General features: G+C 37.3%; 1 protein-coding gene across 1 annotated transcript; it reads right to left on the reverse strand.

The window, feature by feature from the left end:
- Positions 1-5,487: 5,487 nt before the first annotated feature.
- LOC127438812 (lysine-specific demethylase 4B-like) lies at positions 5,488-60,616 on the reverse strand. The gene is made up of 22 exons (XM_051694680.1): positions 60,499-60,616; positions 57,304-57,739; positions 52,357-52,532; positions 51,956-52,070; positions 51,632-51,825; positions 43,370-43,419; positions 38,990-39,093; positions 29,960-30,097; positions 24,463-24,659; positions 22,606-22,835; positions 22,333-22,505; positions 22,095-22,218; positions 18,372-18,550; positions 17,966-18,167; positions 13,857-13,933; positions 13,548-13,603; positions 13,316-13,424; positions 10,031-10,216; positions 9,120-9,287; positions 8,735-8,854; positions 8,154-8,246; positions 5,488-7,554 (listed from the first exon to the last, which is right to left on the reverse strand). Exons 2-22 carry the CDS (start codon positions 57,718-57,720, stop codon positions 7,180-7,182), a joined length of 3,483 nt encoding a protein of 1,160 aa, XP_051550640.1. The 5' UTR covers positions 57,721-57,739; positions 60,499-60,616; the 3' UTR covers positions 5,488-7,179.
- Positions 60,617-61,055: the final 439 nt, after the last annotated feature.

The raw sequence follows: 61,055 nt of genomic DNA on the forward strand, positions 1-61,055 counted from the left end.
GAGAGTGAGTCAGCTTCACGGATGGAGTTGGGAATGTCGTTCCACCAACGTGGTATGATGAAGCTGAAAGTCCGTGAAAGTGTTTTGGTGCCTCTTTGTGTTGATACAATAAGGCGACGTTCCTTAGCCGACCGCAGGCCTCTAGTGGGTGCGTAGCTCTGCAGAAATGATTTTAGGTATACTGGAGCAGACCCAGTGACTGTTCTGTATGCCAGCATCAGAGCCTTGAATTTGATACGTGCATCAACCGGCAGCCAGTGGAGAGAGACAAGGAGTGGTGTTCATGTTGAAAATCATTCAAAATAACTAACATGATTTTTCAACTTTTGAGGGAACACGGTCCTAATTTCCACACATGTGGACATCATGTTTATCAGCACGCTGACGCTTGAGAAATGAATGGATTTTTTAAAGCGGCACGTCAAACAAAACTAGAGACGCTAGGAGCGCTTCACAGAAATCAACGTCATGCTGTTGTGTCGTGATGTGGTGCGCCAGAAATTTAACACTTAAATGACAGTGTAGAGTCTTGTGAACATTATTCAGTCAGTTTTAATTCATTAAAATTATGCATTTTGTATAGCCAAGCCCACACGTGTGGACGTGGTGTCGCACAAGGTTAATGAGGGAATGAACTACAATCCCATGAAGCATTGCGAATGACGCAATTGAATTAAAAACAACGTAAAAATATAAGCTTATTGTTTCAAAGTTGTTGATTATATATTTAGCATAAATCTATTGCAAAATATTCAGATATATACAATTATATACAAGTAGTTTGAGAGTGTAGGGAGACTGACTAGATCATTTGCATGGGAGTGGGCGGTCGCTGCAGAGCACTTTTGCCGCACTTTGTTTGCAGCAATTGTCAGTATCAAATATGTTTAGCGTGTTAAAGATTACGTTAAAATAATGCGGACTGATGACTTTATCAGAGGCATATGCAATCAGAGCTCATAGTTGGTCTTTATATGTTACCGTTTATATGTTTCCCTATGAGAAAATGAATGGGATTTTTACTTTGGAAACCAGACTGTTGCACTAGCTATTACCATGGGTTTTTGGACATATACTGTACCATGGTAATACTATGGTATTCTTGGAAGTACCATAGAATATCACGTAAATACTTTGGTACATTCATTCATTAAAATAGGAAATATCGAAGTACCAGTAGTATTAACATCTGATATGATTACGGTTCCATAGTACCATCACAGAACTTTCCAAAGGGTAGTTTGGTGGAGATATATATATATATATATATATATATATACACACACACACACCCACTATGGTAAATGTTTGTAAGGGGCTGCATTATCAGTCAAAAAATGTTTCAGACAGTTGATACTATCCATATTTTTATATCCAATGCAAGAAATTAGTTAAAAAAAATATTATGTACTTAATGTGTGTGTGTGTGTGTGTGTGTGTGTGTGTGTATAGAGACGCTGATAAATCGAGTTGAGCTCATAGTAATAGATCCCTCATCCTCTTCTCAGCTAATGGAGCATTCAGGAGCTTTTGGAGGAGAGAAGCGATTTGTTTGTCGTCCATGACTGGACAAAGATGCGCTTCATTAACATGCCAGTAACTCGCGACACTGTTTTCATTAAACTCAGAGGACAACTTATCTTACACACACACAGACACAGACACACACAGACACACACACACAAGATACTTTCACCAAAACAAGCACACATTAACTGAAAAAAAAAAACACTCAAACTGTGGTTATTCAGAATAGCATACAACTACAAGTATTTCACTTCAAATGTATATACTTCTATTACTATTTTTATTTCTGCAGTATGGTGCACTAAACATTTAGCATCCTAACTGGACTGTATGCTAAATGCAACAATGCTAAATGTTTATGTGCTACATGTATGCTATGTTAGCATATGGCAGAAATAGTAATAGTAGTATGCTATGCTATTCCGAACTTATTTTTTTAAATGGTATGTGAATCAGAACCCCTACTGCAATGTTATACATTTAGCATACATTTAGTGACAGTAGTACGCTACACTGTTGTCCAGTTATCATCTCGGAAAGTTATTTTTAAATCAATTTCGAGTAAAAATGTCTTCTTTTTAGCAGTCCAATGGGGTTGCGAACATAATGAATTTTATTGTGTATTTTGGCCGAAATGTATGAACTTCTGTATTTGGCTGAAAATAAGACATCCCGTATTTTATTGGCGAGACGCTCAAGGGGGACCATTGCGTCCCGTATTGAAACGTCGAAATCCTCGTGTTGGGAGAAAGGTGCCTGCCGTTAATCCTCGCAGGCTACTCAGATTTACAGGCTCTTTATGTTTAGGATAAGGGATGAGGGTGGGGTAAGGGCCTCTGCTGCCTGCCAGGAACAATTCCAGGCACCTTTGTACAAAGGGCCAAAATGCTTGGGGGCACCACCCCCACCCCAATCGCAGGGCGAAACTCTTGATGTGGACCCCCGTCCCGTATTAGAGCTCTCAAAATGCTCAAGCGTCCCGCATATGTGTGTCAAAGTTGGCAACCCTACAGTCCAATCAAATATTGGGTTGTTAAAAATCACGACTGATACTACTGGTAATGGAGGCCAAGTTGTGAAAATTTAAATGTGTGATACAATATTCCATGGTGTAGCTGTGTCCCAAATCTCATACTATTCTATGCCATATTGTAGTGTTAGTGTGAGAGTAGTGTGTTCACACAGAAAATGCAATTAAGAGTACTACGAGTACCCGGATGATGTACTTCTTCAGTTGAAAAAACAGACTGTGAAATGTTGGACCCTTCATGCACTCAGCATTTGCGACTTGCCCTACATAGCGGAAGGGGCGGCGTTACCTGGCTGGGATGCTGACATGACTAAATAACTGTAATTAATGGTGAACGCGAAACTTCTGTGAAGACAGCACCTTACAAATGTGAGTCGAATGCTTTACATTTTACATTACTGAAGTTAGAAGTGTTGGACTAAGGTTGACTAACTTGCTAAAGCTAGCGAAAACACAAATCACATGCATTTCAAACGTCACTTCCATCAGCAGAAAAAAAGCGAGTGCTTCCGTTTCCATCATTTGAGACACAGCTAGCGTGCTTTGTTTGGCAAATGAAGTACTGTAGGTAAGCTGAGTATTCTATGCATACGGAAATTTAGCATACTATGCACAGTATACATACAGTATTCTGCAGAAATAGTACGAGTAGTATGGTAGTATGCCATTTTGGCTCCTTTTTGGTGCACAGCAATCATTATAAACTACATTTACGCTTTTACACTGCAGACTATTCTTAAAATATATAAAGGGTGTACATTAGTGGTGAAGCCAAGGGTGGGCCTAGACCCTCCCAAATTAGACCCAGGCCCACCCAGAATGTTAAAGATCATTATTTGACTTCAAATATATATTTATAAAATATTTTTTTCAAAAATGCATAAATTCTGATTTCTGACAGTGTGAAATAACTGTTTGAATGTGCCGCTTTTCTGTTGTTAGGGACAATTTTGTAAAAAAAACAAAAAACATTGGGACGAAAACTTGGCCCATCCATTTTTATTGAAGCCCACCCAAAAGTTATTTCTGGGCTACGCCCTTGGTGCACATTATGCAACAGAATGTGTCAGAAAATAGGCATACTATGCACAGATAAAATGATGCATTCTGCAAGTGCAGTATGAGTAGTATGCTATTCCGAACAAGGCCAAAGTCGATATGACAGGTTGATCTCACTTGGCCGAATCAAAATTCTTCTTTAGTATTTTTATTAGCCCAATCTAGAATATTAAAAAAGCAGACTTGTCTTTCCCTAAATGCATTTTAATATCTGTAATTGCAAATCTGGCACGTTCCCAGCTCCCTGTTCCGGGTGTAGAGACACGCGAACGGAATTTCAATATGACCCGCTCAGAGAGAGACAGGCAGGTCAGAGTGATGTGGTCACTTGCAGCTCTGTTGCGCTGGCAGAATTTGTCTTGGGGGGGGGGGTGTCGGTCTGGTGGCTGTAATTAGGGGGACCGCACTCACATCAAACGGGCCCGCCACGGCAACGGGGTCACTGAGGGTCACGCAGAACTGCGCTCTAGACATGCCGGCCCCGTTTCATGTGCTGACTTCAAAACAACTTTCACTAACATCAAAGAGCAAGATCTAGATGCATATCACGTCTCAACAACAGCAGAAAGAGTGAGACAGAGAGACCGATAGAAAAGACAGACAGACCAGCCGACACTCATGAAACTCAAATCTGCCGTGTGCTTTCCAAACAAGTCTCTTTATGCAAAGCAAAACACTTTGCAATTCCTGCAACTTGTTCTGTCGCAAAGTCTTTGCTCCATTGGCCTAAAGCCATCTGAGTTTGAACTAACACACACGCATACACCGCGGCTAATGAGTGCAGGTGTCATTTCACATTTCTTCACTTTTATGCCCCTGCAGATGCAGCGATGTCCTTAAATATCTCACGGTTTCTTTTACAAGCGCAGCATAAGAGATTTCGTAATGAGGTGATGTTACTTTACGAACATAATTTGTTAACGACTGTGACAGTCTTAAGGGTGAAATGCATTGTGAGGTTTACAGTGGAGGGTTTCTAAATTTATTAACAATGAATTTCCATGGGGGGGCCTGGGTAGCTCAGCAAGTAAAGACACTGACTACCACACCTGGAGACGCAAGTTCAAATCCAGGGCGTGCTGAGTGACTCCAGTCAGGCTTCCTAAGCAACCAATTGGCCTGGTTGCTAGGGTGGGTAGAGTCACGTTGGGGTAACCTCCTCGTGGTCGCTATAATGTGGTTCTCGCTCTCGGTGGGGCACGTGGCGAGTTGTGCATGGATGCTGCGGAGAACAGTGAAGCCTCCACACGCGCTACGTCTCCGCAGTAACGCGTACATCAAGCCACGTGATAAGATGCGAGGATTGGCGGTCTCAGAAGCGGAGGCAACTGAGATTCATCCTCTGCCACCCAGATTGTGGCGAGTCACTACGCCAACACGAGGACTTGGCGCGCATTGGGAATCGGGCATTCCAAATTGGGGAGAAAATCCCCCCCTCCCCCCCACCCCCAAAAAAAAGAACTTCCATTACTTTCCAATGATTTTTAAATGAATCATGATTTGTGAACCGATTCAACTGATTAATTGAAAAGAAACAATTCACTCACAAATCAGAGATCTTGCAAAAATCGAATCGAACAAAAAATAATAGCCTTATCTTGAAATTAATTTCTGCATAAAAGCTGCATAATCACTATAAAAATATGTTAAAATTATAAAACAATTGGAAAAATGCCGTTTCAGATGACAGCATGTCAACTTCCAAAAGTATACTGACCCACGTTAAACTACCCATGTTCACTACAGATATTTTCATGACTTATACAACATTTCCAGGCATAGAAAATACTATTTTAAAAATACCTGGTATTGTCAACTTTTCCATCACCATGGGAACCATGTTGGAAAAAAACACAAACACAAAGCACAATTTCACTTCACATTTTATTAGAATCTTTCCTAGTACTTCTGCACAGATAAACATTTGCCGTCATCAGTATGCGAACTGCTGTTGGCTATATCGTTGAATTCGCCCCTTGCGACATTTCTCTAAACACAAACCAGAAACCTCAGGAACAGAAGAGTACAAATGCCATCGACACACTGCGTCCAGTCTTAAAATGACTTTAGATGTCATCAACGGTTGGGTCTTTGCTAAGCTCAATTTGTACATAACTGCCAGAGGTGTAGCAATGATTAAACCTTTAGAAATGTCTACATTTGGAAAATTATCATATTTTGTTGGCTGACAAGTGAAGAACATTTTTTTTGTTGACTGCAGAAAACAACGACTTAACTAAGTTGATTGCTTTGACTGTGAACTGATGAAACACACAAGAGGAAAACGATAAAAAATGGTTAGCGCCCACTTGTCTGCCTTGTGGCAAATCAGATAGGACTACTCACCGAACCTAATTAAAATTCACTTTTAATACTCTAATCACTTTTAATCACTAATTAATAGACTGATAAGACCCCCCCCCCAAAAAAACCAGAGACCAATGGAAACAAAATCCGAAGTTAAAACCATCCTCAAACCGTTTATTTCAATGTGTCATGGCATTTGAAAAGACCTGACAGTACTCTAAGTTACGCTGAGGACCAACAGGAGCCGATTCTTGATTAGGACATCTAGTATGTACACATCATGGGTCATGTGACCCATCGCGCCCCTCAGTAGTCTAAGACTTCTATAGCACCGTGAGAAGGCGGTTTGCGTATCTGTTTAATATTACCTATATGACTATACGTTCCAATTATGCAACTTCAATCTCTTGAATAAAAATTATAAATTCAACTTTTTTTTTTCATCTTTCGACATAATGTTTCAAAGTTTCACCAAAATAAAAATCGATAGAAATAATAACAGCAACAACAGTAATTATAATAAAAACAGACAATGTGAATAGAATTCAATATCGTCATCTACGTTTACCAAGTATGCTACAAAAACAAATGCAGCATCTGGTGCTGAAAAACATTTTATCGTTGATTATAGTCGATAGAAGAGTACATAAAGACATGAGAATCTATTGTAACACAGATGTGTACGCTAACTGAAAATCTTAGCTTCTGATGCTGCCATACTTGCAATATCTTTATACAAATATTAAATTCAGATGTGACAAAAGACATTTAAATACTCGTTAAATCCCAGTTCCCCAGCTAAAAGCCTTCCTTTGACCCAACAACCCTTGAGTACAGAGAAAAATACCTGAAACTGTACAGATAAAGACTGTCTATTGATCTGTGACTGGTCAGAATGACATTTTGACTTGAATTAGAAAAATATTTAGTACTCATTAGAGAAAATCATGTATAAAGTAAACGGCACATCCAGTGAATTATTATCCATCCAAAAAACATATGGTGGCTCTGTCCGAGAAAGAGAGACAAAGCATGGGATCGTTGAAAGGGTCGGAAGAGGGTGGCGTCCCCCAAGGCTATGTACTGGGTCCTTTTCAGTTGTAGTCTAAAATGACACATGCGTCTCGCACGTGCCGGTTCTTAGGCGTGAGACTCAGAATAGCACAACAGCGAATAAATGAAACAAGAGAGACATGCAGTGGATGAGTTAAGAGTTTGTAAGCATTGACGAATCGCCTGTAGCGCAGGACGAAGCTTTAATACATCGGCTCCGTGCCTTGTTCGCCTTCCTCGGGCGGAAAGTCCGAGTTAAGGAGGGACTCCATGTAGGCTATGTAGCTGGAGCTGTGGCTGTAGCTTTCGCTGGGTAGAGGCTGAGGGGCTGGGGTGGGTAGGTTGGGCACTGGGGCAGTTAAGGTGGGCATTGGGGCAGGTTGGGTAGAGGGGAGCAGGCAGGGGGCAGTGCTGGTGTTTGGAGTAATACTATTGGGCAGGAAAGCAGTGACTAATTCTGGAGGTAGCGCCGAAGGCTCAATGGCTAGTGTTGGGGGTGGGGTTGGTAAGCGCGGGCGTTTTGCGGCCAGAGGTTCGTCTGATGTCTGGATCTGAGGTGGTTGCTGGTTCACAGTTACCTGTTGAAAACCAAAAATGGACCATCAGGACTAGCTCTGACATCACTACAAATCTCTCAAAATGGGCTCAACTTCACTGTTAAAGTAGATATTAACAGCACAAGGAAATGACAACCACAAAAAGACAAATGTCTAAATTTAAGGGGCAGTGTGTGATTTCCGTGCCACGTTGTGGCACCAAACTGAAATGTGCAAATAATTATAATTTTCAAACAGGTTTCCTTGCCATCCTGCACTAAAAATTGGTCAAATCCATGCATTAAAAACAGCATATTGGTAATCATGCCACAAAAAGTAAAACAAAATTACTCGAGGAATCAACCTACAAATGGGTTACTTATAGTTTCATTTTAATAATAGTAAACACATGAAATAATACAAAAAATGCACATTTCACCTTAAAATATGATGCAATTCAGTAAAAAAAAAATTATACATATATTTTCTTTATGAACAAACACCCAACATGTGGTCAATTGATAGTGTAAAATGTTTTCAGCAATATGATTCAGAACGATATTTGGAGAAAGTGTAGACCTTACATTTCGACTTTATGTAGAAACATACGTTTCTTGGCCTGAAGTAAATACAAAACTTACCAGACGAGACAAGACCCTCTTGGGAAGCTCTTGATCCAGAGAGTGGATTTCACTTCGCTTCAGCAAGAGCTGCGTCTCATCCTGAAACTCCACCTAGGAAGAAAAGAAAGTGCACAAGATGAGCAACATGTATCAAAGAATATTTATTTAAAACTTTTCAGAAGGATTCCCACACATTTTTTCATGCAAAAGCACCACCATAACAAGCACCAAACTTTAAACAAGTTTCCAATCAACACTCTATTCCAGAACATCTGCCCGTAGTTTCAAAACCCATCAGACTTTCTGCCATCCAGTTACAGATTACTCATCTGCTGCTGTCTGCGTCTGGTAGGTGGGAGAAAGTTTGACTGGAAAGTCTAACGAGGCTGAATGTGACCTCCCCAAAGTCTCAACGTCAACATTTCAGCGGGGTTGTTGTTTTAGAGTACTGTGACTCAGATCTGATAAATAATACAAGACTGAGGAGAGAAGCTAGAGGTTTATTAATGCTGACTGGCGGTTTGAGAGGTTCTTGATCATTTAGAGGTTTTGCCGCTAGGAGCATCTCACGAGTTCAGATGAACTATAAAGACAGTTACCTGATAGAGTCTCTGGATGTGTTCTTTGACAAAAGACGCATTGAGGACTCGTCCGTCTATCGTCTTCACAACCACCAGCTCTCCGAGCTCTGGAGGGCCGTTGCGCAGACAATCATGACTCTGACAGAGAAATCAGAGATAACAGATAAAACAAATAGTTGCGTTCAGTGCTTTATTACTTTAATATATTCTCTAGCTGGGGGCCTGGGTAGCTCAGTGGTAAAGACGCTGGCTACCACCACTGGAGTTCGCTAGATCGAATCCCAGGGTGTGCTGAGTGACTCCAGCCGGGTCTGCTAAGCAAACAAATTGGCCAAAAGAAAGGGGGAAAAAAATAAAATAAAAATAAAAAAATATATATATATATATATATTCTCTAGCTTACCAGTAAGTTCTCCGGGAAGACATTATCACAGTACGATCCGTCGTCAAAGTTGACCTCATAGTAGCTCTGCGAGCCAATACCAGTGATGGTGCAGCGATAGAACCAACCATTACTGTTCCTGCCGATGACCTCTTGACCCAGAGACAGATCGCGAGACCCGTACTTCACCTGCCACGGAACATCGTTTCAATACAGTGTTATTAATGTTAACGAAAATTAAAGCAATTTTGAAATAAGTGAAAACTAAATAAAATTGAAACAAAGCAAATCTTTTTTTCAAGACTCTAAATCTAAATCAAAATTCAAAAATATAAATTAACATTAATTAATTGTAGTTTTTAATAAATAATATTATAAAATTTGAAATATTTACAATCCACCTTCAAAACTAACGTAATAAAACTGAAAATAAACTTATTTTCACAACTCTAAATCTAACTGAAACAAAACAAAAATGACCACAATTTTAGCTTTAGTTTTTAATAAACAATATATTATAAACCTTAAAATCTTTACAGTCCACCTTCAAAATTAACGAAATAAAACAGTTAAGCTAAATTATTTTCACGACTCTACCTTGAAAAACGTAACGTAAATTATAAAACGTATAAAACGTAACATATATATATATATATATATATATAAAAATCTTTACAATCCCCCTTCATTAAACATAAAAATGTCACTAGACAGTGATAACACTAGATGGCTCTGGAAAATTTTACGGTATTAAATATAATTTAAATATTTTTAGTTAACATTAAATTTAGCAAAAACTAAATACCAACGAAAGCTAAACTTAACTAGAAAACTAAAAAACAAAAAAACAAAAAAAAAACCAACAAAAAAGTCAGATTGTGAAAACTAATGAAAACTAAACTACATGAATAAAAAACAGAAATAAATCGTACCTTCTGATTGGTCTGTTTGTGTTTATGGCAGGTGACGGACACCACGTACGGTAAATCAGCGGGCTTCATGACCACACCAGCGAGGAGGGCACAGGTGGTGTGAAAAGACGTCGAACAGTTGTCATAAGAGCACTGGATACACGCGCCGAGGATCTGTTTGGTCGTCTTGTGGCAGTAGACACACTTCTGAAATTCGTACAGAGTAACAGCGAGATGCAATTTAAGATAAACATGGAAATAAGGAAAAAAGCTCTCTGGAATCTCAGCATGTTGTAATTAATTTTTTAGTCTAATAAACAGTATAATTGATCGTTCTCCAATCGTTGTTTTATGTCTCTCATAATCAACACTCTCTTATTTTGTGATATTGACCAGCTGACAATACTTTAATCTTTCCTTAATGAATGTACATTTACTTGAAATTTTAAAAGGATATTTAGCGTGTCATATTCAAGGTTCAATCTTCATTTTTTTGGCTTTCGAAAGAAAACAATGTGCCCCATTTTTCTCTCTCCTCTTCTATCCATTTCCGCAGCACCACCCTCAAACACGTACACACTCAAACACATCCCACATGGACAAGGGAATAATCAATAGGATTTATTAAATTGTCAATACTTCATTTCAGTCCCAGTGGCCAAACGGCTGTAATGTACAATGGCCTTTCAATGCGGCACCAGCTCGGAAATATTTCATCAGTGGGCGAGAGGTTTCGATTTATCGTTCCAGAGGGATTGATCAAAAGACAGGCCAATGGAAAAGGAAAGAAAAAAAGAGGTGATTCACGAGTGTCACTCCCTCTGTCATTTATTCATATATCTAGACCTGGTCAATTTTGTGTTGTAGCACAAGAAAGGATATAGAGGAGGCTTCGTTTGAATCTAGCGGATAAACCATACAACAAACGATTGTCTGCTTTATGGTTAGGTTGTGCTTGTGTAACTGTGGAAACAATAACAATAAATAATAGTTTGATATCTGTACAAATACCTCAGGCGACATATCTGACATAAGATAATCTAGTGGTTAAATCGTACAACAAACGTTTCTCAGGTTTATCTTTAGGTTTTGGTAGTGTAACTGGGGAAATAACGACAGGAAATAATCGTATGTTTGAACACCTTAGGCAACATATCCTACAGACAATAATCTAGTGGTTAAACACAGTGACAACAAACGTTATTTAGCTTTATCTGAAGATTGCGTTAGTAGTTTAACTGGATACAGTATATCGGAAGTGTGTAAAAGTAGCGCAACGGAAAACAGCAGTTTCTTTAGGTTGTGCTAGTGTAACAGCGGAAAATAAAAACAGCTAAATACGTTTGATATATGTGCAAAAAACTGAGATTACATCATTAACAATGTGATAAAGCTACTAGCTTCAATTTCCGACGACTTTTCTGCTTGCTAATGGGGAACTCGCGACTTGAAGCTGAAAACATACGTAAATACACCATGCACGGTTCATGAAGCGGTCGTTCTGTTTAGTGCATCATCAGCTAAGCACCTTTTTTCATCTCATCGGCAGCTAAAACAACAGCAGTGGGGATCATCTAGACTCGATGTCCGTTCTGGTTTCTTTAGCAGGTTGTTCGGCACTGTATTTGTGACGATGCATTGAGCACCGTTAGTCGGGCCGTGGGCAGGTCTGTGTGCGTTCAAACTTGCGGCAGAGGCAGAAACCTGCCTATATAATCAATGCATTTCATTTAGCACAGTGATGAATGACACCTGATTATTCAGGCATTCCACATTATTAATAATCCATCATTCTCCCTGCTCACAGTGAGAGAGAGAGAGAGAGAGAGAGAGAGAGAGAGAGGGGAAGGAGAAATAGAGAGACAGGAAAAGAAAAAAAATGACCAGGCGAAAGACGAACATACAAAAGAACAAAAGAAAAAATGAAATAAATAGAAAAAAATGAACAAAACAATAAAAAGAGGAAATAAAAGAACAAAAAAACAGAGTAAGAGAAAGAAACAGAATGAACAGAAAAACTATAACAAAAGACAAAGAACAAACAAAAGAACGAAAGAAAATTAACAAATGATACAATGAACAAATGAAAGAAATTAAATAAAAGTAAATCAAATTGACGAAAGACTGAACAAACAAAGGAACTTAAGAACAAACAAATGAATGAACAAAAAGAAAAAATTAGCAAACAAAAAAGAAACAAAGAAATAACAAAAGCAAAAAACAAACGAACAGACGAAAGAATTTAAGAATGTACGAAAGACAAAAAACAAACAAAAGAATTTATAAAATTGATAAATTAAACAGAGCACAGATATGAAAAAGAAAAAATAAACTAAAAGATGAACGAACAAAGAACAAACAAAAGAAACAAAAACAGAGTAAGCGGAAAAACAATGAATGAATGGATGAAAAACTAGAACAAACAAAAGAACGAACAAAAACAAAATAATGAACGAACAAAACAAATTACGAATAAACAATGTTTTTTATAAAACTGATGAAAGACTGAAAAACAAAAGAACTAAAAAGCGACCAAATTAAATAAAAAAGAAACTTAAGTGGAAAAATAAACAAATGAAAAACGAAAAGAAACAAAGCGCGAAAAAAGGGAAAAAAACAGTAAGTGACAAAAAGAATGAACAAACAAAGAACTAAAAGAACAAAAGACAAAATGGACAAACAAAAGTGAACAAACGAATGAAAAGTACAAACAACAGCGTAAATAAAATTTACGGAAGGTCGAACAAAACTTTAAAAAAAAAAATGAACAAATACACAAAAGAAAATGGAACAAAGAAAAAATTAACAAATGAACGAACAAAACAAAGAACCAATGAAAGGGACCCACTTTATATTAGGTGTCTGTAACTATTATCTACTTAAGCATTTGATACAATGTACTTATGTACATACGTGTTGTTGCATTGTACTTACATTTAAAGTACCTACATTTAAATACATCTGTAGTTACACTGTTACCCCTAACCCAACCCTTAACCTAAACCCTAACCATTCCTCAACCTCAGCAGCAGCAAATGTGAATCTTGTAAGAATTTGTAACATGCAGTTACACAATAAAAACATTGTATTATATGCATTTTAATGTTAGTATATAGTAGTTTAAGAGACCTAATTTAAAGTGAAAAAAGAAAAGAAAAACAAGAAGGAAAGAAAGTAACAAAGAGAATGAAACAGAATGAACGAATGAAAGAACTAAGGAAAGAATGAGCAAACGAACAGATGAATGATAAACATTTACATACAGGTTACATACAGCTATATACAGTTCATCCTATTTTTACTCACCAGACTCTTTCTGGTGTCGGGGACGGCGGTCACGTCCACGGGCTCGCGTTCCACAGCGTTGACGAAACGAACCTCGGCCACGGCGACAGCGCAGATCACATGAACCCACCTACAGGCAGGAAATACAACTTAAGACTTGAACTTAGAAGTCACTGTAAAATTAGCATGAACAGATGCTATATAGCTCCTCAAACACGTAATCGACAAACAGAATGAGTTTATAACAACACACCTGTCATCTGTAGTTTTCTTCAAAGCACCTCCTCTTAAACTACACAAACAGCACGCCTGCAACGATTGACCCACCATTAATTCATTCAAAACATGTGATCCTACATATAATTTACCATTAAGATATATCATTTTAGCTTCACATTTATTTTTAAATGTTTGGAATGATACAATGTCCGTTTGGCAAAACCACTTTCTAAAAGTTATTATTGATAAAAACAATATATCAACTAGTACTAGGATAAAGCTAAGTGTGGAACATCAGGTCATGTTTGCGGGAAAAGTTGCGCTAAAGGTGTTAGCTACTTACAGCCGTCCACGCCACTGCAGTACACCGAGAACACGTCCAGCCTTCTGGATTTGTGTCGGGATTGACGCCATAACAACCTGACAGATGAGAGAGACGAGAAGTTATGCGATTAAGAGCTACTTAAACTTCATCTTAAAAAAACAACAACAACATACAAACGCTGGTAACTATAGTAGTAAACATCAGCACTGGGGTTTGATGGTTTTGTCGTTGCGCAACCATCAAGAGCACGCCGTTTCCAGTAATTACATGACACAACCTTCCATTGAAAGTCACAAAAATGGACTGTGATACTTTTTAAAGAATGTTCCTGCTGTAGGTGAAAGCTAAGAGAAATAGAAAAGTTATTTTGGACACTGTCATTTCCTCTTCTCCGCTGTCTTATTGAAATCACCAGTTGCGGCTGTCGTGGAAAATCGAAGTGTTTTCCCTCTTTGCAAGAAAACTCTCGAAGTCCAGGGGTTCCAGATGTCAAAGGTTAGACTTTATTGAGCAAAGCAACAAAGCCGAGATGCCAGCTGAATCATCTATACCATTCCAAACTCTCATTTTTATACATTTCTGTTATCATCTTTTAACCAATAAACATACCCCACCTTATGTGTTTGCCACCATTATTTAACAGACCTTCTGGCTTCTTTTTAATGGTGGAATCCCGGCAGCTAGTCTATTTTTAGAATTTAAAGAATTTTAATCCTATTTATTAAGAGAGTGCACATTTCATGTAAAAAGAAGAGAAGTTTTAACATAATAGAATAGTTTGACCAATGATTGTATCATCCAGTGCTTGAGGAATGCTTTCTCCACTGTGCACCATTCTGTAAATAACGTTGCTAAGGTGAGATAAAAGAGCATATGTGCAACCTTCAAGGTTTCCCATAGCATAGTCACATATGTTCAAAGTTTTCCTGGTTTACATAATGCCCAGGCTACTTCTACAAATATCTTGTATATGTTTAATAAAAATATACTATATGGCAGGTAAACACTAACAGCGGGAACCGTGTAATCGAGCCATGCTTGAGCCAAAAGGACACAAACGCAACCTCTGAGCATTATTCAAAAATATCAAAATATTCAAAAATTCACCTTTTGTTTTCCACAGAAATGCTGAATAAATGATGATTTATAATATTCATATATATAATATTATATATAATATTTAACAGGCACACATGCAAGCAAACGCGCATTAAGACACAAAACTCATTTTCATAACTGCTGGAAGAACGTTTGAATTCAAGCGTTCAAGTTGAAACCAGGTTGGTAGAAAATAGCATCAAGAAATGAGGAGGCAAAGCTAGCATCGACACAATCGCACACCTAACAAGCTGTCTTTCACTTCACGCCTCATTCTTCAAGAAAAGCAAACAAACTGGAAGAGATAACTAGAAGGGGGGTAAAGTTGGTGGTTTTTTTATTTATTTATTTTTTTGCCTGAAACGGTTCCACTAGTGGTTGCTCCATGTTTATTTTGGCAGTGTTTTGTAGCTAGCTCCTCAAGCACAAGTTACCAAAGCTTAAATAAGGTGCACATTTATCGGCTGTTTTATAATGGCTTTGATGGCTCATCTAAACTGATCTGTGAGCCGTGTTTCTTTGTTTGTAGAAAGCATGAGAAGATAGTTGCAGTAAGCAGAGGTATGACAGAAGGACCCGAAAATGTATACTTATGACACGTGATGACTTTAATTAGTTTGACAGAGTGAAACGCAGTGATGTTAAACTGATTAGTGTTGCTAAAAGCAGACCAATATAGAACGACTCATCTGAGAACGATCAGACTTCATAAATCAGCCAAGCAAATGCAACAACCGCCTCATGTTCACAATAATTAACTTAAAATTGAAGAAAACAGGACAGTCAACGTACTGCAACGTCCTTATTCTAACCCTAATTTAACTACTCTACAAAATAAACAAAGGAAAAAAAGTGTTTTCAGTAATACAAATTTCACCTGACTTTGGAAATGGAAGTTATATATAGAATATATTAATAAATGGAAATATTTTTCGTAAAATATAAAAATATTGTAAACACAACTGGCTAATATTTGCAAAATTGTAAATATGCAAATATATTCGTAAATGGAAATATCTTTAAATATCATAATATTGTTAGCTGATGCTAAACAACTGGTTGATTTTCGAAAACTTATAAATATGGGATATACTGTATTAATAAATGGAAATATTTCGTAAATAAAATAGTATCGTTCGTTGATGCCAAACAACACGACTAGATGATTTTGGAAAACTTGTAAATATGGAATATATTAATAAATGGAAATATTTTCATAATTATAAAAATATCGTTAGTTGATGCCAAATGACACAACTGGCTAATTGTTGCAAAATTGTAAATAAGGAAATATATTCGTAAATGAAAATATCTTTGCAAACATAATAATAACGTTAGTTGATGCCGAACAACACGACTACATGATTTCGGAAATCTAATAATATGGAATATATGAATAAATGGAAATATCTTCGTAAATAACAATATCATTAGTTCTTGCCAAACAACACCCCTGGCAGATACATTCGTAATACATTCGTAAATGAAAATATCTTTGTAAATATAACGATATCGTTAGTTGATGCTAAACAACACCACCGACCAATTTTGGAAAACATGTAAATATAAAATATCTTTGTAAATGAAAATATTTTCGTAAATATAATATTGTTAGTTGATGCCAAACAACACAACCGGCTGATTTTTGCAAAATTGTAAATAAGGAAATATATTTGTAAATGGAAATACCTTTGTGAACATAATAATAACGTTAGTTGATGCCAAAAAAAACACGACTAGGCAATTTTGGAAAACTCGTAAATATGGAATATATTAATAAATGGAAATATTTTCATAAATATATAAATATCGTTAGTTGTCGCCAAACAACACAACTGGCTAATTTTTGCAAAATTGTAAATAAGGAAATATATTCGCAAATGGAAATATCTTTGCAAATATAATAATAATGTTAGTTGATGCCAAACAACACGACTACATTCTAATAATATGGAATATATTATAAATGGAAATATCTTCGTAAATAATAATATCATTAGTTCTTGCTAAACAACACCCCTGGCAGATACATTCATAAATGAAAATATCTTTGTAAATATAACGATATCGTTAATTGATGCTAAACAACACCACCGACCAATTTCGGAAAACATGTAAATATAAAATATCTTTGTAAATGAAAATATTTTCGTAAATATAATATTGTTAGTTGATGCCAAACAACACAACCGGCTGATTTTTGAAAACTCGTAATTATGGAAATATATTTGTAAATGGAAATATTGTAAAAGCATAAGCAGTGGGATGATTGTGACAGTCGTTATGGATTTCTGGACTAGTCTGAATGAAAAATCGGCATGAAACGTAAAAATATGTTTGTTTGAATCGTCATTTTCATTTGAAGAAAGACACAAACTTAAACAGAACTTTCTGTCTTGTTTTCCAGTAAAAATATCTAAACATCTTAAAATCAATTTACTTGAAGCAAAATCTTGTAGTATGGCTTGTTTTTTAAAGAATATATTTTACTTTTTTCCCTCAATTTTCTTTATTGTATTTTCTCAAAAGTTGGATTGAAGCATACAGAAATATGTTTGTCTGGACCATCATTTTTATTTAAAGTTACACAAACACATAGCACAGAAAAGGCCAATCAGAGAGCAGTGTCACCTCAGTGAACTCCACACTTGTGTACATTCGAGTCCACAGTCTCTCGCTCACATGGACGGACTAATTGGCTACGCGGCTTACACTCAGGCAGAGAAGAGAAACAAACTAAACAGACCACTTTTCCATCTGTTTTTTTAACCCTCAAAATAAATAACAGCGCTCAAGTTCAGGCTGACTGACGGTTAATTGGTTGGAGTGACTTTTCAGGCCCTGTAAGACACTCTTAAGGGTCCAGTTGAGGAGATAAAGAGACAATCAGGGAATGACAACAGAATTTACATTTTTGGGTGAGCCATTTTTTTCGATAAATCATTTTTATATCCAATGTAAAAACATTAAACATTAAACATTAACAGTATTAAACAGTGCAGATAGTTATTTGAAAGGTCTGAACTCACTTGCATGGACTTGCAGACTGCAGCAACTGCAGGACAGAAGAACGCTGGTACCGTCATCACCGATGTGTGAATTAGATGGCAGGGGTTCTGTGTTCTCAGCACCGGCACTGAAGCACATCTCCGGGATCAACGGACGGGTGCGAGTCCCAAACTGAGAGACCGACCCGGGTGTGTCCAAAATATTGGAGGGGTCCTTAAGAGCCTAACATGCATATACACACACAAACACATTTGAGAGGTGAACATGTTGAATTATACAAAAAATAAACACAAAACAGATTGGTCAGACATCAAAAACATCTACAACGTTTGACAGTGATACAGAAATTTGTTCAACTTACAAAATGAAAATGTCAAATTTAGTCAGACTTAATTGTAGTTCATTTGAATCAGATCAGGGCATCACCTGTTTGTACGGACAGAACAGCATGCACACAGCGCAGTATGGCTCAATGGTTGCCATGGCAGTGTTGAACTGTTTCTCGGAGAGGAAGTTTGGCGAGCGGTTCTGCCACAGATCGCTCTCTTCTGTCTTCTTGGCCTCCTGTTCCACACCGCCTCCAACTGGCAGTCCAGAGTACAGCTCTACGGGACACACAAAGGGCATATAGATTAAACATAAGATTTATTGCAAAAATAAGAGATTTGCATTTACTGAAAGAAACACTTCAAAAATAGTGATAGAGGGAGAGAGATTTTTATGCAAGATACATGAATAAAAAAAAAGATCACTATTCAGTATGCAAAAATATGACAAAGAACTGACCGATTCAATATACAAATGCATGCAAGCTAGAGGACCAATCAAAACCCAGTATGCAAATATCGAAATGACATCATAGTGTCTATTTTGAATGGTAAGAATGTAAGAAAAAATAAGAAAATGGGACATTTTAAAATGTAATCTTACATTTTCAAGTATCAAGTGTACTGAAAAACAGATGGCACAACAAAGACTGAAATTTACTGAGCCACTAAAGGGACAGGGAATTTAATTTCTGAAATAGTTTTGCGTTCTCTCACAATACGTATAGTCTTCCCTCACGACAGTTTGTGTTCCCTAGAAAAAGGTTTTGCGTTGCCTCGCAATAAGCGCTGCGTTGCCTCGCATTAAGCGCTGCGTTCCCTCGCATTAAGCGCTGCGTTCCCTCGCATTAAGTGCTGCGTTCCCTCGCATTAAGCGCTGCGTTCCCTCGCATTAAGCGCTGCGTTCCCTCGCATTAAGCGCTGCGTTCCCTCGCAATAAGTATCTATAAAATATATATTTTTAAACTCCTCCAGTAACAATTAATTGCGATTGGCCCATTCTGAACAGCGCTGCCAAAAGTAACGGGTGCCTGCTTCAGCAGCGGTCTAGTGGTCTGTCGTTGTGTTTTTCCAAAAATAAATAAATACATTTCATTTATTAAATGATTTAAGCAACGTATTTTAAGATTTTCTATAATTCAAGCACTTTTTAAGCACCTCTTGGTAAAAATTGCTATTTTCAAAGGTTTTCCAGGACTTCAATTTGAAAAAGCCTAATTCAATTACTTCAAGCAACTTGTACAAACCCTGTACAAAACATAGAAATAAACATATAAAAACATCTCTCAACCAAACTACAAAACTCTGAATTGGAAAACCAATATGGGTGGACATAAAATACAGCTTCGATTTTAGACATATATTGTTTAAACATGTCTTTTTTTTTTTGCTCAATACGTTCAAAACGTTTTTGTGAACAAGACCTATATATATATATATATACACACACACACACACACACACACACATATGTGTGTATAGAATACTCTCTCTCTATTTTAGACAGAGTGGATGTTGTAGACTCGCCCTGCTGCTGTCTCAAAGTGCCTTTGACAGTAGATAATTGGGAGCACGTGATCCATCGATCAATAAATGTCAGTCAAGGTAGACGGAATAAAATATGAAAAAAAGAGCAGTACGGTCAGTGAGGGAGGGAGCTTAAAAGACAGACCCTGAGGTAGACAGTAATGAACGGGCATTAAGTTAAAGCCTGTGCCAGGCTGGTAAAGAAGACTCTCTATCCTAACATGACCCTACTAAAACTGTCACATTTTAAGACCAAAACCAAAACCACTCGTTTTACTTCCTTCCCTTTACTTCCACATTCAGTCTGAATGGCCTCTTAGGTTAAAATGAAAACATATTGGGCCTCTTTCATGAAACATAAGCATGATATCATGAAATTACATTGGTGTTTTTAGTGTAAATTGTTAGTAAATCATTCTTGCTTAAATTGCTGCATTAAATTGCATGTGAAAATTCATGCAAGAATGTTTTTTACAAACAATTAGATTTCACGATTATCATTCATGAAAACTATATTCGTGAAACTATTGTCATGCAAATTGTTGCATCTGACGTTTTTGGTTTTACAAACAACTTTCGATTGTAACAACAAATCTTAAACAAACAGAAGCACTGAACTGAACGTGACAATTAATGAACAAATGGTTTTACTAACGGTTTTACGAACATTATTCGATTTTACATATGTTTTTTATGAAACTCAAGTGAAACTTATTTTTGTGTAAATCATTTGTAGAAATATTCTTACGCAAATTATTGCATGTGACAATTTATATAAGGAATGGTTTTACTAACGTCTTTCGACTGTACATTGATATCCATCATTTTTACAATATTAACCAAAACTATTTTTTTGTTTTGTTTCAAATTTTCTTCAAATTTCGAATTTGGTTGTTTAAAAAAATATATATATATTTTTTTTTTACTATTCGTAAACAAATTCATTGAACTGAACATGACAATTCATGAACAAATGGTTTTACTAATATTTTTAGGAACATTGTTCAATTTTGTGAACGTTTTTTATGAAACTCGTGTGAAACGTATTTTTGTGTAAATCATTTGTAAAACTATTCTTACATAAATTATCGCATGTGACAATTTATAAGGAATGGTTTTACTAAAACTCTTTCGATTGTAAATTGATGTCCATAATTTATGTAATATTAGCCAAAACTATTTTTTTGTTTTGTTTAAAATTTTTGTTTCAAATTTTTTACATTTTTTTCAATTTTTGTTTTTAATTTATTCGTAAACAAATTCACTGAATTGAACGTGACAATTCATGAACAAATGGTTTCACTAATATTTTTAAGAACATTGTTCGATTGTGAATGTTTTTTATGAAACTCAAGTGAAACTTATTTTTGTATTAATCATTTGTAAAACTATTTTTATGTAAATTATCGCATGTGACAATTTATATATGAAATGGTTTTACTAACGTCTTTTGATTGTACATTGATGTCCATCATTTTTTAAATATTAACCAAAACTATTTTTTTATTGTTTCAAATTTTTGTTTCAAATTTTCTTCACATTTCGAATTTTGTTCTTTCAAATTTTGAAAAAAAACCTTTACTATTCGTAAACAAATTCACTGAATTGAACGTGACAATTAATGAACAACTGGTTTTACTAATGTTTTTAGGAACATTGTTTGATTTTGTGAATGTTTTTTATGAAACTCATGTGAAACGTATTTTTGTGTAAATCATTTGTAAAACTATTTTTATGTAAATTATCGCATGTGACAATTTATATATGAAATGGTTTTACTAACGTCTTTTGATTGTACATTGATGTCCATCATTTATGTAATATTAGCCAAAACAAATTTGCCTTAACTGTTCATAAAACTATTCTTATGCAAACTGTTGCTTTGAATTGAACGTGACAATTTACGCAAAAATGGTTTTACGAATTTTCGCAAACTTCATTCAATTTTAAGAATATCATCCATGAAACACAAGCAAAACTAATTTCTGCGTAAATCATTCATAAAACTGTTCTCACGTAAATTGATGCATGACATTTTACAAAAGAATGGTTTCACGAACCTTTCGATGATGTACATGTATGAAACACGAGCAAAACAAGTAATTGTTCGTAAAACTATTCTTACGTAAATTGTCGAATTGAAAAGTGACAATTTCAAATCGAAAGTGACAATTTAAGTAACAATGGTTTTACGAATGGTTTCCGCAATCTGTTTTACTCAGTTCTACTAGTTACTCAGTTCTTAGTTCATTATTCTAGTGTCTCACGTTGATGATGTAATGAAAACAGTACCCACCCTCATCGCTGGAGGCTTCCTGTTTCACTATCGAGAGAGGTGAGCGCATGGGCGGCTTGCTGAATGGATGTCTTCTGCTCTTCTTCACCTCCACCTTCTTCTTCAGCTTTGTGAAGGGATTCGCCTGAGAACGACAAAAAACATTTAGCAATGGCAAAAATCTTCATATTTACATCAATGCATGAATAATTTTGCTCAAAACTGCTGAGACCGGTTCTTGGCCAGAATATTATATCACCTGTAGGCTGGCTGCAACATTATTCTGGCTCTGAAGATTGTTTGTTGTGGCGAACTGTTCAAACGCCTGCTGGAAGGTCAAGTCATCGGTAATCTTCGGCTTCTTTTTCTTTCGCTTTTTCTGCTCGCCGTTTACCGGTGAAAGATCCTGGGAATCTGTTTTGCCATCTTCACCTGATACAAAACAAAAGAAAAGCGTTTGAAATCAAATCAAACTTTCTGATTGACAATATAACATGACTCATAAAACACGTTTAAATGATTTTAACTTTACCTGCTCCACGGAGCGCCGCCTCAGCCTGTTCCTGCTCTTCTCTCTCCAGCGCCTCTAGTGTGAGGAGCGCCTCCCTTGCCATACGCTCGTCTCTCTGTTTCCTCCTCTGCTCCTCTCGCTCCTCCACCTTTTGCAGGTACTCGCTCATGTCCAGCTCGATTCCCTCCTCCTCCAGAACCTTCAATTCCTCCAGCTTCAGACGGCGGAACTGTTTCACCTTCGCCTGAGTTCTACGATAAACATAATACAAAAGTGTTACAAAAATTGTGGTTGAAAAGTCAAAACCGACTTTTTTTAAATTAAATATTCATGGTCTTATTGTTCTCGATTCTTGAAAATATATTGGGCTCATTAATGAAACACCACCACAAATTCATGAAAGTATGAAAAAAATACAATTGTTTGTAAAACCATTATTGCGTACATTTTCGTATTGAATTGATTGTGACAATACAAGAAGGATTTTTAGAACTTTTTAAAGAATAACATTTGATTGTTACAATGTCATTCATGAAACACAAGTAAAACTCACTTCTGTGTGAATCATTCGTCAAACTATTCACATAAATTGCCGCATGTTAAAATTTGCATAAGGATGGTTTTACTAACATCTTTCGTTTTTTATTTTTTGCGTTAAATGTCTGTTATTTCGGAAATATGAATTTGCATTTATTGGGCCTCATTCAAGAAACACAAGCATGAATGAATAAAAATTACTATTTTGTTTAATTGTCTGTAAAACCATTAATGCGCAAATTATAACAATGAATGTGACAATTTACTCAAGAATGATTTTACAAATTTTTACAAAAATAATTTGATTTAACAATGTCATTCACAAAACACAAAAACGAAGCAAAACTCATTTCTGTGTAAATCATTCGTAAAACTATTTGTACGTCAGTTTTTTTGGTAAAAAAAGTTTACACAAACGTCTTTCGATTTTAATTTTACATCGATGTCTATTCATGAGATATCATGAAAAAATAGAATTTATTGGGCCTCATTCATGAAACAAATTCATGAAGCATACATTTATGAAATTATGAAAATAAAATGTTCAAATTGTTCGTAAACCATTAATGCGCAAATTGTCGCATTGAAGTAAATGTGACAATTTGTGCAAGAATGATTTTACACACTGTTTTACGACTTCATTCAATTTTACAATGCCATTCATGAAACACAAGTAAAACTATTTTCTGCGTAAATAATTCATAAAACTATCTGCACGTCAATCGTTGCATGTTACAATTTACATAAGAATGGTTTTACGAATGTCTATTAATTTTAATTTTATATTCATGTCTATTATTTATGAAATATGAGAAAAACAATTAGAATTTATTGGCCCTCTTTCAAGAAACAGGAGCATGTATTCGTGAAATTACTAAAAATAGTTTAAATTGTTCGTAAACCATTAATGCATACATTTTTGCATTGAATTGAATGTGACGATTCATGCAAGAATGATCTTACAAACTTTTTATTGAACATCATTCGATTTCACGTCATTCATAAAACAAAAACACATTGTTTTAAGACATTTTTTGTGTTATTAATCAATGCAAAATTAATTTATGACATATTTTTTGTAAACAAGTTGGAGTATCTTATGCAGTTTTGCTTCTTCAGTAACTTTCTTGTTTTAAATTCAGATATTTTTACTGGAAAACAAGCCAAAAATACTTAAAATAAATAAATAAACAAAAGTTTTCTTGCAATCTAAAACATTAAAACAGTACAAAATATTAAATGACTGAATGTCTACCTCTCAGAGCCTCATTTGCATTAGTGTCAAATTAAATATGGCGTCCGCTTTGATTTACAGTATGTCCACATGGCCTCATAACTGACCTGCGCAGGAGTTTCTCTCTGAAGGTGACTCTGGTTTTCCTCCAGTGTTCGAGCTCGGGGCTGGTGAGGGTCGTGGGTTTCAGGTGGTCCAGAACTGTGGCATCTTTGCCCTGTTTCCACTGCTCATAACGGTCCGGCTGCAGGCAGCGCACAAACACGTCCATCGAGATCTTCACCATGTCCTTACGACACGTGCACTGTGCGCGAAAAAATCACTTATTGCATGACATGACATGCAGATTATGGTCTGAATCAAACATTCAAAATAAACATGAGAAAATACAGTTTTATAATTATGGTTTATATAAAGTTTTATCATTTATGGCTCTAAAATATGATGCCACTGTAGTATAATAACACATATGTACACCTGTGACTGCACATCATACACAGTTTATTTTCATTACTGAATAATTAAAAACTATTATCAAATAAATTATATTGCAATATTGTGTATTATCTTAAAGCTACACTATGTAAGATTTGTTTGTTAGAAATGAACAAAATTTAGTTAATGAGCGAGTACACCAACAACCCGTTTTCCAAACCATGATTTTTGCCTTACCCCGGAAAAACGTTTTTGAGCAGTTCCGAAGAAATTTCACCGGATATGTGGGAAAAATTCTATAATGCTCTAAAAATGCAATATTTCTATTAGCCATACACCTTAATGTAATTATATAACTCCATAAATCTCTCTAAAACTACATAATTTTAGGGTGAAAAATGTGAAATTGTGCAATCAAGCTATGCTCTTTCAATCGTATTTGTATTTTACCATTTAATGCCATATGCACCAAAGGCTATTTTGGTGCAATCAACCACTAAATAAACAAATAAATAAAAATAGTTAAAATGAATATACTTATAAACAAACAAATAATCTGCTTAGAGGAAAATGAAAATCAAGTACTTGTGATCGATGCCGTTTCAAAATCAAGAAAAATCAAATTAAGGAAACTGTGTATTTTTCTTTGATACAACGCATGTGATGATGAGGATGACGACGACGACTGTGGTTGAAGACACCGTTTTAATCGTGGAGTTTATTTGTGCATCATCTCTCAATCAACAGAGGGATGAAAATAAAACTAATTTTCTTGTGAGCTGCAGTTTGGTGTATTACATTTACACCGGAGCTCGATGTTCAATTACCAGAAACATTCTTCAGCAAGTGAAGACAGGCCGCCAGCATCAACAGCGCTCTACAAAATCTCTGTGTGTGGCATAATAACTGCAACAACAAACACTAGTCTTCATACAGAAATGTCAACGTTTGGTATATTCTGCCCAGACCTCGAAAAACGAAATTCAAGTCTGACCGAAAGTATTGTAACTAACCCCTGGTGAACCGCAAGGAACACCTGAGATGGCATTTAGGCCACATCCATACTACATACATCTTTTTTTTTTTAAGCATGCAGTAATGGAGCGCTTTTGAAACCAGTGGACCAGACATTATGCTGGTGGTCAAACAGTTTGGATATACGAGACTGCAAGAGAAGATGCCAAGGTCCATTTGAAACACACACAAAATGTGTCTTCAGATGAAGTCAAGGAAGAGACAGGTACAGAATTCATGAGCACAACAGTAGCAGCAGCTTTTTGCAAGAAGCAGATTCTATGATAATTTGGCAACAAAATACAACTACTGCGTTCATTATAGCAATGATGAGAATCCAAATGAAAAACACAATCACAGGCCTCTTAAACACAAAAGCAATGATGCTCATATCTCATATCTTAAGATTTAATGATGACAATATGTCACTCTCCAAGACCATTTTGTTCCCATTACACCAGCTGAAGGTGGCATGTTGTGTTGCAGGTGTATTATTACTAGAATTATGATTATGTTCATTTGTTCAGTGGATTCTCGGGGGTCTCAAGCATGCAGACTACAGAAAAAATACACATCTACAACAGACAATGTTATAATTCAGAGAGCACCCTGTAACAACCCAGAATCAGTAAATAAAATTATTGAAAGAACAAATTAACAAAAGAAACAAATAAGAGACACACAAGAAATGTAAAAGAACAAAGGAACAAATTAAGACAACCAAATAAAAGAACAAAAGCTTGAAAGTGCAAAAGAAAGAGCAAAGTGTGAAAGCGAAAGAAAGAAAGAGCGTAAGCATGAGAGTGAAGAAAGAGCAAAGAGTGCAAAAGTGTGAAAGTGAAAGAGAGCGAAAGAGTGAAAGCATGAAAGAGAGCAAAGAAAAAAGAGGGAAAGTGCAAGAGCAAAAGAAAGTGAAAAAGGAGCGAAAGAAAAAAGAGGGAAAGCGTGAAAGAAAAGGAGCAAAAGAAATAGCAAAAGAAAGAACGAGAGCGAAAGAAAGGAATAGAAAATGAAAGAGAGCGAGTGCAAAAGAAATAGAAAATGAAAAAGCGATAGAAAGAGTAAGCATGAAAGAGTGAAGAAAAAAGAGCAAGAGCGAAAGAAAGAAAAAGCAAAAGAGGGAAAGAAAGCAAAGAAAAAAAGAGCGAAAATGGAAAAGAGAGTGAAAAAGGAGCGAAAGAAAAAAGAGCGAAAGCGTGAAAGAAAAAGAAAAGAACAAAAGAAATATCAAAAGAAAGAACGAGAGCGAAAGGAATAGCAAATGAAAGAAAGAGCGAGTGCAAAAGGAATAGAAAAAGAGAGCTAAAGAGTGCGAAAGACTGAAAAAGGAGCGAAAGAAAAGAGCAAAAGCATGAAAGAAAGAGAAAAGAAAGGAACAAAAGAAATAGTGAAAAAGAGAGCGAAAGAAAGAAAGAGCAAAAGAGCGAAGGAGCAAAAGGAATAGCAAATGAAAGAAAGAGCGAGTGCAAAAGGAATAGAAAATGAAAGTGAAAGCAGGAGCGAAAGAGAGCGAAAGAGCGAAAAGCAAGCGTGAAAGAGCGAAAGAAAGGAATAGAAAATGAAAGAGAAAGAAAGAGCAAAAGAAAGAAAGGAGCGAAAGGAATAGAAAATGAAAGCGCGAAAGAAAGAGCGAAAGAAAGTGAAGAAAAAAGCGAAAGTGCAAAAGAGCGAAGGAGCGAAAGAAAGGAGCGAAAGAAAGGAATAGCAAATGAAAGATTGAAAGGAATAGAAAATGAAAGAAAAAGCGAGTGCAAAAGGAATAGAAAATGAAAGTGAAAGCAGGAGCGAAAGAGAGTGAAAGAGCGAAAAGCAAGCGTGAAAGAGCGAAAGAAAGGAGTGAAAGAAAGGAGCGAAAGGAATAGAAAATGAAAGTGAAAGCAGGAGCGAAACAGAGCGAAAGAGCGAAAAGCGTGAAAGAGCGAAAGAAAGGAATAGAAAATGAAAGAGAAAGAGCAAAAGAAAGAAAGGAGCGAAAGGAATAGAAAATGAAAGAGCGAAAGAAAGAGAAGAAAAAAGAGCGAAAGTGCAAGAGCGAAGGAGCGAAAAAAGGAATAGCAAATGAAAGAGAGTGAGAGCAAAAGAAAGGAATAGAAAATGAAGAGCGAATGGAGGAGCGAAAGAAAGAGTGAAAGAAAGAGCAAAAGGAATAGAAAATGAAAGATTGAAAGAAAGGAGCAGCAAAAGAAAGGAGCGAAAGAAAGGAATAGAAAATGAAAGAGTGAAAGAAAGGAGGAGCAAAAGAAAGGAGCGAAAGAAAGGAATAGAAAATGAAAGAGTGAAAGAAAGGAGGAGCAAAAGAAAGGAGCGAAAGAAAGGAATAGAAAATGAAAGAGTGAAAGAAAGGAGGAGCAAAAGAAAGGAATAGCAAATGAAAGAAAAAGCGAGAGCAAAAGGAATAGAAAAGAGTGAAAGGAGCAAAAGAAAGGAATAGAAAATGAAAGAGTGAAAGAAAGGAGCAAAAGAGAACGAAAGAGCGAAAAGAAAGTGTGAAAGAAAGAGCAAAAGAAAGAAAGGAGCGAAAGGAATAGTAAATGAAAGAAAGAGCGAGTGCAAAAGGAATAGAAAATGAAAGTGAATGCAGGAGCGAAAGAGAGTGAAAGAGCGAAAAGCAAGCGTGAAAGAGTGAAAGAAAGGAGTGAAAGAAAGGAGCGAAAGGAATAGAAAATGAAAGTGAAAGCAGGAGCGAAAGAGAGCGAAAGAGCGAAAAGCAAGCGTGAAAGAGCGAAAGAAAGGAATAGAAAATGAAAGAGAAAGAGCAAAAGAAAGAAAGGAGCGAAAGGAATAGCAAATGAAAGAAAGAGCGAGTGCAAAAGGAATAGAAAATGAAAGAGTGAAAGCAGGAGCGAAAAAGAGCGAAAGAGCGAAAAGCAAGTGTGAAAGAGAGCGAAAGAAAGGAGTGAAAGAAAGGAATAGAAAATGAAAGAGAAAGAAAGAGCAAAAGAAAGAAAGGAGCGAAAGGAATAGAAAATGAAAGAGAAAGAAAGAGCAAAAGAAAGAAAGGAGCGAAAGGAATAGAAAATGAAAGCGCGAAAGAAAGAGCGAAAGAAAGTGAAGAAAAAAGCGAAAGTGCAAAAGAGCGAAGGAGCGAAAGAAAGGAGCGAAAGAAAGGAATAGCAAATGAAAGAAAGAGCGAGAGCAAAAGAAAGGAATAGAAAATGAAAGTGAAAGAAAGGAATAGAAAATGAAAGAGTGAAAGAAAGGAATAGAAAATGAAAGAAAAAGCGAGAGCAAAAGGAATAGAAAATGAAAGAGTGAAAGCAGGAGCGAAAGAGCAAAGAAAAGAAAGGAGCAAAAGAAATAGCAAAAGAGAACGAAAGAGCGAAAAGAAAGTGTGAAAAAGAGCGAAAGAAAGAAAGGAGCGAAAGAGCGTGAAAATGAGTAACGAGTATGCTGACAGTAGTGCAGATGTGGCTCAGTAAAAGCGCTACTGTCTGTGTTTTATGTGTGTGCGTCACTAATGATCTGCTGTATTACACAGACTCAGAAAATGACTTGCTCTTCTTGTGTTTCCTGTGTAACAGCTGAAGCAGCAGAGACTCAAACAGAGATAATCTCGCTTCTGCGGTTTAATTAGGCAGCGGTGTGCCGCATGTCTTCATGAAACAACTTTGACCATATCGTGCTCTGACATTCGCCATCGCTGAGGTCTCTTTTATTACAGATCTCTAATCATTACGCAGCATGTGAATTGATAGCCGCTCCATGTGTTTCACATACAGAGGAATGTTTAAATGGCAGGCAGAAATTGGCTTGAGAAATTCTCATTCACTGTTACAGAGCTACTGAGATAAAAATATACAGAGAAATGAGCTGAATTTGAGCAGTGCACACACACACTGAGTGAAAGAAACAGATAGATAGCACAAAAGAACAAATGAAAGTCAATCAAGAAGAATGAAACCAGAAAGATGAGAAACATGAAAACAAACGAAAGAAATCAAGTGTGAGAAAGAGAGCGTAAAGAAAAGGAAGTGAACTCTTTTAAGAAAGTAGTTAAAGTAGTAGAAAGCAGTTGTGCTACAGAGATCCGTCACTGATGATCAGTCATGCAGAGAGACCGAGAGTTTGTGTGCCGTCTTATTAAACTTAACCCTAAAAACACACTTCACCCACTTCAAAGAATTTATTAAAGTCCAGACACTCAATCACACTCACCTGGGTGGCCATCTTGCCGTAGTCGATCCAGCGCAGGGTTGCGAAGTTCGTGGACTCGGCGCAGTTGAATCCGTGGTTGAATCCGGCATGATAGCCGTACGGGAACGTAATCATAAACTCGCCCTCCTCCTGGGTGATCTACAAGGACAGAAAAAAAATAAAATAAAATCGGTAATTAATAACGGTACTATTCTAACTAGAGCCAACCATTTTTATTTTTCACAGATTCTCCATGCCAATAGTTGCGAATTTATTTTTGAAATTCTACGAAATGCATTTAAATACGATTACATTTATTAAACGCATATAAGAGTACTGCAATCTTGCGGCAGTGTTGGAGAACGTTATTATTAAAAGTAACGCATTTCAATATTGCGTTACTCCTAAAAATTTCAATTATGTTACATTACGTGTATTTGTCCACACATTATAGTTTGAATTAAACAACTTTACCCATGCATACACATCCGAACACTTGCAGCGTTGGCAACTTTGTTAACTATAATGGGAAAAATCTAGTTTTGTGATGTCACATTATTCACTTGCACCGTATGACTATGTTATGGTGAAGGGTGTTACGAACAAGTGTTACGAGAAATTTACTGTTGGGTTTTATGCCATAATGTCACGTTTCAAACATGTTACTAATTACTTTCAAAAAGTAATCTCATTGCCGTAATATTGTATTTTCATAATATTTAGTAAGCAAACACACAAGGGGCGGGGCATGTGTAGAACTCTGTAAATGATACAAATACTAATTAAGCAGAAATCGATAGTGTTTTGTGTCTCTCCAGTTGCAATTTTGAACATTAACAACTTAAATACTCAAAAGGCATGCAGTATCTTTTAGGTTGGAAGAGCAGTCAACATTATTATTAAACTACATTTATTTATTTTATTTTTATCCCCTTTTCTCCCAATTTGGAATGCCCAATTCCCACTACTTAGTAGGTCCTCGTGGTGGCGCGGTTACTCACCTCAATCTGGGTGGCCGTCAATCCGCGCATCTTATCACGTGGCTCATTGTTCATGACACCACGGAGACTCACAGCATGTGGAGGCTCATGCTACTCTCCGCGATCCACGCACAACTCACCACACGCCCCATTGAGAGCGAGAACCACTAATCACGACCACGAAGAGGTTACCCCATGTGACTCTACCCTCCCACCAGGCCAATTTGGTTGCTTAGGAGACCTAGTTGGAGTCACTCAGCACGCCCTGGATTCGAACTCGTGACTCCAGGTGTTGTAGTCAGCGTCAATACTCGCTGAGCTACCCAGGCCCCCAAACTAAATTTCTTTTTTAAGATATTGCTCCATTACCCAAAATACAACGAAATTCGTTTAGCTTTATGGAAATATTATAATCTTAGAGAGGGAAACATTTAAAGGGTTTTAATATGGTCAAGTGTTGGAAAGATATTTTAAAAAGTAGCACATTTTATTGTTGTCACTTCTAAAAATAGTAATACATTTTATTACATTTCATGCATTTTTTCCCCATGTAACAGTTAGAATGAAACAACTATACCCTTGTGTCGACATCGCAGCACTCGCAATGCTGACGTTTTTTGTTGATTATAATGGGAAAAATCTAGTTTTGTAACGTCACATTGCTCGTTTGAAGCTTATGACTAGGTTATGGAGAAGGGAGAGAGTTTTTCTGCATTTAACAGTAAATAAATCAAATAAATAGAAAATTAACACGTGTTACGAAAAATTTACTTTAGGGTTTTATGGCGTAACGTCACGTTTCAAACGCATTACTCATTTCTTCCAGAATGTAATCTCATTGCTGAAATATTGTATATTTAAATAAATATTGTATATAAAATATTACGATCTTAGGGAAGGAAACATTTCAAGGATTTAAATCTTGTCAAATGTGTTAAATACATATGAGAATATCAAACTCTTGAGGTAGTGTTGGGGAACATTATTTTTTAAAAGTAGCGCATTATTGCGTCACTTTTAAAAATAGTAAAAAAATCTACCGCATTTCATGTGTTTGTTCTCATATAATAGTTTGAATGAAACAACTACACCCATGCGTAGACATCGCGCACCAGTGTGTCTTCAGTTGGAAGAGCAGCTGACATTTATTTATTAATGTATTTATTTTTTTAGATATTGCTCTGTTACCTAAAATACAGTTCATTTTGTCGAGCTTTGCTGAAATATTACGATTTTAGAGGAGGAAACATTTAAAGGATTCACTGAACTGTACTTTGATGGAAGAGCCAATAACTGCTGAATTAAGCTGTAAATGACACTTCAGAGGGCGAAAAAACCTGGAGAGGGAAAATCCTTTGAGACGGAAACATGTTGGCTTCGAACGTTAATATCTGTAACCATTAACGCCTGATGGGAAAAGAAATTAGCTGTGAGAAATCTCTACCCTCCCCTCTCTTACCAGCACACATATATTGCCTCTCCAGTCATCCTCTTGTACAAATCTATTTCTCTTGAGCTGTCCAGTGGCAAACGAAAGCTAAAAAAGCTATTTCAGGCGGTACAAGCGCAATTAAGGTGGAGCCACAGAGCATGGCGTCGAGTTAGCCAGCCTTACCAAATGAATATTTTAATTTCACTCCATTTTTCGGCTTAGCAATCGCTGAAGCTCCCCAAGAAGTCACACTTCGTCTCGCTGGCATCCATTAGAAAGTTGGATTCATTAACCGCCGTTCAATTCGATATTTCACTTTTATGTGTCTTCTGTGAATTAGTCCTCAGACGTGGGCCTCTTCTAAATGAGTGTATATTATTTTGCACCTGTAGAAAAAGCTATTGTGTTATGGTGTGTCAATTATGACTTCAAAGCGTACTTAACATTTAAAAATATTGTATACAGTATGGGTTTGCTTAGCAGATATTAAACAAAAAATTTACGAAAATGAGAGAGACATGAATTAATGAATGGAGTATGAAAAGTTTACTTTTTTCTTTGGCACCTATAAAACAAAATAAGACCAGGAACACGTATCAATAAAGTAAATAGGGTTAATTTTGATTTAATGTTACACTAAATGGTAAAGTACTTCAAAAAAACACTATACTATGCTATAGGACCATCATGGTCATTTAATGGTCTTAAACATCAACACAATGGTAAAGAGGAAGAGACTGAATGTCCTCAATTTCTCCTCACACTCTTGGTTCTCGATTGTTCCCTAGCAGGAGTTTGAAGCTGGAGGCTCTAATCACATCCCCAGACACATCGAGAGAGAGAGAGAGAGAGAGAGAGAGACGGGTAACCTGCTGAGATCAACACTTTAACTCTCTCTCCGATTCCTCTCACTCCAAATCCACCGTGAGTCAAATCACCTCAAAAATGACAAAAACACTCACCAGCAAACTGAAAGAGGAAGTGAAAATCAAGTCCAATGATGACAAAAACAGACACAGTTGAGCAGGGCTCCAGAACACAACTGAATGGTTGCATTTTCAGTCTGTTTTTCCTGGCAACTCGGCAAAATTTAGTTGGTGCGATGATAAAATTGTCCCAAGTTTTTGGTTTTGTCCTGCTTATTTTATGATGCGCATGGGAAGCACAAAAGGTGCATTTTGTTGGTGCGATAACAAAATTAGGCAACGTTTTTGGTTTTGCACTTCAATTTTCTGATGCATATGGGAAACATAAAAAGCACAACGCTCCAAAATGGCAAAACAAACAAACTGCGCTGCACAGACATGTTGAAAAGCACTTGTTGTGCTACAAATAAATGGTCACATTCTGCAACAAGTTTCCATGCCAATTTGACAACATTTTGTTGGTGCGACTACAAAATTGGCCCGCATTTTAGTTTTGTGCTGCCATTTTCTGATTCATGTTGGAAGCACAAACCACAAAGCTCCAAATAAGCATTACCCATACAATCTACATGGCACAGACAACTTGAATAGTGCTCTGTAACAATTCAAAGATGGCAGAGGAGGAAGCTGGGACCGGCTTGACCAACACATAGACATAGACATTTAATAAACACTTTTCAATGTGTAACAAAAACAAAAACTCACTGCTTTTCAGCCAGCTACGTCTGAACATAAAAAGACACACAAACAGGCTTCGTGCATCTCTCTCTCCCTCGTCTGCCACTGTCTCCTACCCTTATATACTCCCGCCGCTCATCACTGGAACGCGAGACCGGTGTGGCACACAGGTGGACCTCATTCACCACTTATCTTCCCAGCCTAGCTCTGCCCAGATGCTGCTCGGCCCCGCCCTGCTGGCTACATACCCCCATCGCCAAACTCAAGTCTGGGAATTCTCCAGCCTGTGACATGCTCCCCCCCTCCCCATTTGTAGGGGGGGAGTATTGACACGTCAGGATGATCTCCGGGTCCGACCCGCACGTGCCTGGGAGTGGGAACAAGACAAGGGGAGGGGGAGAACAGAGAGAGGAGGAAGCAGAGAGAGAAGACAGAGAGACGGGCTCGCTGGCCCCGGACACGCCGTCGACTGGCCCTCAGCTCGCTGTACTGCTTCCGTTCACGATGCCGTGCAATGGCACTGGACTCCTCAGCCATCCCTTTCTGTTGCCGGTTGACGCAGAGCTCCAGCGCCACCAGATCGCGCACTCCCTCGGCGTCGCGATCCTCAGTCAGCGGCGAGGACTCTTGACGGTGCATCCTTTCGGCACCAGTGTAACAATTCAAAGATGGCAGGAGGAGGAAGCTGGGACCGGCTTGACCAACACATAGACATTTAATACATTTAATAAACACTTTTCAGTGTGTAACAAAACGAAAACATGCACTGCTTTTCAGACACACAAACAGGCTTCGTGCATCTCTCTCTCGTCTGCTGCTGTGTCCTCTCCTTAAATATTCCCGCCACACCTCACTGGAATGCGAGACCGGTGTGGCACACAGGTGGTCCTCATTCACCACTTATCTTCCCGGCCTCGCTCTGCCCAGATGCCGCTCGGCCCTGCCCTGCTCGCCACATGCTCACTGCGCTGCAAGTAAATTGTCGCATTTTTCCTGCCCATTCCACCAAATTTTGTTGGCGCGAGTAATAAATTGGCCAACGTTTTTGGTGTTGCGCTGACATTTTCTGATGCACATGGAAAACACACAAATTGCAACACTCCAAAACAGTGCTAACCAAACAAACTGCGTGGCACGGACATGTTGAATAGCGATTGTTGCGCTGCAACTAAATAGACAGATTAAGAGCACTTGTTGCGCTGCAAAAAAAATAAATAAAAAATGGTCACATTCTGCGACAATTTTTCCAGACAATTTTAATGGATTTTGTTGGTGCAACTACAAAATTGGCCCACATTTTTGGTTTTATGCTGCCATTTTCTGATGCATATGAGAAACACGAAAAGTGCAACGCTCCAAAACAGCGCTACCCAAACAAACTCCACAGCACAGACAAGCTGAACAGTGCTCATTGCGCTGCAACTAAATGGCCACATTTTGCAACTATTTTTCCTACCAATTCCACCAAATTTTGATAGTGCGACAAAAAAAAAAAAAAAAAAAAGCGTTTTGCCCTGCCATTTTCTGATGCACATAGGAAACACACAATTGCAACACTCCAAAACAGCACTAAGCAAACAAACTGCATGGCACTGACAAGTTGAATAGTGCTCGTTGCGCTGCAACTCAATGGTCAGATTCTGCAACAACTGTACAAAATTGGCACTTATTTTTTGTGTTTGTGTGCTCCATTTTCTGATGTGTATGGGAAACACAAAAAGCACAATGCTTCAAATCAGCGCTGCAAAAAAACTGTGCAGCACAGACAAGTTGGATAGTGCTCATTGCGTTGCAACTAAATAGTTTCATTTTGCAAAAAATGTTCCTGCCAATACAACTATTTTCTTTTTTAAACAGCGCTACCCCTGGTCGCTCTGTGAACTAGTTTGAAGTGTAACGCAACTAATTTCAATTTGGCACAGAATTCTTGTTTACAACCCCTACTGGAACCCCAAATGACTCTGTGCTTAAAGGGACAGTCTGTCATTTACTCACCCTCACTTTTGTGTTCCACAGTAGAAAGTAAGTCAAATGGGTTTGGAAAAACATGAGGGTGAGTAAATGATTACAGAACTATCCTGGTTCCACCATCTAAAGAACCTGGTGATGCTAGCGCTGTCATATGTTACTATGGGGCCCAATTGGGCATGATAGCGAAAGAGTCTTTGCAGATGGTGCTGAACTTTATCTAGCTTCATTAGGAGAGGTTTATTCCATTTTTAATCTCCTGTCAGAGGGTTTCGGGCCTCTGACAATGGGAATTATCCATGGAGAAAAATATGAGTGTGGTGACTAATTTGCGTGTGCAGAAATCTGCAGTGGAGTAAATTGAAATGTTATCCACGGCGCTAGCAGGGGTTCGTGGTTGGAGTGTAAAGTGTGGTCACTGTTGCCATGCGAAGGGTCATGAATGAATGTGTATATACACAAAACTATTTTAATGTGGAGTCACTGCCTTTAGTTTATCTCCCTCATCGCCTCTGTATGCGAAACTATGTGCTAAAGCCACAATCTCTGCCCACAGGCAGCCTGTGACATTAGCGCTCCGGCCCACCATGGATGATGTTAACATTTGCATGCAGAACGCGTGTTTAGACACCCTCACAACTGTGTGAAATAACAGTGTGCTCACACAAGCTTAGCTAGCTTACCGACGTTTCCTCTTTTATTAAAACGATGATTCTGAAATCTACATTCATATCGAAGTCGGAAAGCTGTCACTGTACTGTTAGCAAGGGTGATATTTGCGGAAAGCAGACAATTCCTTCGAAAATTACATACAAAATTTTCCCAGGTAAAAATCGAATAAAAGTGAGTGTGACTGGCTGAAATGTTTGCCATCGTCTAATCATTGATCAAGTCACTAGACTTACGCATGCAAAAATGCTCACAAAAGAAAACGTTTGAATTTAGTCAATTGTTTTAGCTTCTCTTAATGGACCTCATGCTTGAAACACAAACAGAACTAATGTGTGTAAATAATTCACAAGTCTGACTATTTGTACACAACTTGTTACATTCCATTCAACAAATTTGGATAAGAATTAAGGAATTTGTGAAAGAAAACACTCATACAAGCTTAACTATCTAAGATACAATCTTCTTATTAAAATGCAATTTTGAGGGGCCTGGGTAGCTCAGCAAGTATTGATGAAGACTACAACCCCTGGAGTTGCAAGGAGGTTAACCCAACGTGAATATTCACCCTAGCAACCGGGCCAATTGGTTGCTTAGGAAGCTTGACTGGAGTCATTCAGCACGCCCTGGATTCGAACTTGCGACTCCAGGTGTGGTAGTCAGCGTCTTTACTTGCTGACCATTTATAAAAAGTCGTCCTTTTATATGTCCCACTCCAACTTTCTGTTTCAATAGGAAATAAGTCAATAAAGGAAACAAGCCAGGGCCTGGGTGGCTCAGCAAGTAAAGACACTGACTACCACCCCTGGAGTCGCGAGTTCGAATCCAGGGCGTGCTGAGTGACTCCAGCCAGGTATCCTAAGCAACCAAATTGGCCCGGTTGCTAGGGTGGGTAGAGTCACATGGGGTAACCTCCTCGTGGTTACTATAATGTGGTTCTCGCTCTCGGTGGGGCGCGTGGCGAGTTGTGCGTGGATGCTGCAGCGAATAGCGTGAAGCCTCCACACACGCTAGGTCTCCGCGGTAACGCGCTCAACAAGCCACGTGATAAGATGCACGGATTGACGGTCTCAGACGCGGAGGCAACTGAGATTCGTCCTCCGCCACCCGGATTGAGGCGAGTCACTACACTACCACGAGGTCTTAGAGCGCATTGGGATTTGGGCATTCCAAATTGGGGAGAAAAGGGGAGAAAATGCAATTTTGAACATAATCTGTTCAAGCAAAAGTCTTTAAAATGTGTGTACAGTCGGCAAGGGTCTCATTCATGCAACACGTAATCATTCAAAAACACATTGTCAATTGTCACATTCAGTTCGATGTGACAATTTACGTAAAAAAAAAGTTAACGAAACAATTAACGCAAGAATGGTTTGACAAAAAAACTTGCTTAGAAATTTGTTTTGCGAACGTTTTATGAATGAGGCCCAAAAGTACAAAGTACAACTTGCTGAACTGTTTAAAATGAAATCATACATGCATAAGCACATCAACAACATGATACAATGTAGCAATCGGCTCCACTCAAAGCTGTAATTAGTAGTTAACACCATTAAAGCTGCTCTTTTGTTGTCTAAATTCACCTGAACGGGTTGGTTTAAGTCCCATTTTGCTGATTCTGGTGTCAGCTTCCCCTTTCCGATATAATCGGACAGGAAATTAAAAGTGATATCGGATCTCTGGATCAAAACCATTCTTCTTAAATATCTGACAAGCTCTTAAAGACTTTATATGGCTTTTATAGATTGTCTTTATGCATAAGTCAATATAAATTGGTTGCTATGGATGCACTGATCTCTATAAGTCCCAGAAGGTACCATTACTGTGGTGACGACTACACCAACCTCACAACACTGAGCTATATTTAGATGGTTGATAATTCAATCATGCTGTAAAACTGTAGTTTTTGGTTATGCTGTTTACATAAGGTTGTTGAATTGTACTTACATATCCAGGTTGCATTTGCACGGGTGTCAATGTTTTTTATTTTTTATTAACTTTATGATTGGAAAGGTCAACTTAGAACCACAGCTGTGTCCCCCCACCTCCCCCTCTTTGTGTGTACTACCCTATGTATTTCATTGTCTTGTATTTTTGCATTTTCATTGTTCTTTATGTATGTCTTGCCGCAAAACCAATTGCCCTCCAGGGACAAATAACGTTGAAAGTAAGTAATTTACATATTATTATTATTAAGTTGTTTGTATTATTAATATAGTGAATTGTCATTAAATGCATATTGCAATATTTAACGTGTAAATTATTATTTTTATATAACACCATGAACCAAATCCCATAAAAGATTGAACATTATTTGAATGAATGTTGGTTTTGACAATACAGCCGCTATGGGTTTTTGCACCCTGACAGGAAGTGATGTAATTCATGAACAACTCACTCTGTCGAAGGGGATGCTGTACTTCTTCAGGATGGATGGAGAGAGGAGTGTCATCTTGTGACGAAGAAATGCATCACAGCCCTGAGAACTTCCTGGGAAAAAACCTGCAAAAAACGAAAAATCGTTATTTCAATGATGAATACTTAACTCAACATACTGACCATCTTTTAAGTCCAAAATGTGTCGGATTTCAAATAAAACAACCAAATGTTGGACTTTAAAAAGTCGTAGTGTTGAGGAAGCTACTTTGAAACTTTTTTTGTTGGATTTTCTCCCCTTTTCTCCCTAATTTGTAACGCCCAATTCCCAATGCGCTCTAAATCCTCATGGTGGCGTAGTAACTCGCCTCAATCCAGGTGGATGGAGGACGAATCTCAGTTGCCTCCGCGTCTGAGACCATCAATCCGCGCATCTTATCACATGGCTTGTTGAGCGCATTACCACAGAGACTTAGCGCGTGTGGAGGCTTCACGCTATTCTCCGCGGCATCCACGCATAACTCGCCACACGCCCCACCGAGAGCGAGAACCACATTATAGCGAACACGAGGAGGTTAACCCAACGTGACTCTACCCACCCAAGCAACCGGGCCAATTGGTTGCTTAGGAAGCTTGACTGGTTTCACTCAGCACACCCGGGATTCGAACTCACGACTCCAAATGTGGTAACTGCTGAGCAACCCAGGCCCCCTTTAGAAGTAAATTTAAACAAAGTAGTTTAATTACTTTTTCAAAAGTTTAGCTTGATTGTAGTTCAACAAAAGTAGCTAATAGTGCAGTTTCAAATGTCACAATTACAGCAATATTTATCTGGCACAAAAACAGTGCGAATTTCAATTAACAACAAAACATATTTACAAAAATCAGCATAATTAAATAATTGCTGCACACAAAAATGCCACACAGGGACTTTTGTTCAGGGATTCTAACAAAAGGTTTGATTTTTGCCTCAGTTCACTCAGCTGTTGAGCTGCATTCATGACACAATGTGACTAAAATACAGCGATGTAACGCTCTGTCGAAAAAAGTAGCACGTTGCTTGAAAAGCTACTCTGTTTTTAAAAGAGTTGAGCTATGGTCATGCTACTAAAAAAACGTAAGGTTTCAAGTGTTGCAACTTTTAGATAGTTACTGCCAACACTGTTGAAAAGCATGCTGAAAGTTTGTGTTCGTGAAATCATAATAAAACCATCATTGGAGGTTCGGAAAGAGGGAGCAAGGGAAAAAAATAATGTAAGAATGTCATTACGGCGGATAAGCGTGTCGTGATTGCGAATGTAACGTATAATTGTCTGTTGGAGGTTATCGGTAAAAGCTCTGTGTGCGTCAGCCCGGTCCGGTGTGGGTCAGAACATCATCCTCATGCTGAATCATTCTGAAAGCCTTTAATTATTATAATCATCATCCTCATTCCAGCCCACCGAGCACAATATGGGTCATTACGACACAGGCCGTGAAAATGTCTGACAGTCGCCCCAACAACACTAACACATGCACACATAACCGTCCCTGTTTTAAAGTATGTGATTCATGCATCTTGTCTATTATTACCGTCGACACACGGTTAAGTGGGTTTTTCAATCTAAATAGCTTAGATCTTGGTGGATTGTTGGTTAGTGGACACCTTTCTCCAATGACAGCCTCACAGATGCAACCTTGGTTTACTTGTGTGATATCTGGAGACCACATTAAATACAAATTGAGTTTTGTGGCTATGTTTATTAGCTTTAAGGGAGCACTCAGTAATTTTTTCCTCATAAAAAAAGTTTTACTCCTGAAGAAATTAACTGCAATTTTTAAATATGCATTTAGTCGTGATGACGACTCCACTAATATCAGTAACCTTATAAAAGCTGTTTTCTTCTACATGGGGGCTGCCATGTTGGGATCACATGACCAGCCGAATACTACTTGCTTAATCTCAGTAACCGTCTTGTTATTGGACACTTCAGCTCATGGATTAAATTAATCATGGCTGACTGTGAACAGTGTATTTCTACAATGGCATGGTAAACTGAAAACTATTGCTTTTGAATGATGCTTCATCCACGCCACTAGGTGTCACTGTAAGTCCAAGACCACAAACAAAAACTCACTGACTGCACCTTTAAGGCAAACCTACATGCTAGAGTACTCCAAAAAAATTGACAACAAAAACATTTAGCATTAAAATGTGACAGTCTTTTTCAAAAGCAAAATGGGCCTAAAATATGGAAAGGCTTATCTAAACAATTTTGTCCAATAAAATGCTCTCTAGATTGAGAACAATCCTTCCCCATAATACCACCTGTTACCGATTAGCAATAGCAAGTAGCAAGTAGCAAACTGAACTTTTGCCAGGCCCTGACGTAAACTAAACGCAATTGGATATTTGTAAAAAGTCGTCCTTTGATATGTCCCACCCCAACTTTCTGTTTCAATAGGAAATAAGTCAACAAAGGAAACAAGCCGGGGCCTGGGTGGCTCAGCGAGTAAAGTCGCTGACTTCCACCCCTGGAGCCGCGAGTTCGCGACTCAGCGTGCTGAGTGACTCCAGCCAGGTCTCCTAAGCAACCAAATTGGCCCGGTTGCTAGGGAGGGTAGAGTCACATGGGGTAACCTCCTCGTGGTCGCTATAATGTGGTTAGTTCTTGGTGGTGCGTGTGGCGAGTTGTGCGTGGATGCCGCGGAGAATAGCGTGAAACCTCCACGTGCGCTACGTCTCCGTGGTAACGCGCTCAACAAGCCACATCCACGGTCCCAGACGCAGTCAAGGAAACAAGCAGTGTCAAACCTTCGTCAATTGCGTACAATTTTAACCTTCAAAGTTCACGTTAACAGCCACTTTGGTTAACCACAAGGTACGACACGACCATCATATGACACTCTTGTGCTGAACATTTTCTCCTGTTAGCAAGAAAGGCATTAATAACGATCTAGCACAATTTGATGCACAAATACGTCCTTTTATTCGTAAACTGCGTAAAGTGCAGCAACTACGTGAAAACAAAGACTATGTGAAATAAAAACAAACCTCGCATATTTAAAATAACATTAAAGTCAATTTGGCAGCTAAAAGAAGGCGATAGCCCAACTGAAGCTTCCGAAGTTAAACTTTCCAAAGATTTTCAGAAGAAACGTCGTCAGAGGGGCCCTGGGTAGCTCAGTGGTAATCCTCTGCCACCCGGATTGAGGCGAGTCACTACGCGACCATGAGGACTTAGAGCGCATTGGGAATTTGGCATTCCAAATTGGGAGATAAAAAAAAAAAAAAAAAAGAAAAAAAACGTCGTCACAGATTTGCACCCAAATGTGACTGATAATATATCTTCACACATTTCGTCATTTGCTTCCACGCAATGCCTGGAAACTCATGCAAAGAGTTCAGTTATACTCCCACAGGTGTGTAAAGACGATTTACATGTAGATGACTTTGGCAGAACAGCTCATTATTTTATCATAAAGAGTTCCCAGAAATTGAAAATATATAAGCTAAGGCAGACTTTAGTGATAAAATGTCCACTTAAATGCTTAAAATGAGGCAACTGATGCAGTCCAGTATGAATTTATGCACTCTTGTGCAAAGAAGAGATCAAATGTATTTTTGTTAATAGTGGTGCTCACGTCTTGACAGAAAGGCCTGAACTTAAGAGCGGTGTCTCTCTTCAGTGGTCGCCTGTTTTGTTTACCCTCTACAGCTTGGCTTGTTTACCGCGCATTGCCTTTTTGTGTTGTGTCATTTGCGCGTTGACAGAGGGTGACATACAACATGAGACAATCTTCAATGATCAGTAGAGCGCAAAAGAGGAAAAAGACAAGAGAGTCTTGATATAGTCACGGTGCCAAACCGCTGCTGGTGTTTTTGCTACATCTCTCTCTTTCTCTCTCTGTGCGAGGTTTCAGCATCGATCAATGAAATCTGTTGCACTTGAGCACTCATTCAATGGAGCTGTTTGTTTAAGTGGGACAGGCCTATATTTGGGTTATGGTACTTCTTAATGCAGTAGCGTTTTGAAGAACAAGAGAGCAAACGGTCTAAGATGTCAGAGAGGAACATGAAACTTCTTACCATCTCATAATCCAAACAACTAGCGGGAGATGCAGGAAGTCTTTCCTAGACAGATTATCAACATTTTGGGAGGGCATGTAGAGGATTTTCTGCCAACCTTGGCTCACAATTCATTCATTCAAGTTTATCCCTTTGTTTTGTCGACAAAAAAAAAAAAAGATACCAAGGAAGGAAAAAATGACTTTTTATTTTTTAGTTAAGTACCTCTCAAATACTGTTTTTGCTATTGAACAAACCCAATACCAAAAAAGTTGGGAAAGTATGCAGTACCTTCAAGATATCTCTTTTGTGATTGGCTAACCTACATGAATACGATCGGACATGAGGTCTTACCTTGCGCCAGTCTCTCCAACCTCTTGCCGTGCTCAGGAGGAATCGCATACCTGCAGGGAGGAAAAAAGCGAGGGATCAATTAATGTGATCGATAGAAAAAAAAATGAGGAAACGACACTAGAGGGGTGCACAAAGAAAACTCTCTGATAATTACACAATCTTTCTACAGCCCTTGAAATCTGTTAATGGAGCCGTCACTCGCTCTATTGGGCAAAAATACACAAATACTAATTTAAAGATTATTAATGTGTTTATAAATATAGAAACGACATTTTAAGTTTACTGCAAAATATTTAGACACATACAAAGATAAAAGTAGTTTGAGAGTGTTTGAGAACAACTTGATTGCATCATTCGCAGTGCATCATGGGAGTGTGCGCATGTATGTATGCTTAATAAATGAAGTTGAAATAACGTGGATTGATGGCTTGTATAGACGCATTACCATCGATTATCAACCTCTGAGCTCACGGCAAGTCTGTCTATAAAGGTTCAAGTTATTGTTAAAAATCAATTTGCCTATAGAGAAAATGAATGGGATTTTTACTTTCAGAACCTGTTTTTCTATTGTTGCACTCTATAGTTCGGCTGATTAAAAAATATGTCAAAAAGGTAACATTATCTAGCTGGCTAACACAGATATAAACATTTAGATGTGACATGTGAAAACCATAGAGATAATTATTGCAAGCTATTATTGCAAAAGTGTTAAATTAATGTGTTAAAATGTATATATATATCTATATATATTACACACACACACACACACACACACACACACACACACACACACACACACACACACACACGATCAGCCACAACATTGAAACCACCTGCCTAATATTGTGTAGGTCCCCCGTGCCGCCAAAACAGCGCCAACCCGCATCTCAGAATAACATTCAGAGATGATATTCTTTTCACCACAATTGTACAGATCGGTTATCTGAGTTACCGTAGACTTTGTCAGTTCAAACCAGTCTGGCCATTCTCTGTTGATCTCTCTCATCAACAAGACATTTCCATCCACAGAACTGCCGCTCACTGAATGTTTTTTGTTTTTGGCACCATTCGGAGTAAATTCTAGAGACTGTTGAGTGTGAAAATCCCAGAAATACTCAAACCCGCCCATCTGGCATCAACAATCATGCCACGCTCCAAATCACATTTTTTCCCCATTCTGATGGTTGATGTGAACATTAACTGAAGCTCCTGACCCGTATCTGCATGATTTTATGCACTGCTGCCACACGATTGGCTGATTATAGGTTTCACACATGTTTTTTGTTTTTTTTAAACAATTATTTTTTCCTTCTTGAGCCCTACAAAAGTACACACTAGAACAAAGCTAAAAAAATTACAATGCAAAAGCCAATTTAACCTAATCGGTTCAAACAGGCACAATAATATTACTCTACCAGAAACTGCAGATGAGGAATTCATTACACAGATGGTGGCTGTGCTGCTTATTTGAAATGATTTTCTGGAGAGAATGTACAACATCCTCTATTCGGCTAAAGGTTCAATACGCTTCACGTTGGTACTGACATAGTCTGTATTAGCCTAATTATTTCCTCAAGCTTCCGGGAAAGCCGAACCCTCCTGAGAGCCGGGAGTGCAAATGTAAATCTGGTGCATCACCTTCCCCAGGGCTCCAGCTCAGAAATCACACATTCCAAATGAGGGGAACGCCACTATTAGAGAGTTTAGTCAAGCGCTGCATTGCCCTCTACTGGTTGCAGAAGAGTACGTTGGGAAGTGGCTCATTCTAGTTAAATACAGGCCAATTTTATTGCAGTGATTTCTCTACACAGAGGAAAGAACATCTGAAACTCAAACAGAAAGGCTTCAGGCACAGTCATGGAAAACCTGACAATTTCAAAATCGTAATATCTGGGCCTGTAAAAGTCATTCCCGAGCTAAACTCAAACTATGAGAATATTTTGTTAAAAGTGACAGGATCTTTGAAGACAGCACTGTAGGTGGACAAAAATAAAACTGATGTGATCACAACAGCAATCATTTAATTAAGCAGTCAAAGCTTCCCACATTCCCATTATGTGAAGCACGAATTTGTTGTCATAGCAGCAGTACAATGTCATAGTCTCCTGAACCGATTGACCACTGCTCTCTACCACAGACTAAAAAATGTCATAAAAATCCACTCCTGAATGCAAGAATAATTCACACCTACCTGCAACAAACATCCATACTAATGACTTGGGCATTGCCCTAAAGCACAACTTCAAGACCCATCCAGAAATTGAAGCATGGCCAGAAAGTGCCCCTACTGCTAACAACGCTAATGACATCGGTGGAAGTAAATTCGATTCGGTGCATGGGGTGCCACTGCAAATCAATGATAATTAGATGTCTCTTTCTCTCCTTTTCTTGCAGATAAAAGCCAGAACTGATGGATGGCTGTAATTAGGGTATTGATACTTCATACTGTATCTTTTCACCCCAAGATCAAACTGACAGGAATGCTATCTGGCAACCCAAAGTTGCAGAAGCTCGATTAAATCAAACTTCGTCTGAGATGGAAGGCAGGTATTGACAAAAAACACAACAGGGAACCAAAAATCTGTGTGAAGCCGAATTCAAGCGGTTTGACAGGATATGCCCATTTAGAGGAATGCCTCTAGGTATCTAGACGTTCCATAAGTGGCGCCAGACATCGAAACAAACAAAAAGCATTCAATTTAAGGCTGTTTCTTCAACTTCGGGCACTTTAATAACTTTTAAAACAGATTTCTTTTTGTTTCTTGAGTGTCTCATTAAAACTGATCTGGAAACATTTAAGCAGGCCTTCATCATTATATATTCCACAGACCTGGTTTAGGTATTTTTTTTTAATCCCTAGAACATGACCAACATTTCTGACATTAACTCCAAGAGCTTTCAAGCTACATCCACCAAAATTGGCACAGACCTTCAGAATGTTCTGACTACAGTCTAACTGATCGGAATTACGGCTTTCACACAGCGGACCTTTAAAATCGCATAGATGAACATTGACGGAATGTTCAAACAGGCCAAGAATATTCAAAATCCAACAATCAAAACAATTCACAAATTCAAATGTAAACAAACTCTTTCCAATCTGTCTGTCTATCTATCATCCATCCATCTTCAATTTTTTAAAGCTAACTTTCAGACAAGTCTTTGTCAAGACAACATCAGTTGTCTAGTTTGTCTAGCTTAATGTATACATTTTTACAGTTTTAGCCTTGTCCCATCCCAGACTTTCAATACTAAACTATGAAAATCCAGTATAAATACAAATTATTACATGATTAAAACTGTAATACAAAATGTTTTTGTTTTGAAAAAAATTAATAAAAATAAAATAAAAATTACGACTGTCCTACGACTGTTGTAACATCATTTCCACCACACTCAACAATTTTGCACCTCAAAGTTTGTTCAAACGTTAGTGTACTTGTTAACCAAGTGGACAAAATTGTCAGTGAAGCGCATGCTTGAGATGAAATATGAGACAAGTGATGTTTGAAGAAAACAAAGATAAATATCACTTGTGAGCAGAATATTTTTATCGGGGCGTCATTTGCAATCAAGCTGTAATTTTGCCAAACTAAGCAAATAGTGTGAAAACATCATTTAATAATGTGTCTTTAGGATACATACTGTAAAATGTTAGCTAAGAAATTAGCCTTAGCAAGACAACGGAATCTGCTTTTTTATTTAAAAATCGTTAAAAACGTAATTTCTATCAGCGTCAAATCCAGCACAGAATTCTATTTAACACAATACAGAATTTGAGATGTGCTGGAAATGACACTGGGGTGGGAATTTACGACTTTTAGAAAAAAAATGACATAAATCTCCTGTGACGCATGTACTTACACTGTTGGACATTGTTAATAAAGCAATTTAAAACAAAAACTAGTAAGAGTGAGAAACGTGTTTTAACGAGACTTTACGTTTAAGAAATCCACAGTGCTAAAAGTGCCAGAAATTTAAGAAACGCCCAAAAACGTTGTTTCAACCCTTGTGAGGTTTACAGACAAGGGTACTTATGTGAGGTACAAGTCCCATTTTCCTTGTTTACCATCTATAAAACAATTTCGCGCCTCACTTTTCCTGATGCGATATAGCTTTATTCCCACAACGGCAACACAAAACCCCCCAAAAAAACAGTTTTATTTGTCATAATCTTGAAAGGACTTGAACAAGAAAACAAGCAATAAGAATCAAGCAATCCCCTCGGTCGCGCCACTCCCTCTCATAGTGATTATTTCTGGCAGCATGCGCGCCACTTTGGGCCACTCTTTAAGAATCTGACATTAGATCTCGGGAGGCGGCGAGAATTATGACTTTGATGGGAGGAGAGTTGGAGGCGAATGAAGTTAATTTCACAGTGGCTGAACAGAGGGTGCGGCAAACAGTTACCACACACACTTTAACATACTGTAATTACCAGAAAAGTAAAACGGATTCAATTTCAAACTGGAAGGGGGTGTTCGGAGGAGCAGGGGAGGGGCGAATGCACACACAGTTGCATGAAGCTGAATTGAAAGGTGAGCACATTTTCTTCTTCCGTGTGATTCGTAGCAAAGCCAAGAAGTGGCGGAAAGTTAACTTGAGATCAGACCTCCGGAGAGAGCGAGAGAACACTAAGCTAGAGACATCAAGAGCAAACATTTCAGAGGCATATGAGGGTACAGATGAAGAGAGAGAGAGATACTCGAGCGAGAGAGAGTAGGACTTGTGCAATACTTCTTAAAGAATCAAGGTTTTGAACTCTTATCCATTTGGACACCTGTGCGCATCGGACCGCGTCCACACACGGCATGACACTTAAGGCCCTTTCACACGATTTATGTCAACATTCCCCAATGGGTGATTCTCCCAAAGTGTGTCATGAAAATGGCCTGGCCCTATTTTAGTCCAAAATCAAAAGAAACAAATATGAGATTACATTTTTAATATACAAAAATAAGCCTATTTTTTAGGGCCATTGAGATTTTTTTTACATTGTGACATTATTTTCATGATAGTTATGTACATATTATAGCACAACTCTCATTACCGCAACATGATAATGTTGCATGTCGCAACATGATGATTATTTGATAACTTTATTACTGGAAGATGAAAAAAACAACAACAGTATATTACTTCAATTGTAAAGTGACTGAGTTGCGGTAATGAGAAGCATCATTAAAATCAATAGAAACAGTAAAAGTAAAATGTCCAGACGCATTACGGTAATGAAAATTGTGGGGTAAAACACGAAAAAATACGGTCATTATGATATTCTCATTACTGCAATGTAAAAAAAAGTACATTTAAATTGTACTAATATATATATATATATATATATATATATAATGGATTTACTACTTTGACACTGCCTTTCATGTTTGCTCATTTTAATAATTTCTTTTAAAAGAAATCACTGTACAACAGCTTCTATTTACAGTAGTAAAATAAAAACAAATGACCGTTGCGGTAATGAGAAGCATCATTAAAAACAATGGAAACAGTAAAAGTTAAATGTCCAGATGCATTACGGTAATGAAAATTGTGGGGTAAAACACGAAAAAATATGGTCATTATGATATTCTCATTACTGCAATGTAAAAAAAAGTACATTTAAATTGTACAATATATATGCATCATGGTTTTACTCCTTTGACACTGCATTTCATTTTTGCTCATTTTAATATTAAAAAATTATTGTACAATAGTATCTTTTTTTGTAATAGGGTAGAAGACAAGTAATGAGAATCATCAATGACAACAATGGGAATAGTAAAATTAAAATGTCCGGTGCGTTGCGGTAATGAGAACTGTGCTTAAGTGTCCTAAAAACGATGCAAAAAAAGATGATCATTATGATATTCTTATTACCAAATTATATTAAAACTGTAAAATACTTACCCATCACTGTAGTGCTCCGTTAGTATTGCCTTTCTTTTTCACCGATTTTAATTTTTTTAATAACTTTGTGCAACAGCATCTTTTTTACTGTAATATTGTTTAAAAAAAAGGACTGTTGCGGTAATGAGAATCATCATTGAAAATGAGAACAGTAGAAGTAAATACGTCCAGACATGATGCGGTAATGAAAATTGAAAAAATCTTAAATGGCACTAAATGGTTCATTTTCTTTGTCCAAAATACAATTTCATTTCTTTTTGTTTTGATTTGGTATAATAATAAAAAAAAATGACCAAGACATTTATTTTACAGATTTATCGTTTTTTTTTATTTTCTGTTTGATCCTCAAAAGCAGAGGCAGAATTCTGAAACAACATGAGGGTGCATAAATAACATCTTTATTTTCATGTTTTGTTAACTATCGTCTACGTTCAAAAGCCCTTTCTTGGTTCAGTTCTCTCTTCTCTCTGAATTTACAAACTCTAACCTAATTTCTGCTTCCCAGCTTGATTAAAAGATGCAAGGTACGCTGACAGAGGGAATATCCTTCAATGTAACAGATGAAGACACTGACGGAGCAGCTGCGTCTGATGAACGTTCAGTAGTTTGAAAACAACAGGGGGGTTTTTGAGATGACTCAAGCCAAGGGCGTCAAGGACTAGTGTGCAAGTATGCAAAACACACCTCACGCATGCATCCTTCACAAACGTACAAAAAATGCAAGACGATATTCACCAGGGAGTGCAAACGAGCTACTAGAAACGTGAAGAAAAAGCGAGAAATGTCTTTGGTGATTTTACGTGTCGAAAGAGCACACAGTTTATTTGAACTGTTCCAGTACGGATAAAGACCACCTGCCGGAAAATAGCGTGTTTGGAACATCAAAATACAATGTTAAACTCTCTCTCTGCGAGAAAGGAAGGTAAAAGCCATGCTGAACTTCAGGAAACATCAACTGATAGAATAACAAGTCATTTCAACAAAGCCATTCTCTTACGATCAAACAATTTTGTGCTTAGTTCACACGTTTTCAATTCAACCTTTGGCGAGTTGTTGTTGTCAAGGTCGTACTCTGTTAGAAAGCAAATTATGGATGAGTCAGGACGGTTGAATGGTCATGCAAGAACGGTCGATTTGTGAGGGGAAATCAACTCGTTTACCAAGATATTTATGTTAGCTTTAATAGTTTTAGTAGTGTATGGAGCTATAACAATGACAAAAGTATTTGAATCTAAAATTTGTTAATTTGAGTTCTAGACATGTGGCATTCAACAAAAGTGACGATTTTTGCGGCTTGTTTTATAAATGTTTATTTTTCAACAGCAGATGTTTTTGTTTTTAATATTTTAAAGGTGGAATCCGCTGTAAATGAAAATTCATATTACAGAATTGCAGGTTCGAATTTTCAGATTAAGTAGAAATTCAGAACTCCAAATACTAATCTCTAACATTCAGATCTCAGAAATTCAGATCGTAAACACACTAGGCCAAAGGTCAAATTAAATCAAATTAACAAAAAACTTTTCAAATGCTTTTGTCATTGTTATAGCTCCATAGTAGTGACGTTTTAAAGGGAAAAAACAGTGACTAGAGAGCAGAGCGGAAATTGTTTGTCATTTCTAGACAATTACGATCACACATCAAATCATAAGCTGTAAGCAACATTCCTGTAATCATGCGTAATTCATATAATTTAACTTCGTTTCAATTAATTTTTTATTAGTTTCGCTATTTAGCCTTTTTTTATGAAAATCAGTCAATTGTGCTATTAAAAAGCTACGTTTATCTCCTATATAATGGCAACAACAAAAAAAAAAACACAAAAAAAAAACGTAAGATCTGCTGGAAATGACCCTAAACTAGCCTATTTACACAGGGCTTCCTTACGCTAAGTAGTCGACTAATCATTCAGACCACACATTAACTAGCTGGTTTTGGAAATGTGTAGTTTTGCACATCCCTAATGTCAATCTATCCTTCTATCCTAAGAACTGTTAATTTCTGCATGTCTTTCCTGCAGACGTCTCTTAAAATGCTAGTGGAGTTACTTCATAATGAAGTGCATGTGATCCGTTTTATTATAAAGAACATGTTCTGTGTTCAAATGCCGTGCGAGAGCGACAGACAAAGCACAAGCCATGTGACTCACTCTTTTCACTATGACATCATCCAGAATGCTTACAACACATCTGAATGACAACAGTGGCCCCATGTGGCCAACAAATGAACTACATTTAGTTTTTCTCATGTAAAATTACAGTGGCACTTGATACTAAAACTCTTAACCTCTTTAACGTAAATGTCTTAATGTGCATGTCCTCTGAGAGAAGAGCATTTGTGGTCGTGTTAGCCACTCACCAGGACTTGGGTTGCCCGAAGTGCAGGTAGTTGATGCTGTAGAGGTCCATGTCCTCCGTGTGCCAGGCGAAAGTGGTTTTCCACATGCCGAAATACAGGTAAGGAGTGTTCACACCCTCGATGACGATTCCACACTCCTGTTCCACCATATCCAGAAGAGTGTTCAGATGGCCGATGTTCCACTCCGTAATGTCCTTCACAATGAAAACACAAGCACATGCACTTACATGACTAATAAAATGCAATTTGTTTAATGCATGAGACAACGTGGAAAATTATCCGTTTTTAGCTGTAAAAACATGGACAAATAAATCTGCGACTAACCGGATCGTAGAGGGACCCGCTGATATCGGCTCCGTAAATGGGCGACACAAACGTCAGATTTTTCCAGTATTTCCTTTCCAAGTCATCAAAGTCCTTATGTTGAGGGGTGCAGTACCTGTGATCGGTCAAGACAATTAAAAAGTTGCTATTTTATAAATCATAAAATACATAAAGGATCATGAAGTCAAGCAAAATTGCCTGTAAAAAAATTAAAATAAACGGCTAAATCTTCTAAATCTACCTGGCTAAACTACTTCACCATTGGATCGACTATTTTTTAGGTAAAAAAAACTATTAAATATTTAAACAGAAAATTTTGTGAACTTCATTGAAATTTTAGCAGCAGTCTTATTGTGGATAAAAAAAATGAACAACATGATTTCTGATCAAACAAAACACACTTTTTACTGTTGGCCAGCTTGCGATATTCTCCGACCGTCATGGACTTCTTCTGGATGTTGTATTGGGTGAAGAGTCCTGATTGGCCGGTCACCACCTGCATAATGGGGGCGGGGATAACCATCTCCTCGATCGTTTCATACGTCCGACGCGGCTTCCACTCTTTCGGTGGAATAACCTGAGTACCGGAAACAGAGAAAGGAAAACACAGCAACAACAAAATAAATCAGCGTTTCATTATATTATTCGTACCCTTAATATTCCTAAAAGAAAAAAAACAATGTAGTTCAATTTGTATTTATTTTTTTATACATTGTTTTTTCAAGTTTTAATGGTGTGCAAATACATAATAAAAAATTTTTACTACATTTTTTTTAATAATACATAAAATTTGATTTTTTTATAAATTAGTTACAATTAAGTTAAAACATTATTTTTAATAATACATTGAATTTGTAACGTAATAAAATGCTGATAAGTCCGCATTTTATAATGTTATACGTATCCTTGGTGTACCTAAAAATGTGAATTTTTTTAATAAATACAACAAAGTTAAAACATAATTTTTTATAATACACTGAATTTTTAATGTAATAAAATGCTGATTAAAAAGTCTCTCTCACTCTATATTTATATATATGTAAATATATACAGTATATTCATCTTTTATACTGTACATTATTTTTTTCAAGTTTTATTTTGTGCAAATACATATAATACAATTTTATAACAACATTATTTTTAATAATACACTGAATTTTTAGCATAATAAAATGATTAAAAGAAAGCGTAGCATTGTATGTTATTCGTCTCCTTGGTGTTCCTAAAAAATGCATTAATGTTGTTCAATTTCTTTTATTTCAAAGTTTTATTGTTGTGCAGATAAACATAATAAAAATAGTTATGACATTATTTTTAATAATAGACTGAATTTTTAAGTTACACATTTTTACATTTAATAATACATTAAATTTTTAATTAAATAAAAGGCTGATAAAAAGTCAGCATTTATGATGTTATTCCTATCCTTGGTGTTCCTAAAAGACATTAATATTATTCATTATTATTATACATTATTATTTTTAATTTCTAGTTTTATTGGTGTGCAAATAAATAACACAATTTACTTACAAAATTATTTTAAATAATACATAAATATTTTAACGTAATGAAATGCTGATTAAAAAAGTCCGAATTGTATGATGTTATTCATATCCTTGGTGTTCCTAAAAGATATATTTTTTATTATTATAAATTGTTCTTTATTATTTCTAGTTTTATTGGTATGCAAATAAACATAATACAATTTAGTGATTAAATTTAATTTTATTATTAGACAATGTTTAAGTAACATTTTTACGTTTAATAATATATTGCATTTTATTATGTAATAAAATGTTTATAAAAAAAAGTCAGCATTTTATGATGTTATTCGTATCCTTAATGTTTCTTAAAGAATAAACACATCAATGCAGTTAATTTTTTTTTGCATTATTATTTTTCAATTTCAATTATTTCAAGTTTTATTGGTGTGCAAATAAATAATACAGTTACGTTACAAAATTATTTTGTGATTAGGGATTTATTAAATCTATTACACTTAAAGGGGAAGCATGTAATTTCTGCATCACTTTGCGACAAAAATACTGATTCATGTTTCTCGAACACTCCTTCCATCTTCTATTAGTTGGATAAACAGATAGTCCCCCCCAAATTAACACTAGTTGTTAGGCCAATGTTGGGGTAGATCAAGTTACCGCCGAAGCGATCAAAGCCGGAGGAGATGTCTTGTTAAATCGGCTTCACATGATTCTTATAACTGATTTGGCGCTCAGAACGCATTCCATCAATGTGGAAGAAGGCCGTTATCATGCCAATTCTGAAGAAAGGCAACAGTTGGGAATGCAAGAACTACCACGGGATCAGTCTGCTCTCCATTATCGGCAAGGTGTTCATGAAGATCATTCAATACAGGCTGAAGAAATATCGTGACCAGACAAGCCGAGAACAACTAGCCGGATTCAGGTCAAATCGGGGCTAATGCGATAAAATATTTTCTATTCGTCAATTGATGAAAGAAAGAACCTGATGTGGGAAGCATACACTTGAAGTCAGAAGTTTACATACACTTAGGTTGAACTCATTAAAACTCATTTTTTTACCACTCCACAGATTTCATATTAGCAAACTATAGTTTTGGCAAGTCGTTTAGGACATCTACTTTGTGCATGACACGAGTCATTTTTCCAACAATTGTTTACAGACAGATTGTTTAACTTTTAATTGACTATGTCACAATTCAAGTGGGTCAGAAGTTTACATACACTAAGTTAACTGTGCCTTTAAGCAGCTTGGAAAATTTCAGAAAATGATGTCAAGCCTTTAGAAAATTAGCCAATTAGCTTCTGATAGGAGGTGTTCTGAATTGGAGTTGTACCTGTGGATGTATTTTAAGGCCTACCTTCAAACTCAGTGACTCTTTGCTTGACATCATGGAAAAATCAAAATAAATAAGCCAAGACCTCAGAAAAATAATTGTGGACCTCCACAAGTCTGGTTCATCCTTGGGAGCAATTTCCAAATGCCTGAAGGTACCACATTCATCTGTACAAACAACAGTACGCAAGTATAAACACCATGGGACCATGCAGCCATCATACCGCTCAGGAAGGAGATGCATTCTGTCTCCTAGAGATGAATGTAGTTTGGTGTGAAAAGTGCAAATCAATCCCAGAACAACAGCAAAGGACCTTGTGAAGATGCTGGAGGAAACCGGTAGACAAGTATCTATATCCACAGTAAAACGTGTCCTATATAGACATAACCTGAAAGGCTGTTCAGCAAGGAAGAAGCCAATGCTCCAAAACTGCCTTAAAAAAGCCAGACTACAGTTTGCAAGTGCACATGGGGACAAAGTCTAAGAGTAAAATTTACTCTGGTCTGATGAAACAAAAATTTAACTGTTTGGCCATAATGACCATTGTTATATTTGGAGGAAAAAGGGTGAGGCTTGTAACGAAGAACACCATCCCAACCGTGAAGCATGGGGGTGCCAGCATCATGTTGTGGGGGTGCTTTGCTGCTGGAGGGACTGGTGCACTTCACAAAATAGATGGCATCATGAGGAAGGAAAATGATGTGGATATATTGAAGCAACATCTGAAGACATCAGCCAGGAAGTTAAAGCTCGGTCGCAAATGGGTCTTCCAAATGGACAATGACCCCAAGCATACCTCCAAAGCTGTGGCAAAATGGCTTAAGGGCAACAAAGTCAAGGTATTGGAGTGGCCATCACAAAGCCCTGACCTCAATCCGATAGAAAATTTGTGGGCAGAACTAAAAAAGCGTGTGCGAGCAAGGAGGCCTTCAAACCTGACTCAGCTGCACCAGTTCTGTCTGGAGGAATGGGCCAAAATTACAGCAACTTATTGCCCCAAGTTAAACAATTTAAAAGCAATGCTACCAAATACTAACAAAGTGCAAGTAAACTTCTGATCCACTGGGAATGTGATGAAAGAAATAAATGCTGAAATAAATAATTCTCTCTACTATTATTCTGACATTTCACATTCTTAAAATAAAGTAGTGATCCTAACTGACCTAAGACAGGGAATGTTTTCTATGATTAAATGTCAGGAATTGTGAAAAACTGAGTTTAAATGTATTTGGCCAAGGTGTATGTAAACTTCTGACTTCAACTGTACCACCATCATCTTTATTGACTTCAGATCAGCGTTCGACTGCATCCATTGGCCAGCCCTGTGGAGGACATTGGAGGCTGAACACATGCCCCAGAATCATCCAGCTCCTTCAAACTTCATATGATGGCTCGTCCAGCAGTGTGCGGATCCGCAGCAAACTATCCAAAGAATTTATTGTCCAAACCGCAGTCTGTCATGGAGATGTCGCCTCCCATCAGCTGTTCAATACAATGATCGATGCGATCATGAGATATCTCTACGATATCACCCGGATTGCCCAAATTTACGGTCTGAAGATTAATCCAGACAAAACCAGACAAGTCCTGACAACAGATGGATCGTGGGCCGATGTTCACCTCGATGGAGTCCAAATTGAACAAGTGCAAGAATTCAAATAATTAGGATCCCTAGTCCAGGAGAGGAAAGTGGCACCTGCCACCGAAGTCCATAGTAGAATCAGCCAGGCAACAGTGGCATTTGCGTCACTCAAGTGGTGCCTATGGAATAGAACCATATCTCCGGCAAGACTAAAATACGTCTTTTCCGGACACTGATCCTGCCAATTCTTCTATATGGCTCAGAAACGTGGACCCTGCTCAAGTCAGACCCAAACAAACTCAAGGTCTTCCAAATACGATGCCATCAGCACATCCTGGGAGTTTCTCTTTGGGATCGACTTCGAAACGAGACCATCCTAACAGGATGTGATAAACAACCAACGACTGAAGAGGCGATTCAATCCAGATGGTTGAGGTGGTTCGGGCACGTCTGCCGAATGAACACCAACCGGACACCATATACGCTTCTCTGGTGTCAACGACAAATGGATTGGAGGGTGCAAAAATCTGCGCCAAAGAAGACCTGATACAAGCAAATCGAAGAAGAATTGAAACACCAGCGAATCAACCCCTGTGATGCCAAGGCCATCGCAATGGATCGACAAGAATGGAAAGGCATTATGAATGAGGTTCGAAGTCCAGTGGCACCCACAACAGCGTACGGACTACAGAGGCAACCCTGGCACTTTGCCAGCTAGGGATCAAAGAAGAATGCTGCTTCTGCTGTGTCGGGAAGCTATAATAAACAATATTTTTAAAGTGGCACAGAGTCAGTGTTCACACTTTTTGTGGAACTCAACCTACAAATGCTTTATTTATAATCAAGCTGGAAAAGGACAAATTTAGGAGTATTTAAACTTCACTTCACCTGTTGCTTAACACCATATAAGGGTAAAAGTTTATTTGTTACCTTCGCCAGACCAGCGCGATGAGCTCCCTGGGTCTCCATATATGCAATGTACTTTCCAAAGTCTTGGAACTCCTCCATGGTGGGTCTGAAGGTCATGATCTTGCAGAAGGAGTTTGCCGCTGGTGGAGGTGCTGGGATGGGCTCTGGGAATGGTGGCTCTGGTTTTAGTTCGGGGAATGATGGCTCAAGTTTTATTTCTGGGAACAGTGGCTCTGGGGTTAGTTCTGGAGCAGCTAGTTCTGCAGATGGTTCCTGGTCTAGACCTGCAAGCAGTTCCTCGCATGGCTGTGGATTTGAATCCAGGTTTGGTTCTACTGGCGACTCCTGAACAACGTCTGTTTGTAGAGTGGCGTCTGATGCAGGTTCGGGCTCTGCCGTGACCTCTGGGTTCGGGTCGGGGGGTGAAGACTGGTCCATGACTGCAAGTCAGCTAAAGCTGTGGACGCAAATACAAAAACCATCACAGATTAAAAATAAACCAACTTCAAAATCCACAACACTGTGAGCAAACTGTGTTTAAATGGTGACGTAGATTAGTTACAATGTTCATTCGATATTTTCAGATATGCGCCATATATTTCTACACTGGGAGACTGAATTTATAAGGCAGATCACATCAAGTAACAAACATGTATATGCAAGAAAAATGAATAAAGGTCTAGGTTCTGCTATTTCAGATAGCAGAATGTATTCTTCTGAAGTCAAGCAATGATTGGTAGATCACATCATAAAGATCATACAGACCAAAAAGAAAAACATTTCTGAATTAAAAATTACTCAGTAATAAATTTACACTACAATAACATTAAAAATATTAAAGAGCACCTATTATGGTTTTTCAAATATTACCTTTCATGTAGTGTGTTATATGGCTGTTTGTGAATGTAAAAAATCTGCAAAGTTTCAAAAATCAAAGTGCACGAAATATGGAGTTATTGACGCCCAAAAGAAAGAACCGATTCTGAACATCTGAAATGAGTCGTTTGTAATTCCAGACTTACTTCCTGTACTAACCTACGTAATTTGGTAACAAATAACCCACCTCTGGTCTTCATTGGCTGCTCGTGAACAGCTTTGACCCGCCCTCAAACACTACACTAAGCGACAGACCAATCACAACAGACTGGGACATCTGACCAATCAGAGCAGTGTAGGCTCTCTGAAAGGAGGAGTTTAGAATGAATCCTTTACAACGGATCATTGAACGAGTCGTTTTTGACACTGGGAAAAAAAGGTAATGCTGCAATTTAAATGATGAGCAAATTAAAGTGTTTTTTGACCTTGGATGCGGGTAAATCTATTGTATGAGACCTTTAAAACTAAATTAGGCACGTTTAAAAACCATAATAGGTGCTCTTTAAGATTTCTAAGTGCCAAGTGTACCAAAAAAAATTCAATATTTGTGTCTTCACCAATGTTTATAATGTTATCTTTGTAAAATCCTACTGAAAGTTCAATAAAAAATTAATTTAGCCTATTTTAAATATTTAAGTTTCACATTTCAATTTCATTACTTATTTTACATATCTTTAAAATAGCATTTCAAAAACTTTATTTAATGCCAAATGACGTTTCACAGGCAAAGATTCAACTACTGAATTTCTTAATTTTTTGTACAAGATTATTTTTTTTTAAATGTTTAAATGTTACTTTATATAATCAGTTGTTCATTCTTTCTGAAGTCATTGATTTAAAAAAAAAAAAAAAAAATTAAAAAAAAAACTTTCCTTTTAGCTTTTCAGCAGAGAAATTTCACAGTTTTAAGATTTACAACACAGATTACATGAATAAAGGCAGGTGAAATTCTGTCAAACCCTTCAGTTATAATAAAGTACATGTCACAAATTCATGAAAGACTGTTTGATTCATAAACTAACTTTAAAATGGTTAAAATAAAGGTTGTTTACCAAAAACAAATCCAACTGTAGTTGTTAAAATCTGCCAAATTAAAACTTAAAAAAAGGTCCCATTATAAATCCATTGTGAGCAAAAACCACAATTTAGACATGGAAACACACACTTTTATCAATAACATAGAAACTGTGAGATGAAACTACAATAATGTAGAAAAACAACAATGAAAAATAAATGGACAAACTATACATTTTTTCACAATGAATAGTAAAAGATTTAAAAAATCTGTAGATTATTCTGCACACAAATCATATCAATATACTTAAGCATGTTGTTCTTTACAGTTCTAGACTGCATTTGACCATTTTATTCGAATTGGCATACTTTTTAATCTAAAGCAGTAATTTTTTCTGCCATATTTTGATGCAGCAATGTCAAAATCAACAAGGTAAATATGACCAATTTAAAGATTGTAATGTATTTCTACATTTTTATCAGTTTTTTTCTGTGCTTTATCAATCATTGAGGGTCAAAACGTAATAATAATAATATTTATAATAATGTTAATATTTCAAAAATGAATCCCAGCTCAAGTTAAAACCAATAGTTAACTTCCTACTGCTTTCTTCAAATTTTAATTACAATATTACCAACAACTTATGGCTCGTGCTTTAATTTAGAGATTATGCATGCATAAAATAATCATTAATTGCATGCAAAAATCAGCCCACCTGAAAAAAATTACTATTACATTAAAAATATATATAATCACAGCCTATACGTTACCATAAAGACAAGAAATATTGTGAAAAATCATTAATTGCATACAAAATGCATCCCAGCCGAGTATGCAACTTTCAATTACTATATTGCATTTAATTTGATCTCAACAACCACATAAAGGCTGATGAATGACCATAAACACCAAAAATTGTGTAAATAATAAATAACAACATGCAAATTTCCTGCATTCGTCAACCCAGCTCAAGTTCAAACAGCACGAGACAGATTGAGAAGGGGTTTAAATGGCCTTTGTGTATGTGTCCAGCCTACAGCTGAAATCATCATGTCTACAAGGACAAAATGCATTAAAAAAACACGTACTATACTAATAAAGCAACGCAAAAACATCTAATACAATGCTCTATGCAAAAAATACACGTGTGAATGTAGATTCGCGTGCTTTATTTCGCCTATAATTCTCATTTGCAGCATTTCTACTCCAGTTTTGACAAGCATCAACACACAGCTGCTCCATAACACCACAAATAACAATAAAAACACCTCCAGCGCCCTCAGAGTCGACACAAAACACAATATAAGCCTCATTTATCGCTTTACCTGCCGCTCTGCGTCGTTATTGACTCGTTTTTCGCTGATTTCTTCTCGATTTTGTTCGTTTTCGCGAATCCAAAGGCTCGATATTGTCTATCAGCAGCGCTGGGCCTCGTCTCCGCCCACTGCAGCGTGACGTGTGCTGTGATTGGTTGCATTGATGTACAACGTAATCTGCCATTGGCTGCTGTGTTTGATTGATGCTTTGAGTGACCAATAGTGTTGTGCTAGTATATACTACTATGACGGAAAGCACGTACTATACGCGATAGTAGTATGTCTTCCGGTAGGACATATTTAACAACACTCGTTCGACTGTTTAATACCTTTAAGATTAAATTAATGCGGTTTATGTCCCATATTGTTCATATTTTCCGAATATTTCTGTTTCATTGCTCACAATATAAAATTTATAGAGGGGAAAATCCATTTTAGTTTTTAAATTCACAGTACACGGTGTATAAAATGATCAGATTATACACTACATAGCCAAATAACACTATGTAGTCTATAGGGTGAATTCAGGTAAATTGGCTCACTTTGTGTCTTAACGATCAATGCTA

The sequence above is a fragment of the Myxocyprinus asiaticus genome, chromosome 50 (genome assembly GCF_019703515.2).
Source record: "Myxocyprinus asiaticus isolate MX2 ecotype Aquarium Trade chromosome 50, UBuf_Myxa_2, whole genome shotgun sequence".
Classification (NCBI taxonomy): domain Eukaryota; kingdom Metazoa; phylum Chordata; class Actinopteri; order Cypriniformes; family Catostomidae; genus Myxocyprinus; species Myxocyprinus asiaticus.

What these genes read in the sequence shown, in the direction of transcription:
- LOC127438812 (XM_051694680.1), bottom strand. Translation starts at nt 57,720, where the DNA reads ATGGACCAGTCTTCACCCCCCGACCCGAACCCAGAGGTCACGGCAGAG. An exon ending in GTTGGAGAGACTGGCGCAAG is followed by an intron (nt 39,094 to 43,369) that starts GTAAGACCTCAT and finishes CGTTTTTTGCAG; the next exon opens with GTTTTTTCCCAGGAAGTTCT. An exon ending in GGAAGCCTCCAGCGATGAGG is followed by an intron (nt 18,551 to 22,094) that starts GTGGGTACTGTT and finishes TGTGTCCCGTAG; the next exon opens with AGCTGTACTCTGGACTGCCA.